Source organism: Rattus norvegicus, chromosome 9 (assembly GCF_036323735.1).
Source record: "Rattus norvegicus strain BN/NHsdMcwi chromosome 9, GRCr8, whole genome shotgun sequence".
In the NCBI taxonomy this organism is placed as follows: domain Eukaryota; kingdom Metazoa; phylum Chordata; class Mammalia; order Rodentia; family Muridae; genus Rattus; species Rattus norvegicus.
In genome coordinates, this window is record NC_086027.1 from 13,323,101 (window position 1) to 13,393,116 (window position 70,016).

A 70,016-nucleotide genomic window follows, 5' to 3' on the forward strand; every position below is an offset into this window, starting at 1 on the left:
TAAGATACTGAGATATATTACGGGATATCTAAGCAGCCCGACTGACATTCACAAATGGTATGGAAGTGAAACACAGTCCTGAATATTTTTACTCACAACCCAATTACATTAACTCCATCAAGCTGTGCGTGGGCGTTGAGATGTCCTTTTGTTTGATTCTCCTGAATAAATTTTCAGGCGGTCTACCTCTATCAAGTCTGATCAGTATGACTCTGTGAAGCTTCCAGAGCCTAATCACACCTTTTACAAGCACAAAGACAAAATTTTTCTCCTAAAATACTGTGTTCCTTTTATCTCCTCCTTTTTTCTCTCCCGGGGCATTTTTTCCCCAATCTCTCGCCTCCGCAGATCTGAAGTCTTCAGAGGGGACTGTCTGCTTATTATCTTTTTTCCTTGAGCTCTTTAATTTTTTACCCAACGCTGTTTCTGACATGCCGCCTTGTACCTCCTCCAGCACTCTCTGCTTTGCTATTACAGCTGGGCAGCTCCCATGCGACCTCTGACGCCATCTGGCAGTAGCTAGAAACTCAAAGGCCAATAAAGAAAGCCCGAGGGCTGCCAAAACGATAATAAAAACTTCCACCGCATCTAGCAGGGGAGTGAAGTAGAACAAATCAAGACGCATGTCTCTCAGGGCCTACCTTTTAAACACTACAGTTCTGGATTCCTTCCGCAGGCGGAAGACCCCCTCTTGGCGCCTGGCGATGGCGTGGCGTCCCGGGTTCTCGGCACCAAATGTCCCACGCTGTCTCTCGCCAGCAAGAATACGCGGGAACACACGAATCCTTCTGTAGCCAAAATGCTTATATTTATTAATAACAGAGGGCGGCGGGGCGCCAGCATGGCGCGGCTTATATACACCCTAGCGCGGCGCATCCACACCTGATTGGTTGCTTACCCATGATCTCATTAGGCACGCCCCGGAGTGGGCAAAGACCTGGCACGAAGGCACTCTTGCACATGCGCACACAGTTAACTTCCTGAAAGTAAGTCGGTTGGCGGGGAGGAGGCCAGTGCCATCTTGTAATGGCGAAACTATCTCGGCCTTCCACGTGGGGCACAGTGGAAGCCAGCGCCATCTTGTGGTGGCGAATGTTATTGCGCCCCGCTACACTGACTCTGTGAAACGATGCCAACTAACCTCACATATGTTAGGGTGAAAATCATGTATGACTTTTCTGGGAAGAAATCTGCCTTTTCCTACCATCTGGAGTTATACAACATCACTATGTCAAGCTCAGAATAGAGGGGTGGAGATTGTGGAGGCCATAGAAGTTGAGGATCTTTTCTGATTAAGGCACATATTTTTTCCTATGTAATTATTACTTTGCTCTTTCACTAATGATGGTTGACTTCATTCCTGGCTTGAAGTAAACTGGATTCCAAGGTTTTGGATTAGGGAAGCCCCTATTTTTGAGATGACAGGCCCAGCAAGGGATCCCACTGCATACAGGTTCCTATTCCCAAGGAAGTTGTTGCTGCAGAATCACAGCATGGGGGCAGCAGCACAGGACATCTCCCAGCTTTCTCTCCTGCAAATGCTGCAACTGTAATAAGGCTGTTTGTTTGTTTGTTTGTTTGCTTTTTATTGGAAATACCTACAAAGCTGAGCAGAGTCAATACATGCCTTTAATTTCAGGACCCACAAGGTATTTTTTTTTTGCTTTTGCTTTTGTTTTATTTCGTTTGATTATCTGTAATTGTTTTTAGGATTCTTATTGTTTTCTTTGGTAATTCCCTCTAGCTCTTCACTCTGTACCTAGAATGTGAAGCCCATGCTCTGCATGGGCCTATTATTCATGTTAAGCATTTTATTCTTACCACCAACACCACAGATGATCACATTATTTACTTTCAAATCAGGAAAACAGGTAGAAAGAAGAGAGCTATGTTGTTTGGTCTCAGGTAACCAGCCAATCAGGAGTGTAGGATGGCTTCCCAATGTTATGGATTAGGTAAGCTTCTGTTATTGAGATGAAAGGCCTCTGCTGAAGCCTCCAGTTGAGAAACAGAGAGCCTGGAAAGACTGAAAGAGTGGTTGTGCCCTGAAGGTGAAGGCTGGCCCTTCAGTGCGTCTGCAGCCTGAGGCAGAGTTCTATTGGGAACAGAAGAGCACTTGGCCAGAGATCATAGGGGACTGCATTTTGGTTGAGCCCTGACACCTGGATGAGCAGAGGCCTCCACAGTCCTGATAAAGGGAAACAGATCCACACAGATGTGAGGGAACAGTGGATCTTTGAACTGCATGTTATCTACTTCATATATCTTTGCTGTGAACATAGTATATGTAAATGACAAGGGCATCCTACTTTATCACATCTAGTCTCTCTAGATTTTCAAATGTGTGCAAGTTTAAACACAGTAGAGTTAGTTCAGCAATACATTGTGTCCCATTTTGTTAAAGACTTTATTTTATTTCTATTTATATATTTTTTTCTTTTTCACTTTACATCTTGCTCACTGACTACTGATACCTAATTACTCTCTCCCACAATCCTTCCCCAATTCTCCTGGCACAGTCTTCTCTGACTGTATGTGGGCCAACTGTCTCAGTACCTCCCTTCTTCTAACAAAGCCTTTCCTGGGGGCATTGGTGAGGATGCTGGTTTTGAATGCCTTGGACTTGGCTTCTTCATGCTCCAATTTGCTGGCTTTGGGAAATTTGTGAAGAACTGTCTGTGAACTTGGTACTTCCTCCAGATGGTACACAAGAAGCAATGGTTGTTAATATTTCTGAGAGTATATTTCAATCAAACCTATCCTACTAATATCCTAACAATGACAAAGGTAATGGGAGGCTACACATCTATTCCATTAGTTTTCAGTTCTTCTCAGAGCAGCAGTGTAGAAGCCCACAAAGCTGGCAAAGTGAAGTGAGGTCAGGCAGGGGTCCTAAGAGCACAGTCCTACTATCTTAGAGTAACTCCTAGGGACTTACCAGATCCACACACCCATAGCTCCATATGCACTGGACCCCAGGGAAGTGCTCAACATTCATATCTTTTGTCACTCAGTTTGCCACGAATGTTAGAAATCTGAAAAGTTCAGGAAACTTGAAGGTGTGAATAAGTCCCAGTGACTGGAGTAAGCTCAAACAGTCTGTGACAACAAAGAACTGATTGAGCATCCAAGAAACAAGACGCTCACCAGGATCATAGTTTTATCCCAGTAAGAAAATTTTAATATTAAGGCTTCAGGTGAAAAGATAAATTAGGAGGTCTAGGCCAAAAAGTTTATCCTCTGGCCCCAAGGTTGCAGCCGTTCTTTCAGACTTTCCTGGCCCTTTGTCACAGGATCAGAGTTCTCAACAGGAAGCAGGGTTATCTGGAAGGCGCATAATACATATCCACAGATTACTCTTTAGGTACAATCTGATAGGCAATTTCAAGGCTTAACGTGATTCTCTCTGTCACTCTCTCTCTCTCTGTCTCTCTCTCTCTCTCACTCTGAATCTCTCTCTGTCTCTCTCACTCTGTCTCTCTGTCTCTGTCTCTGTCTCTCTCTCTCTAACACACACACACATACACACATACACACAGTTTGTGGCTACAGTCACTTTGCATTCTTTTGTGCACTCTGCCTTTTTTATTGCAGTTTTCTTTTCTCAAACTCCCACTCTCATGCACACGTCTGTTCATTACCCTTTCATTCTCACACACACTCTTCAAACACACCTCACATTCTCTCTCCACTCACTCTTCACATGCTCTTCTCATGCTCTCTCATTCGCTCTCACATTTGTTCTTACATTAGCTCTGTCATGTACTCTCTCATTCACTCCCTGATGCTCTCTCTCATTTACTCTTCACATGTTCTGTAGCCTTTCTCTTGCCCCACTCCTTTATTCATGATGCAAAAGCGTGTAGAAAAATGACATTTTATAATCATTGCCAAATCAAATGCAAAGAATGACTACATCCCACCAAGAACTAAGAATTACAACTGTTCCCCAAAGTTTCAGGCTTGCCCTATACCCAGGCCTGTGGCCAATATAATAATAATAATTGTAAACGTATGATTATTTGAACTTTAACTCTTTACTTTTATACTTCAGAGTCCAAAGCTCCCAGATCAGCTAATTGCATTTTCCTGTGACACTCTAATGATAAATGACATAGGCAAAACTGCCAGGCAGTGGCCAGAAAGAATCAAGTTAACCCTTAGCACACTAATTCCACTAGCGCTCTGTTCCTTGCACACAATGACTCTCATAAGGGTTCCAGTAGTTAGACTTAGTTTACTAGTATATTATTTTATATATTCTATACTTCCTTAACCAGTCTATAATATTATGTAAAACTTACTTCCTAACTTCAATAACTTTTTCCTTTCTTAGGGTCCCAATGTTGGCTCTAATTCATTTTCTCTTATTTTCTTCAAGCTGTCTTTGCAAGTAAAACCCTAATCTAGAACTACAATTCTGCAGTTATTACATTTTTTTCCAAGATGAGAATACACAGTATCCACCTGGGCCACTAGGGCTGTGCTGTGCTGTGCCCCTATGCATCAATTTCCAATTGTCTAAGAATCATAACATCAAGGAGCATCTAGTTTCACAGAATTCACCAGAGCAGAAGGAGAAAGAAGTAGGAAAGTCAGATATAATACAATAATTGTGCACACCAAGGCCAACTGATAGGCAGTCACACACCAATGAAATCGATACAGCCGTTGTCCAGGGCTAAGGTTTGGAGAAATGGAAACAACCAGTTTTTACAAAGAGCTACTGCGGGCTACTGAGATGTCTCCATTGTATGTTGTCCCCAGCATTAGCCAGAACTCAGACAAAAAAGGGAGGTGAAAAGGATACAGATTGGAGAGGAAGAAGTCAAAATATCACTGTTGCAGAGGATAGGGTAGTATACATGGGACACCACAAAAGTTACAACAGAGAACTCCTAAGCATGATAAACAACTTCAGCAAAGTGGCTGGGTATAAAATTAACTCAAACAAATCAGTAGCCTTCCTCTACACAAAAGATAAACAAGCTGAGAAAGAAATTAGGGAAATGACACCTTTCATAATAGTCCCAAATCATATAAAAATACCTCAGTGTGACGTTTATCAAACAAGTGAAAGATCTGTGTGACAAGAACTTTATGATATGAAGAAAGAAATTGAAGAAGATCTCAGAAAATGGAAAGATCTCCCATGTTCATGGCTTGGCAGTATGAAGATAGTAAAAATGGCCATTTTCCCAAAGTGACCTACAGTTGCAATGCAATCTCCATCAAAATTCGATTCCAATTCTTCATAGGGTTAGACAGAACAATTTGCAAATTCATTTGGAATAACAAGTAACGCAGGATAGCTAAAAGTATCCTCAACAATAAAAGGACTTCCCTGGGAATCACCATCCCTGAACTCAAGCAGTTTACAGAGCATTAGTGATAAAACTGTATGGCTTTGGTATAGAGACAGGAAGATAGACCAGTGGAATAGAACTGCAGACCCAGAAATGAACCAGCACACCTATGGTCCCTTGATTTTTGACAAAGGAGACAAAAGCATCCAGTGGAAAAAGGATAGCATTTTTAGCAAAGGGTGCTGGTTCAAATGGAGGTCAGCATATGGAGGAGTACAAATCATCCCCTTCTTATTGCCCTGTGTAAAGCTTAAGTCCGGGTGGATCAAGGACCTCTACATCAAACCAGATCACTCAAACTAATAGAAGCAAAAGCAGGGAAGAATCTTGAACACATGGACACTGGAAAAAATTTCCTGAACAAAACACGAATGGCTTATGCTCTAAGATCAAGAATAGACAAATGGGACCTCATAAAGGTACAAAGCTTCTGTAAGACAAAGGACACTGTGGTTAGGACAAAACAGCAACCAACAGATTGGGAAAAGACCTTTACTAATCCTAGAACTGATAGAGGGCTAATATCCAAAATATACAAGAACTCATGAAGTTGGACTGCAGGGAGACTAATAACCCTATTAAAAATTGCAGTTCAGAGCTAAACAAAGAATTCATAGCTGAGGAATATGGAGTGGCTGAGAAGCACCAAAAGAAATGTTCAACATCTTTAGTTATGTGGGAAATGCAAATCAAAACAACCCTGAGATTCCACCTCACTCCAGTCTGAATGGGTAAGATCAAACACTCAGGCTATAGAAGATGCTTGCACGGATGTGAGAAAGAGGAACACTCCTCCATTGTTGGTGAGATTGCAGACTGGTACAACCATTCTGTATATCATTCTGGAGGTTCCTCAGAAAATTAGACATTTCACTAGCTGAGGACCCAGCTGTACCTCTCTTGCACATATACCCAAAAGATGCTCCAACATACAACAGGGCACATGCTCCACCATGTTCATAGCAGCCTTATTTATAATAGTCAGAATGAAAAGATCCCAGATGCCCTTCAACAGAGGAATGGAAACAGAAAGTGTGGTACATCTGCACAATGGAGTACTACAGAGATATCAAAAACAATGACTTCATGAAATTCATAGGCAAAGAGAATGAACTAAAACATATCATCCTGAGTGAGTTAACCCAATGACAGAAACACACACATGGTATGCACTCATTGATAAGTGGATATTAGCCCAAATGCTCAAATTCTCCATGATTCACAGACCAAATGAAATTCAGGAAGGATGACCAAAATGCTGATTCTTCACTCCTTCCTTTAAAGGAGAAGAAGAATCCGTATTGAAGGGATAGGGATGCAAAGTTTAGAACAGAGCCTGAAGGAATTGCCATTCAGAGTCTACCCCACATGTGGCCTATACATATATAGCCTTCAAACTAGATAAGGTGGATGAAGCTAAGAAGTGCAGGCTGATAGGAACTGGATATAGATGTCTCCTGAGAGGCACAGCCAGATCATGTCAAATACAGTGGCAAATGCTAGCAGCAAACCATTGAACTGAGAACTGGACCTCAGTTGGAGGAATTACAGAAAGATTGAAAGAGCTGAGGGACGTGCAACCCCATAAGAACAACCATGGCTGCCAAGCAGAGTTCCCAGAGACTATGCCAGTACCAATCACTATACAGGGACTGTGCCATGGCCTCATCTGCATGTGTATCAGAGGATGGTCTTCTTGGGCACAAAAGGAATGAACAGCCCTTGGTCCTGCCTAGGCTGGGAAAGTGGCTGGATGGTGAAGGGAACACATTTATAAAAGAGGGGGAGGGCGATGGTATTCAGACTTATTTCTGGAAAACAAGGAAGGAATAACATTTGAATTCGAAATAAAAAATATCCAACTAAAAATCAACAACAACAAAATGGTATTTTGAGCTTCGAATCAAAAAAAGCCACAGTCAGGAAACAGAGAATTGTATGCCTATGGCTTTCTTCAAATATGCTCAGGGCCCAGGTAGGTTCTGGGCCCAGGCTGAACCAAGCAGGTTCCTGCCACTGACTGCTCCTCTATTCCTGTTTCCAGAGGCATCATGCAGATTAATATTGGGCCAGAGATGTGGGCAGAGCTGGTGAGAAGTGGCTTTCTCTCCTGTGGTCTCAGGATTATCTGCATTCCTGGGTGTTCAGCATTTTCTGCCCCGGGATTTGGGTGCAGGATTCCCGATGGCTTTAAACTCCCTTAAACCATGTTTATATGTCCTGGGAGGTATTACAGAAAAATTAATGTTTATCCTATTAATTTGGTCAAAACTCTCATCGACAGAGTATAATTTAGAGGTAACTATATATTTGACAGCAAGCATACACAGTGGGTAATGTATGCATGATGAAGTTGAAATTCAGAGTTGGAAACACAGTGCATAGTGACTGTTTAAATGCCTGTGAATCTCAGTCTGACTGGGAAGTGATTTGATGCCCACTCCCCAAGAGAATGCAGAGATCCATCCCTCCCTGATAGCTGTGGGACTTCAGATGTTGACACTAATGATCAATAAAGAAGGTTCTTAAGAGTGAAGAGTTTGAGATTACTCCTTTATTGACCAGAATACATCCAATTTACTTGATAGTAACCAGATGCAGGTAGTCAATATATACAGTCTATATCCTTATCAAAATAGAAAAGCAAATGAACAAAACAACAACAGATAAATAACAAATCTTCAAATGAATAGAAGGAAAACCAAATAACCAAAACAATTAAAAATTAACCAAACTTTAAAGAGAGGAATTGCACTAAGCATTTTTTGCTGCTCCTTTTGCAGAATAGACTTATATCCTGTGGCTTGCCTTGGAGACATAGTAGACAAGCAGTTAGTGATGGTAATAATCTTTTCAAGAGGAGTGGAAGTAGGTCTGTTTTGTTGGAGTGGGGTATTAAGGAAAAAGCCTACCAATACTGAGTATAAATTATATTACAGACTTTGTCACAAAGTCTTTCCAATATTGTGAACTGATCTCCATGAAACTCTTCTGGATGACCCATCAGGACAAGTACAAATTTACACATGCACAGTCTTTCTGGATGACCAGCAGCTCTTGATTGATGTGCATCAGCACTTGTCTGAGTCCCTCAAAAAGTGTACACTTGCTGGAGAGAGGCAAGGTGAAAATACAGCGTATTCAATCCAAAGAAATCAAACTAAAGGAGGAAAATGCAGTCCACAATTGCTATGGACACTACAGATGAGACGCAATTGTGGTGTATTTGCTGTGCACACTTAGTTCTCCTCCTGTAGCTCTTCTCTCCAAGGGAGTTCTTGTCCTGGACTGTGTCATGTTCGAGTTTCTTCTGGAGAATTTCAGACCTAGTAGAGCAAGGGAAAAAGGTTTAGTGAGTGGTTGTCAATTCAGCTCTCCCTCTTACATCAGCTCTATTCAGTTGGACAATCCAGCATGACCTGTCAGCTGAGGTCAGTCCCTGCATCCCCAAGTGTCATAGAGTACCTGAGCTTGGATTTATATCTCACCTTTCAAACTGCTAGAATTAGAACTGTGGACTATGCACTGTACTGGGATTAAGAGAAAAATGAGCAGTTTTTCCCACTTGTCCAGGTATATGACATTGAATAATAACATTTTAGCTATGTCTGAATCTGAGTTCAAGAGAGGTATGAGCAACCTAGAATACCATGTGGATTCCTTCTGGAGAACATGCCCAGAATTGAGGTGAAATTTCTGATTATGTTAGCACTGAAGGAACCCGTCTAGTTTCCATTTGTAACCACTGTATCTGCAAATACACAGAGAAGCCATCTCACTTCAAATTCATGCTCACCACACAGATCCTGTAATCACTGAGAATGTGCTCCATGCAAATCTTCCCAGCGTACACGTGGACATTAAAGGTGATTGTGATGTAGAAACAGAACAGCACCCCTGTAAGTCTATGGCTAGTGTAAGGCAATTTGTGAGAGGACAGAAGAGAAAATGTCCTCAGATCTTTCCGGAGAGATCACAGGAAGAAAGGAGTAGAACATAGCAAGAAATACAGAGGATCATATATATTGTTTCATGGGCAAAATTCACATGAACTGTACCAGAACTATACTCTGAGTAGCTCTTTAACTGCCTGAGGCTGAAATCCAGGTGGGGTGGTCATCCACCCAAAAAGGGTATTTATATAGGGAAGGATATTCAAATGGCTTCTTCCAGCCTGTGTTCCTACCTGAACATTAATGCTTAATGTAAAGATTCCCCAGGATTCGCTGGAGGCATAAAAACAAATGTTGAGTGGGATATGTACATAGTGGCCAGAGCCTATAGACAGCTCAGTCAGTGATGTGCTGTCCTCCCATAAACCGTCATAGACTCAGGGTTCTTTCCCCATTAACAATCTGGCTTAGCAAGTCCCAAAGGCTGTGTAGAGCTGTCTTGTTGCTCAGCAAAGGATCATATGTTGGTGGTGGACTAGACTCTTGTTCTTGTTCACTCTTTCAGACTTTCCCCAAAGTGTGCAACTTCTTCTAATCGGAGCTGTCTTTACCATAGCCTGAGTGACTTCATGCCCAAAGCTAGAATCATAGGAAATCTCCATAACCAGGATACAAATCAACAAATATTTCCCATAATGTGATTGTTCCACAGATAATTTGAATAAGTAAGTAAAAGCTTGCATGGATTATCTCACACTGAATCAGAATCTATGGAAGGGCTCCATCGTATGGTACACTTTTACTCCTTGGCTGATGGACGTCTGGATAGATTCTCCTTCAAGGTTAATCTGGGACCACTACAACATTGATGCTCCCTAGTTGCAATGGCAATACCTACTCCTTGTTGTGGAATCACTGGGTTAACTAAAACTTCTGTTCCACTTTCTGAACATGGCTTCTCATAGGGCTACCTGTTCTTACACTGTCAGACCCATTTGAAGCTCATCATTTCTCCTAACCCATTGAGGCTGAAATTAACTGAGAGAAAATGATGTTGATTGACAGCACTTGCAGAATGCTACACAGATAACATAGAGGAGCGCTTTGGATTATCTGTGCACCTAAAGGGGTTCCTGAAACTGCCCTGTTCTTGCACCACAGCATAGCTATGGGACTTTTTCTGGATGACGATACAATTCCAAGCAACTCACATTCTCAATGAATAAAATCCAAGCCAAACTCCCAGGGGAAGTTGTAGTGTGCCAAGGTAGCTCGAAAGAAATGGTAGCAGGCAATGTGGAAAGCAACCTTGGAGAAGACACAGTGAGTGACATAACCTTCCAGTGGGCTTTCACAATTCACAATGAACAGAGAAGCAGAATAAACTCATGGATTTTTCTAGAGAAGCCTTGCCCTTACCTCCCAGTACTCCATTCCTTTGATGTGCTCCAAAGGATTTCAATACAGATCAGTAGTTTTGCCCCTAATCACTTGAAAATCTAACTTTACAGGTGTTTTTGTGTCCTCTTTTTGGGGGTTGCATTTCTAAAGGATTTTATTGTCCTGCTTCTACACCATAACAAAAAGGGACCTGCAAGCTCTAGGTCTGTACCATTTGTTACCCCTGTGAAATATGACTCACTTGAACATATTTCCACTCCTCCCCCAGACTTCACAAGATGATTCATTCTGAAATTTTTGGAAAGAATAAATTAGTAATTTAAGTGTCCTTTTGCTGTACAGAGCTAGATGGAGATGCCAAATGACTGGGCAGCTCTATTTCATGTTTCATGGATGTAAAGTGAACGCTTAGAGTACTTTTCTCATGAAACTTGGAAATAGAGGGAAACACACGTTCAGTACTGCAAACACACACACACACACACACACATATACCCACACACACCACACACACGCACACACACACACACACACACACACACACAAACACACACAAACACAGACAAACAGATACACACTCGCATGCACAAATGAAAACTTTGCTCTTATGTAGCACATTTCCTGTTGAGTGAGGAATTAGTGGGAACAATGCTGTGTACAATCTCTTAGACTCAAGCAAGATGTGCTGCCCTGGCCTGTACTCATTTCCACTTCAGGAAACCTTTCTATGCAGATACTTGCTGGTCCGACAAGTAAGTTACATGTTCTGCACAGATAGCCTAAACAACACAACATCAAATCCCCAAGAGAGAGATTTCTAGGAAAAGACTCCATCAAGCTCTATGCTGACTCATCATAGGCCCCTCACTAAAACTACCCTGTTTCCTTCATAGAAGACTTTGGAAGCATCAGAGAAGACAGTAACTCACGGTCAGTTACCAGGAACATTTATTTCATCATATTAGAGTTCCTGTGCTTTAAAACAACCTCAGTGTCAGTCAGAAAAAGGCTAAATAAATAACATACAGTGAATTTTCTGAAATGCAGCACTGTGTACAATATTGAGAGGGTATCTATCCTGAAAGAATGCAGTGCCCATGATATAGTCAGCAAAGCAATGTCAGCAGAGGGTTGCACTCTAGGATTCCATGCAATATCATGGTGAAGCCAATAAGACAATCCAGAATATTCCCCGGGGAATAACTCTGTTCAGGTAAAGTGAAGAAATCTAATCCTTATTTTTAAAATAGCAGAATGGTTTAAGAATGTGTTGAGACAAATAAGAGAGGGGGCTCATCTTGGAACTGGACGAATGATGCAAAGACTGCTGGCCAGCACAAAACAGGAAGCTTCATGTTTGTTGAGAGACCTAGGCTTAAAGGACTAAGTTAGATAATGACTGGACAAAACTGCATGTCATGAACTGGCCTCCCCGCATGCTCCCTAAGATGCAGGTCAGCACAGCAATGAACCTTTCTTGGTGAGAATTGGGGGTACATATGGATAACTTTGTTCTTGAAGTCTCAAGTCTCTCATGCCAACCCTCAGCCTTTGAGAAACCTTTTCCACATCCTTGCTCTTCTAAACAGCTTCAGGTTCTAAGGCCCAGTTATGAACTCTCCAGGAGCACTCAAATAAGACAGGACTGACATGCTGATACACAGGCTCTGTAGTTACCCAAGATCTATGAAGCATGAAGTCACCATCTTCATATACAGGGACTTGAGGGGAGGAAGAACAAAAGCCACCACAAATGACAATGAGAACCATTTCTTTGGCATTTCCAGCAGGCTCTCCTCCTTGAAAACTACTTACTTCCTGAGTCTCACACGATCCCTGTAAAGAAAATGGGCTCTGGGCTTTTGCTTCATCCCTCAAAGCCCTGCTCTAGTCTAAAGAGGGGCTCCCACATAGCACCCTCCATACATGATGGCATGTAGTGCTGTGCTGTGTGATCAACCTATCTCCCTTAATGAAGTGCAGATTCTCGAAGAGCAGGAGCATTTGCTTTCCAAACATGCAGTTTCTTGAAAAGGGGCTATCTCGACAGAAAGCCTTGTAAACCATCACATGAATGAACACTTGGATGAGACCTAGGTCAGGACATGGATCAGTCAATAGACAGTTACATTGGTTTGTCTATGTTTATGGTAAGACCTGAGGACAACCTGACCCTGAGGCCTTACTCTACCTGCTGTTGCGTGGCACTGGGGTCACAGATGTTCATTCCGGCCTCTTCACAGAGCCTCTTTGTCTCCACAGAGGATGCTGGCAGTTCAGTCTGCTCCACCAGCAGTTCTCTCTTCTCATTCAGCAAAATCTGTATATTGTTCTTCAATTGAGCTTGTTCACGCAGGAGCTGGGAGTGCCTGATGCTGAACCACAAACAAAAAATGGTAAATCCCAGCCAGCTTCTATCTGCCTGTCACTCCTGCAAGTACAATCATCCCTTCAACGGTCCTCATCCTCAGAAATCCCCAGAATAGAGCCACACTATGCAGGTTAGCACCAATTAGAGGAGGTCAAATCCAGAATCCACATTCCACATGAATCAAAGTACTTCTGAAAATCCTGACACTAAGACGGTTTATATAAATCAAGGAAGAAGAGATGGTCCATAAGGGAACTCGTATGTCCATGGTATGGTGAAACCATCTTCACATTGTGGGGAAAGCCCCTCTGAGGGGTAGTTGAAGACCCAATAGCTATAGACTCTTTCCATGTGTTTCTCATGGATCACAGATCTTTAAATCTCCTGTCTGAGTCCTAGAGATTCAGAATTGATTGCTATTCCCATCATGGTGCAAACCTTTTCTATCTAGAGGAACTTTAACTGGGAAATATAACAATTGGAGTATCTTCTACACCCTTCACAAGTACGACAACTGAGTCCAAGAGCTACAAATCTAAGACCCTTGCCAGGAGGCAGCCTTCTTGTTAAGAGTCAGACACTACAGAACCAGAGCCCTGACTTTGGTTCAAAGTCATACAGGACAGAAGCATTCCCTGCCTAGTGCTGGGTTCTCATCTCGGTCAGCGACTCACCGGTAGGAACTGTTCACTTGTATGAGCTCCTTGTACCTCTCCATGGCATCACTTATTGAGTTGGTCATCATTTGCATAGCCATCATTCTCATCTCATGTTCAGATTGAAGGACTGGCAATTCGACATGCAGCCTGGGTTAGGTCATGGCCAAAGGAACAAATAATGTTTTGAACTCACGATTTCAGGATTAGGTGAAATGTAAATAAAAATATATAATAAAAAATTTCAAATTCAAGGAATGGTGGAAGGGAAGAAAATGGCAAACTCAAAAACCAGACCAAAACCCAACAGTGAGACTCAATCCACAGAAAATATTTCTATGTAAATAAGCAAACATTTGTTTTGAAATAAGGACTCCTTGGAATCCTGAGAGATATGGTTCTGCAAAGACTCACTATATAGGAGGGGGCAGTGCCTGAGAGCTGCCTGTTTGGGAATAACAACTGTCAAGACCACAGTGACCATTTCTAGGTCACAATGAACAATCCCTGGATAGTTAAAAAAATAAAAAAAAGCTAAAGATCAAAGCAGGGGAAACAAATTAGGTAAAATCAGACTGTTCTCTCTATTACTTAAACTCAGTATGTTCCACATACTTGCTCCTTCAAAGTATTTGTACTGGTTAAGTTTATTATCCTGGGCACAGGAAAACAGAGTCACGGTACCAGTTGGAGGGACCTGACCTTCAAGAGCTGGCCAGGTGAGCATGATGGAGTTGACTAGTTCAGGAAGAAGATTCCTCCAGTCTGTGCCACAGCTTTGGGCCCAAGAGAAAGCTGTGATGACATTTCTCTTGTTTTGAAAGCAGGTATACTCAATCCTTGGTTTCTATTGTTACATGAATTCCCGGAGGGCATAACTATGTTTGACAGGGAAGAGGATTTATAGCACCTCCTCCCCTCAGCAGAGTCCTGTGTGCCACCAAGGTATACAGAAGGAGCAAAGTGCTGTGTTGATCAATGTGGGCCTCCATGTACTCATCACTATCATGACCTGCAAAGTGTTGATCAAACAAATCCTCAGACCCCATCAAAGGTCCCAGACGTCCTGATCCACAGTAAACCACCAACAAATACTGCCACATACATACACACCAACCCATATACAAACACATTTAGAATGTCAACTACATCCATGGAGGTGTCATAGAATCAGTGTATAATGAACAAATTCAGAGGAAAGAGTGATGACGTGCAGGCATTTCATTCACACACACAGTTGCAGCAAGTGTGACAAGGTCATTCTAGCTGTTGACAGAACCAATGCTAATCCAAGAGGCTCAGGGTCAAGTACAAAAGAGGTTGACCCTAAACACACAGCACCTAGCTTATCTCACAAGCAAATGCCTGCCAACTCTCCTTAAAATCCAGGATGAGAGGTGAAACTTTCTCGTGCTATGAGTAAATCTTGAGGTAGCAGAGAGAGCGCGCAAGACAGTGAACAGGTTACTGGGCATAATGACTACCTGTGGTCCCACTCATCATAGATATAAAGATCCAGGATTTGATAAAGTTCATCCCTCTCGAATTGACACTTCTGGATTTCAAATTTGAGTTCCTCCAGTTCCTTTAGACACTCCTCTTCCTTAGTGATGACATTTTGGGATGATGCATTCCTACCAAAACCTGTAGACAGATAAACCCAAGTGAATTTGCATATTTGATGGCCTATGGGCAGAAAAGAACATTCTGAATCCGAAAAGGAGGTTGAGGAAGGGGAAATGGTAGAGACTGGGTGAATCCCTGAAAGAGCAGAAAAGCTTTCTTAAAGGTTGATTCTTAAGCTATGTCCCTCTTCCCAACCTCTAATGCCATACACGTGCCACACTCACTATTAAACAACCCGCGGCACTGAAAGTCATAATATGACTGAGACATAAACATCTGCGACATTGTTATATCAGATGTGGTGCAGATAATCCTGGAGTTCATAATGACTTCATAATGTTTAGCACCATCAAGCTCTAACCAAGTGTGGTCCAGCCCAAAGTGTCTGAGAACTCAATTCATGACTAGGGGTGCATCCTTCCTTGTTCTCGCCATCACACACTTATGTAACCTACAGTAATCTAGAGGATGAAGCGCTTCAACTCCCAACCATGGATGGTCACATTGTTAATCTCACAGTGCCTCCTCCTGCCAATCATTGACACTCACATTTAAAAAGCTTCAAGAAAAGACACTGAAGTCTTACCACTTTATGTCTTTCTCTCAAATTAAAGATCAGGAACTCCTGACTCTTGGTTTGCCTTTGAAAAATCCCAAGGCTCCTGCTTGTAAGGCCTAGTCTTAGAAGGCACATCTCAAACCTACCTCCTTGAGGATGTTCCCCAACTCTGCCCACGACTCACCAAGCCTTCCCCAGAATGATTTCCTCCTTCCTGTTTCACTAGAGAGGGGGTCAGCTTCTCTCTGACCTGGTGCGGTCTCTCCTTGATCAACACTTTCCTTCCGAAATAGCCTGAGCAGCTGGCGAAACATGCCTGCTTGTGAACCCAAAGGGAACTGAAGTAATATCCCCAAGGCAGTTGGTGTCACCACAACACTGGTGACATCACAGAAGATTCTAGGGATCTCTTAGATACAATAGAGTGTCCAGTGAACGGCTTACTGGTGATGTCACTGGAAAATTCTTTGGCCTACCTACTAACCAGCTCTCCCCACACTGATGAATTTCTGTGGGGACCCTTTCCTCCAGTCTCCCATGTGTCACTGGGAATACCATTTGGCAACCTCTATTTCAAAGCTACATATGTCTCTCTGCTTCATTAGTAGTCAACAATGCATTTGCTGGGGAGGGTTTCTTACAACCCTGAATTGGAGAACAGATTTTTCTTAGCACCCAAATCTCTAGGGACCAAGGAGGAGGGAGATTTTTCTTAAAAGTAAATCTAATACCAGAGACAATGCATGTGACATGTATTTCGATTTCTAAGCTTTTCCCTTTTTCTGGAGTCCAATATATTTCTTCTATACCTCTGAGTGTATAAAACCTGGAATTATTTGCTTACTGTGCAGTCCTTGAAAGCTGACATTGTTTCCATTTACATATCCATGTATTTTACAAAATCAATGGTCTATAATCCTATTTTTTTGCAATAAAAACTCCTTTTACTTGGGAACATAGGGATCAACTACAGGGCATATATAAAATAATAAATTTCTGTCTGTTTTATATATTATGTAGGACATCCTCCCTTTCTCAAATATAACAAGACAATTAAATTGGACATCAGTGAGCAAATGTCAACCAGGACCTTGTGTTACTACATTGTAACTATATAGCCATCACTTCTCCAATATCCTTCTCCGTGAATAGACAAGTCTAGGCATGAGAATATTGGGGACTACAACATGATCTTTTACTTGTAGCAAACATAAGAATCCGGAGGACGGGAAGGGAGTGGAATGGCCTGAATTCAGGTTGAACCTCAATTTTAATGGGTCCATACGTTCAGGAGGGAGTCTATTTGGCATTGTGATATATGGATTCTGTCTTCTTATCATAGGTGTTATAATAATTCAACATGAATGTGTGCTATAATGCCAGCCCACCTCAGAGATGTAAGAGTGAAAATCATGTCTGACCTTTCTGGGAAGAACTCTGCCTTTTACTACCATCTGGAGTTATACAACATCAGTATACAAAGCTCAGGAGAGAAGGGTGCAGATGTGCGGGCCTTAGAAGTTGAGGGTCTTTGCTACTGATTAAGCCACTTGTTTTTCCTATGTAATTTTTCCCTTGCTCTTTTACTAATGGTGGCTGACTTCTTTCCTGGCCTGAGGTAAACTGGAGTCCAATCTTTTGGATTACAGAACCTTCTATTTTCGAGATGACAGTCCCACCAAGGGTCCTACTGCATACAGAAGGTATGAATAAGACTCAGGCTGGAGTAAGTTAAAAAGGTCTGTTACAACAAAGAACTGATTAAGAAAACAAGAGCCCAGCTGCTCATCAAGATCACAGTTGTATGAGATTAAGAAAATGTGAATAGGGCATCGGGTGAAAGATGAATTAATTAGGAGGTCATAGGCCTAGAAGGGTTATCCTTTGATCTCAGTGGAGCTGCCATTCTTTCTGCCATTCCTCCTTCTCTGCCACAGGACCAGAGACTTCCCCATACAAATGGCTGGCCTTGCCAAAAAGCCCTGGCAGGGCTTCTCCCTGTAGAATAGGACATGTAGAGTCCTTGAGGACTCACCAAGAGGTCTCCTCCACACAGGTTCCTTGTTGTCAAAGGGAAATGTTCCTGCAGAATCCTGCCATGGCAGCAGGAATTTCAACCTGGCTGCTCTTGGTCCAGCTCACTGGGTGCAGGCCTGAGGCCCAGGGGTATCTGGGGAAAGAAGTAGCAGGCACTACCTCACAGCTCTCTCTTTGTTGGATGCAACTGCTAGGACTGTGATAGAATTTTTGTTTCTTGTGTGTTTATTAGAAATACCTACAAAGCTGATTAAAGATGTAACATGCCTTCATACCCAGAGTGCAGAATGGTTTTACATCGTTGTTGTTCCTGTTTTATGTTTGGATTTTGTTTTTTAATCCCCTCAGGAAATTTCCCTGTGCTTAGAATGTTAAGCACATGCTCAGGAGGGATCGATTATTCAAGTTAGCCAAAGCTTTTGTTCTCACCATCACTCCACAGATGATGCCATTACTTACTTTGAAATAAGAAAACAGTTATAGAGAAGTAAATTAACCTGTAAGCTATCACAGAAGAAACACATCACGATTGTGGAGTGGCACCCCAGTATTTTGTATTTCCTAAGTTATTTTTATTTTAAACTTTTTTATTGGATTTTTTTGGGTACATTTCATCTTTTTTAAATCCTTAAAGGTATCTTTTATTCCTCTCCTCCCATTTACAAGGTGGAATTTCACATGTAATTGTTAGTCCAGATAGTTTGGTCAATGGCTTAGATATCACCTTGGCCTAGTTTCCTTGGCATAAGCTGAGTTCGAAGCAGACTCAAAGGTTCAGGACCAACAAATAATGAATTCCACTGCATCTGGATCCCTAGACTCACAGCCAGGAAGGGAGTGTATTTCCATTCACTATTTAAAAAAAAGATGCAGTTCATTAACATGTAAAAAATTTCTCAAGTATATTAAAGTGTTTACCATGGTCATACAGTTTTTCAAATACCTGGCATTCATCTTTTTCCAAAACCTAAAATTTCTTTCCTATTCACATTTTTTGATTATTTTTTGGTATTACTATCATTTTTTAAATTTCAGTTTTTTTAATAGATATATATGTTTTATTCAAACGTTATTCCCTTTCCCAGCTTTTGGTCCATAAGCCCCCCTGCCGTGCCCTCTCCCATATCTATGGTCCCCCAATCCACGTCACTTAGAAACCCCTTCCTGGACATTCCCCTGCACTCAGGGTCCAACCTTGTTAAGAACAAGGGCTTCCCCTTCCACAGGTGCCCCAACAAGGATATTCTCTCCTACATATGCAGTTGGATCCCTGGATCAGTCCATGTATAGTCTTTTGCTAGTGGTTTATTTGGTTGGCATTGCTGTTCATATGGGGTTGCAAGCCAATCAGCTCTTTGAATCCTTCTTCTAATTCCCATAAATGGCGTCCTGTTCTCAGTTCAGTAGTTTACTGCTAGCACTGACCTCTTTATTTGACATGCCCTGGATGTGTATCTCAGGGGAGCTGTATATCCGGTCCCTTTCAGTAAGCACTTTTTAGCTTCATCAATCTTACCTAGTTTTGGTGGCTGTATACATATGGGCCACATGTGGGGCAGACTCTGAATGGCTGTTCCTTCAGTCTCTGCTTTAGATTTGGCCTCCATATCCCCTCCTATGGATATTTTTGTTCCCCATTTTAAGAAGGAGTGGGAGCATCTGCAATTTGGTCATCCTTCTTCTTGAGCTTCCTGAGATCTGTAGATTGCATCTTGGGTAATTTGAGGTTTTGGTCAATATCCACTTATCAATGAGTGCATACTGTCAACGAGGGGTGCTGAGAATCTGGAAGAGAATGAGGGACAAGAGATGTGAAGAAGGACTCCAAGACAAGAGTCTGATCAAGGCGACAATTTTATTTTTCCCCAAGGCTGAATTTGTACCATAAAAAGGGTAACAGAGAGAAGAGAGAAGTAAGAAACATTTACCCACACAAAGGACACAATATTCGTGTGGTCAGGGAATCGGCTGATGTTGACAGGATGTCAGAATGGTCACAGGTTTGTCATATCTATTAGTCAGCAGGATGATGGTTTTTCAGAATGGTTACAGGTCATGACATTGGGTATCTTAACGTCACACGTTATCATATGATTATTCATCTTGACCACCACATTTGTATTAGTCTTCTGCAGCTGGCTGGGGATTTTCCATGAACCCAGTCATACTTAATGCTAACCATAATAATAACATCAATAATGGAAGGCTTCAAGGCCATCGCTCCCAACAGCATACCAAGTGTGTTTTTCTGTGATTGGATTGCCTCACTGTGGATGATATTTTCTAGTTCTTTCCATTTGCCTATGAATTGAACGTAGTCATTGTTTTTGATAGCTGAGTGGTACTCCATTGTGTAGATGTACCACATTTTTCAAATCCAGTCTTCCGTTGAATGGCATCTGGGTTCATTCCAGCTTCTGGCTATTATGAATAAGGCTGCTATGAACATAGTGGATCATATGTGTTGTTGTATGTTGGAGCATCTTTTGGGTATATGCCCAGGACTGGTATAGCTGTGTGCTCAGGTAGTACAATTTCCAATTTTCCAGGAACGTTCAGACTGATTTCCAGAGTTCTTGTACCAGTTTGCAATCCCAGCAACAATGGACGAGTGTTCCTCTTTCTCCATATCCTCACCAGCATCTGTTGTCACCTGATTTTTTGATCTTAGACATCCTGACTGGTGTGAGGCGGATTCTTAGGGTTGCTTTGATTTGCATTTCCCTGATGACTAAGGATATTGAGCATTTCTTTAGGTGCTTTTCAGCTATTCTATATTCCTCAGCTGAGAATGTTTTCTTTAGCTCCAAACCCCATTTATTAACAGGGGTGTTTGGCTCTCTGTACTCTAACTTCTTCTGTTTTGTGTAAACTTTGGATATAAGCCCTCCATCAGATGCAGGATTGGTAAAGATTTTTTCCCAATCTGTGGATTGCCGTTTTGTCCTGATGACACTGTCCTTTGCCTTACAGAAGCTTTTCAGTTTTATGAGGTCCCATTTGTCGATTCTCAATCTTAAAGCATAAGCCACTGGTATTTTGTTCAGGAAATTTTCCTTAGTGCTCATGTCTTCGAGACTCTTCCCTACTTTTTATCCATTACTTTTAGTGTATCTGGTTTGATGTGGAGGTCCTTGATCCACTTGGACTGAAGCTTTGTACAGGGTAATAAGAATGGGTCAACTTGCATTCTTCTACATGTTGACCTCCAGTTGACTCAGCACCATTTGTTAAAAATGCTCTCTTTCTTCCATTGGATGTTTTACCTCCTTTGTCAAAGATCAAATGACCATAGGTGTGTGGGTTCTTTTCTGTGTCTTCAATTATGTTCCACTGAGCTGCCTGTCTGTATGCCAATACCATAGAAACTATTGCTCTGTAATACTGCTTGAGGTCAGAGACGGTGATTCCCCCAGAAGTTCTTTTATTGTTGAGTATAGTTTTGCTATCCTGGGTTTTATTTTATACCAAATGACGGCAAATTGCACTTTCTACCTTTATAAAGAATTGAGTAGGAATATTGTTGGTGATGGCATTGAATCTGTAGATTGCCTTTGGCAAAATGGTCATTTTTTACCATATTCATCCTGCCAATCTATGAGCATGGGAGATCTTTCAATCTTCTGAGACCTTCTTCAATTTCTTCAGAGATTTGAAGTTCTTGTCATACAGATTTTTTACTTGCTTGGTTCAAGTAACAGCAAGTTATTTTATATTATTTGGGACTATTGTGAAGGGTGTCATTTCCCTAATTTCTTTCTCAGCGTGTTTACCCTTTGAGTAGAGGAAGACTACTGAATTGTTTGGGTTAATTTTATACTCGGACAGTTTGCTGAAGTTGTTGATCAGGTTAAGTAGTTCTCTGGTAGAATTTTGGTGTTGCTTAAGTAGACTATCATATCATCTTCAAATATTAGTGTTTTGACTTCATCCCTTCTAATTTTTTCCCTTTGACCTACTTTCATTGTTTGATTGCTATGGCTAGGACGTTAAGTACCATATTGTACTTAAGTAGGGAAAGAGTGGGCAGCCTTGTCTAGTCCCTGATTTTAGTGGGATTCCTTCAATTTTCTCAGTTTAGTTTGATGTTAGGTACAGGTTTGATGTATTTTGCATTTTCCTATATTTAGATTCAGGCCTTCAATTCCTGATCTTTCCAGGACTTTATTAATGAAAGGGTAACGAATTTTGTCAAATGATTTCTCAGCATCTAATGAAATGATCATGTGGTTTTGACTTTGTTTATATGATGAATTTCGTTGATGGACTTCCGTATATTAAACCATCCCTGCATCCTTGCCATGAGGCCTACTTGACCATGATGGATGATTGTTTGGATGTGTTCTTGGATTCAGTTTGCAAGAATTTTATTGAGCATTTTTGATCAATATTCATAAATCAAATAGGTCTGAATTTCTCTATCTTTGTTGTATCTTTGTGTGGTTTAGGTATAAGAGTAATTGTGGCTTCATAGAGGGAGTTTGGTAGTGCTCTGTCTGTTTCTATTTTGCGGAATAGTTTGGACAGTATTGGTATGAAGTCCTCTATGAAGGTCTGATAGAATTCTGCACTAAATCCATCTGGTCCTGGGCTCTTTTTGGATGGGAGATGTTTAATAGCAGTATCTATGTCTTTATGAGTTATGGGGTTGTTTCGATGGTTTATTTGTTCCTGATTTAACTGTGGTACCTGGTATCTGTATAGAAAATTGTCCATTTCCTCCACATTTTCCAGTTTTGTTGAATATATATTTTTGTAGTAGGATCTGACGATCTTTTTAATTTCTTCAGATTTTGTTGTTATGTCTCCCTTTTATTTCTGATTTTATTAATTTGGATGCACGCTCTGTGACCTCTGGTTAATATGGCTAAGTGTTTATGTATCTTTTTGATTTTCTCAAAGAACCAGCTCCTGGGTTTGCTGATTCTTTTGATACTCGGTTTTGTTTCTTCTTGTTTGATTTCAGCCCTGTGTTTGATTATTTCCTGCCTTCTACTCCTCTAGGGTTTATTTAATTTTTTCTAGAGCTTTTAGTTGTGCTGTCAAGCTGCTGACATATGCTCTCTCCTGTTTCTTTTTGCAGGCATACAGAGCTATGAGTTTTCCTCTTAGCGCTGCTTTTATTGTGTCCCATAAGTTTGGGTATGTTGTATCTTCATTTTCATTAAATTCTAAGAAGTCTTTAATTTCTTTCTTATGTCTCCAATGACAAAGTTGTCATTGACTTCAACTTCCATGTATATGTGGGCTTTCTATCTTATTTGTTGTTATTGATCAGCAGCCTTAGTCCGTGGTTTTTTGATAGGATACATGGGATTATTTCTATCTTCCGGTATCTGTTGAGGCCGGTTTTGTGACCGATTATATGGTCAATTTGGAGAAGGTACCATGGGATGCTGAGAAGAAGGTATATCCTTTGGTTTTAGGGTGGAGTGTTCTATAAATATATGTTAAATCCATTTCTTTCATAACCTGTTAGTCTTTCTGTGTCTCTGTTTAATTTCTGTTTCCCTGATCTGTCCATTGATGAAAGTGGTGTGTTTAAGTCTCCTACTATTATTGTTTGTGGTGTAATGCATGATTTTTTTGAGCTTTCGAAAGGTTTCTCATTGTTTAAGGACACAACTGCTATATACTTGACAAATATAGCAATCAACCAGAATAGAAAGCATGTGACTGTTGGCCACATGAGGATGAGTTTCTTTCAAAGATCATCATGATTTTTGGTAAGATCTTCCCTGTGATTGGTGAAATGGCTTCTCACAAACATGGTCCAGTTGTCTAGAATCTCCTCCTTGGTCAGCATCTCATCCTTGTTTTTATCTGACTCATACACCAGATGCTGGGCCTCAGCCTGTGCATGGTCATAGTCCTGAGGGAGGATCCAATGGTGAATCTCATCCTAATCCAGTTTCCCATCCTTGTTCAGATCTGGGAAATCATTGAACTGCTCCCCAGACAAAACCCAGTCGGTCTCAGGGCAATTGTCCTCGTGAGAAAAAGATGTCCACAATGTACTCATCCTAGTCCACAAAACCATCCCCGTTCTTGTCAATATTCTCCAGCGTTTCCAGAACTACAATCTCCTTCATATGTTCTAAATCCTCTTAGTGCAGAAAAGCAATGAACCCGTCCTGAGTAGCTGTCAGGTCACCGTCAAGGCCTTAAACCTCCTCTCATCTCGTGGAGGCAACTTTTTAAAGTTGTGATGATCAGAGCTATCTTGGAATTCAGCAAGGTTTCCCAGGTAGTAGCCATAGGTAGCCTGCTTGTATTCTTCCCAGGAGATTTTTCATCTATGTCCCTATCATAATCCTTCCAGAGTTTAGCCACATTTTGGTTAATGTATCTTTTCTGTACCTGTTTGATCCAAACTTTCAGGTCTTCAGTAGTAACAAGGCTGTCTTCATCACTGTCAATTGGATCAACAATTTTCCCCAGCCTCTTCTGCTCTCGTCCAGGATTAGCTATCAAAGGTCTTGGAGTCCTCCTTGCCCAGGAAGACCTCATGATCGTACAGGAAGCTGTGCTTATTCTCTGGTGGCCACTCGCCCTGCTCTGAATCGGGACAAACCATGTGCTCCTTGCTCATCATGCTCTTGGCATGAACGCCAGGACCAGTGCCAGCAGCAGCCCATGGAGTGTTCCAGGCTGACACCATGCACCACAGTCGCAATCAAAGGGAGGCAGCAGGGAAGTAGGGGCTCAGAGCAGCTTATCCGCTGTCCCTTCCCCAGACAGGGCTTTTGTTACATTTCAAACGTTATCCGTTTTCCTGGTTTCCACAAAACCCCTTATAAAACCCCCTCCCCCTTCTACTGTGAGGGTGTTACCACACCCACCCAAACACCCAGGCCTATCTGCCTCCCTGTTCTGGTTTTCTCTACACTGGGGCATCAAGCCTTGACAAGACCAAGGGCTTCTCCTCCCATTTGTCCCCAAGAAGGCCATCCTCTTCTACATATGCAGCTGTAGCCATGGGTCTGTCCATGTGTACTCTTTCGATTGTGGTTTCTTTCCTGGGAGCTCTGGGTGTTTCTTAGTGTTGTTCTTATGGGACTGTAAACCCCTTCAGCTCCCTCAATCCTTTCTCTTACTCCTCCATTGGGGACCCTGCTCTCAGCTGAATGGTTGGCTGCAAGTATCTGCCTCTGTATTTGTCATGCTCTTTACCCCACTCTTTTGAGCAGATCACCACAGAGCAACGAAGATGTATTGTCTTGGCCTAATGATGTACAGACAAATAGATGATTTCTTAATTCTTATGATGGTTCTATAAGAATTCCTAAAATTAGATTAGTAATTTTAAGCTCCTTTATAATGGGACAGCTATTATGTTTTCTCTGGTAATCAAAATTGCATTGAGAACTCTTCCTTCTTAAACTTTCATGAGTGAATTGCTTCTGCAATACCAAGCAGGCACCTACAAATTAGAACCCATTCTAAGAGGGTATAAACCAATTAACAAAAGTTCATTAAAAGAGAACTAATGATTTACTATAGGTGCAAGGACTGAACGTAAATAATTGACTGGATTTGCCTATAGGCAATTTCACTTATTCTTTTCTCATAAAAATTACAGCTTTTAACTCTCCATGAACATGCAGAGCCAGTGACAGATGGTGACAGTTTATCCTGATGATTACTCTTCATGGATATGCATGTAAACATTCTCTGTCGTAAACTGATTATCCAACTTATGATTTGAATTCCTGTGCAAACTTGTGGTGACTTTTCACCATGTGATGCTGTGTTCAGAAAGATATACAAATGCTGAGGACAAAGAGAGAGAAAGCTTTTTAGACAGAACTGAACTGAAGAGAACAGAACTCAAGAAGAACTTAGAAATAAAGGCATAGCGTTGAGAGTAAGGCATTGAGAGTAAGGAAATTATTGTGTCATAAGAGCAAGAGGAAAGGAGATAAGAAGAAGAGAGCAAGGAGAACCTTATAAGTCAAACTTTATGGAGGCAAACCTTTGTAGAAATTCTAGGAAAACGGAAGAACTTATAAATAAAGGTTAAAATCACTACTCTTCAGTCTTCAGCCTGGCTCACTGGCTAGCCTGTGCTCTTCAGTCAGGCTCACTGGCTAGCCTCTGCTCTTCAGTCAGGCTCACTGTCTAGCCTGTGCTCTTCAGCCTGGCTCACTGTCTAGCCTCTGCTCTTCAGTCAGACTCATTGGCTAGCCTCTGCTCTTCAGTCAGGGTCACTGGCTAGCCTCTGTTCTTCAGCCTGGCTCACTGGCTAACCTGTGCTCTTCAGTCAGGCTCACTGGCTACCCTCTGTTCTTCAGTCAGCCTCACTGGCTAGCCTCTGCTCTTCAGTCAGGCTCACTGGCTAGCCTGTGCTCTTTAGTCAGGCTCACTGTCTACCCTGTGCTCTTCAGTCAGGTTCCCTGGCTAGCCTCTGCTCTTCAGTCAGGCTCACTGGCTAGCCTCTGCTCTTCAGCCTGGCACACTGGCTAGCCTCTGCTCTTCAGTAAGACTCACAGGCTAGCCTGTGCTCTTCAGCCTGGCTCACTGCCTAGACTCTGCTTTTCAGCTGGGCTCACTGGCTAGCCTCTGCTCTTCAGTCAGACTCACAGGCTAGCCTGTGCTCTTCAGCCTGGCTCACTGCCTAGACTCTGCTTTTCAGCTGGGCTCACTGGCTAGCCTCTGCTCTTCAGTCAGGCTCACTGGCTAGCCTCTGCTCTTCAGCTAGGCTCACTGGCTAGCCTCTGCTCTTCAGCTTGGCTCACTGGCTAGCCTCTGCTCTTCAGTCAGGTTCACTGTCTAGCCTCTGCTATTCAGTTAGGCTCACTGGCTAGACTCTGCTTCTCAGCTGGGCTCACTGGCCTATGGGGCCCTAGCATATCGCTTAACCATCTGCTCATGACTGCCTGACCACACTGACCACCTGACCGGTCGCCCTGACTTCTTAAAGTCATTCTCTAGAAAGAGCACAAGAAACCAAAGAGAAACACCACAGCAAACTTTTCCCATGGGCTCTGCTTTAACCTTAAGTGCTTTCATTATTTCTTTAAAAGAGTGAAATATAATTTCGGCTATTCATATGGCCAAGAGAGCTGTGCAGTAGTCATTGCTTTAGGGAATTTGGTGCTAAATCAAAAGATTCCTTTATTCTCTCACGATGTTATCTGTATGCTGTAAGATGTATGTTTGAAAACACAACACCAAATTCCTAAAATCTAGATGTTTTAAGACATCAGCTCATGGAGAAACATAACTGCCTCCTATCTAGACTGGGCTTTTTTGCTATACTGCAGGTACAATCAATTTTCCACACTACTTCCATAATTTTCAAGAATGATTAAGAGAAAAATAAGTTGAACATAATGGCCAGAAAGGGGGTTCTGTCAAGTTGTCTTATGTGGGACAAGATACCAAAGTATGATGGTAAACCTAAAACCACCTGTTCCCAAAACTAACAGAACTTACAGATAATACATACTTTCTTATCATTCCTCCTCCCCAATGATCAGTGATTTAATGAGCACCTACTACGATCCTAGCATAGTGCATCTAAGTGTGTAATGGTGATTAAAAAACTTAATAAAAAGCCTCATTAAGGAATAAAGAAAAATGAAACATAACTTTGAAACTCAGAATTCAATATAAGCAAAACCACCACCATTTCTTCAACTGGTGATTTCTGAAAACTTCATCATTTTTTCCATGGGCTTCTATAGTAATGATACTGAGTCTTGATTTGGTAAATCACAAAAAGCAAGTCACACTTCTTTCTTGGCTCCCTCAACTGTCAAAGGGAACAACACTGTTGCTGTCCATTGTGCTTCCCTATCAATCCTTTTATGGATGGTAATGAATTCCAGTCTTTTCAATGTGAAAACAGGCCACCACTTGAGGGCAAAGGTTATTAAAATTACCCAAACCGGTATATTCTCTAAAATTTTCACATAGCATTTTACTGATATCACAATGTAAATTCACCACAAATGTTTAACCAATGAAAATATTGAATAGCTCTGCAAATAGGAGCGATAATCATATATACTTGAAAACAACTATTATGGAAACAAAGGACGTACTAGGAGAAAAGATACATCACTAAAAGCTACACAAGCAGCAAAAAAGACACTACATTTCTTGGTTTAAAAGTTAGATGATACACTTGATCTTTAAAGACAGGCAATGTACTTGATCTTTAATCCCTTCAACTGTGCCCTGTCCACATAGAAACTGCAGTAGATGACAATCTTTTGTAAGATTTATTTATTTATATGTGAGACAATGCAGCTGTCTTCAGACACACCAGAAGAGGGCATCAGTACTCATTACAGATGGTTGTGAGCCACCATGTGGTTGCTGGCATTTGAACTTAGGACCTCTGGAAGAACACTTGGTGTTCTTATCCACTGAGCCATCTCTCCAGCCCTCACAATGGCCTCTTACACAGCATCACAGTGGTCTATTTCACTAGATGCCTCCAGGGTGATAACAGAGAAACTTTCACAGTTCCTGAGCACTTCTGAGTTCAAACACCACCAGTACCCACTCTGTGCTGTTGGCACATTCTGACCTTCTCCTAAGGGTTGTCAGCCACAAAAGGGACGGGTTAGCACCAGACAGCATTCACTGCCCTATCCTAAAAACCCCCTCGATTCTGAAAAAGCCACATTCCATGCTTGCTCCATATTTGAGGAAGCCAAATGTTGATCTGGCTCAAGGCTCTTCTTTTCTTAGCTCATCAACTTTCTTTTTCCACTTCTTGTCACAAGAAGTATTTTTTTTTTTTTTTTATGCTGCAACTACACTGCAATGTGTGAAGGAAACCAACATCAACTCTGGGTGTCACCTCTTGAAATTTAAAATTCACAAAACAATTCATGGCTTTCTAATCAGCACCATGGAAAATAAACAAAAACAAGCAAAACCATTCCAAAGGAACTTGCTGATCTGGAGGCCTGCTTATAGCAGGTAGGAAAGAATTAAATTATGCAGAACTGTAATCTCTCAGAGCTTTGGAGGCTAAAAAAGAGGAAATCTCTTTATGTTCCCTTTCTCCGAGTAATTGAAGGAGTGTATTTTACATCCTCCAAATACAATCTCTTGCAAGGGGCAACCAATTTCAAAGTAGATCAGAAGAAATCTATTAAATAATACATTCATTGCCTGAGGTTTTAAGAAAATATTTTCCCACGATCCCAGTCCTTTAACAGCACACTCCAGATTACCTCTCCACTCTTTCCCAATGCCATGGGCTTTCCAATCCCTACTTCAGCTCTCCATACATCCCTGAACCCTCCCTTCCCCTACCCAATGGGCTCACTTTGCTTTGCCTCCTTCTGCCACTGCTTTCCCAGGACAGGGGGAAGGGGGGTGGGGGGGCAGGGCCAGAACCAGGCAAGTAGGGACGCCGGTCTCCTACCTACCTTGATTCTGCTGCTCTGGCGGTGCAGCCCGCCCTGCTTGCTGCTTGCTGTCCCTGGGGACCAGACCGAGGTCCGGCTAGGGGTCCGGGCAAGCGCCAGGCCTCGAGGTCCCCTGGCAGGGCTGGCCTGGGCTTCTTCCCTGGACACTGCGAGGCTGCAGTCTCTGTTGGAAACCCCGCCACTGTCATAGCGCGCCTGCCCCAGGCGGAGCTGACCCCCAAAGCCGCTAAGGTCCCCGTCCCTGGTCTCTTCTTCTGCTTTTTCTTTTCTTTTTTTCTTTCTCTTTTTGTTCGCGACGTGGCGCCTGCGAAGAGCTCGTCTCCAGGAAGGAGGACATCTTGCAGGCAGAATCACCTCTGGGCCCTGCCGGGGTCGGAGAGGGAGAGAGAGGAGTCAGCTTGGGCGGCGGCGCCCCGGCTGCGGGCACCTGCGGAAGGAAAACTCGCCCAGGCACACGCGCTGCTGCCGGCGCCAAATATAACGCGCGCGCCCCGTCCCCTCAGGCCCTGCGCTCACCCACGAGCTCCGCGTGCCCTGAGGCCGGGCTCGGGCGCGGTCGAACGGCGGGGTGGGAAGGACGCGTGTGCCCACTCCGTGGGGCAGACAACGGGGCGAGGCGCGACACCGGGAGGCCTGTGGTGCGGAGCTCCGGGCTCCGTCCAGGCGGGTCAGTCCCCTCTCAGGGCTCTGAGGAGGCGCAGGGCGGCTTCTGCGGCCCCCAGGCCCAGCGTGACCTAACTGTGGCCATAGCCTCAGGAGCTTCCAGCTGCCCCAGGCTCAAGGCTTGGGCAGGGCGATTGTGGTTGCCACTCTCCTAGGCAGGCTCAGCAGGGCGCAAGCCACCACCTGCTGTCCTCACCTGAAGGCATCCTGATAGCCCACATCCAGCAGGAGAGCCTCAGGGCACAGGGCCATGGTCTTGGGTCTGCACCTTGTTGCCAGCCCCTCACACATATGGCAGCATCACACATATGGCTCCTTCTACCAACCGCCAATAATTACCATTTGGACATTCCATCACAGTGTTCTCAAGAAGAAAGATGCAAACAAACACGAAAAGAATGAAATTTAGAATCTTTTTTATCAGGTTGGAGAGATGGCTTGGTGGTTAAGAGCTCTGCTTCTCCAGTGCTCCCAAGTTCAATTCCCAGCAACTACATGGTGACCGACAACTATCTGTAGTGGGATCCAATGCCCTCTTCTGTCTGAAACTCTCTTCTGACATGCAGGCACACTCGCAAACAGAGTGCTCATGTACATAAATAAATAAATCTTTAAAAATAAAACCTTCTAATCAGTTAATGTATCTACATCTAGAAGCTAGAAAAGGGTCACAGCAATATTAAAAATAATTCAGAAATGGTAAAGGGATGTACGAGAGTCACAAAATTCACTGGGCAAGATGGTGTATGCCTGGAATCCCAACACTCACAAGGCTGAGGTAGGTGGATTGCCTTGAGTTCAAGGCTAAAGTGTGAGACCTTGTATTAGAAAACAAAACAATTGGGGAGGGGATGGAGAGAGAGACAGAGAGACAGAGAAAGACGGAGAGGGAGACAGAGACAGAGAGCCAGCGCCAGAGAGAGACAGAGACAGAGAGAGAGAGAGAGAGAGAGAGAGAGAGAGACAGAGACAGAGACAGAGACAGAGACAGAGACAGAGAGAGACCTCGATGTCATTTCCTGCACTGATGACAAGCTACTGAAGAATGTGAATGTCTCCTACCAAACACTGAGATAATGCCAATGATAGAATGGGTTTCTTATTAAGATATCATAAAATGTAGATGGAAAAGTAAAGGAATGTATAAAAATAAAAGAGAAATCCTAAATTTGGAAAGCCTAAATTTAGAAGACTGTATAAGTTTAAGTCATAGGGGAGGGGATGAGACGATGTGGGGGAGAGAATAATCAGAATAAATTATATATGTGTATGAAAATGTTAACTAAGAGCAACCAATGAAAAGAGAAAAGCAGGTTTATTTTACGATGAAATTGAGTTCCCATATGACACTATATAACATTTTGGATTATATGAATTATCTGCAATAAAAAAAATCAATTGTTATTAAAGATGTGGTTGTGTTCATATTAATTTCAAGTGTTTCAAATTCTTTTTTATTTGCTTATTCATTGATTGATTTTTTTAAGATAGGGTTTTCCTATGTAGACCAGGTTGACTCAAAAAAGAGATGCACCTGCCTATGCCTTCAAAGAGTTAGGATCAAAAGTGTATACACACACATGAAATTTACATTCTTAAAGTCATAAAAAATTACAGCTATCAACTTGGTACAATTATTGAACAGTGATCAAGTGAATAGAAATATCAGAAACACATGTAAGGCATTAGGTTACTGTTGTTTAAAGGATCTTGAGCAGCATATATAATTCAAATCATCCAGGAGATACATTGTGAAAAAAAAATGAAACTGGGTAAAGATGATTTAAATTTTTTTAATCTATTAAAAATTTTAAAGTGCATTCGATATGAAAGCTCTAAGTGATATACTTCACACTTTTGCTTATATACCATCTTCAATTTTATGTGCATTCTGCAAATACTGTCCATGTTTATTCAGGCTCTTAATATTTCCCCATGACTGATAACATTCACAGAAATCATATTGAGCAAACTGTATATGTTGACGTATAATAGAATTGTATTCTACACAGTATAGCATAGAAATATGTATACATAACTTCCCATATGTGTGTATATACATATGTAAATGGCTCAAGAAAATGAATATCACATTATCATTGTGGTATTATTGTCATCAAAATCCTGAGAACATTGAAATGGCATCAAATAGTGACCAGATCGGCAAAAAAATCCACAAAATAAAACTCATATAAAGAATCTAACAATACTAGCAAAAGATGCAAAAATATTAAAGTCTCAATGAAATAAAAAGCCCAGATAAAATATTGTATAATATTTTCTCAACTCTAGGATAATGTATTTTTGTAAAACTATCAATAAAAGGCCTGAATTTTGAAGAAATCAAAAGTAGTACAGTATAATTATGCAGTGGTCAATATTGATGCATACGATTTTTACATAACTGCATAAACTGTCTTTCTTTTGTTCTGTGGTCTACCGTCGAACTCGGATAGATTTATGGGGAACCATTACATTGTAGACTTAAACTGGATTAATTTCGGGGTGAGTAAGTCAAATTTTGGTAAAGTTGCTTTAAAAATAAACCGTTGGATATTAGTACAGCAAGTAATTCTCCCTGAAGGAAAAACCAGACACCAAGAACCTAGACCACTGCTGTCCATGAGAAATTTGTAGATGATAGAAATATTCTATATCTGCAGTGTTTCTGGCTATGGATTCTGGCTGGCTGTTTGCCTCCTGGTTTGCCTGCTGTGACTAAAGAGGCAGATTTTAGTTCTAAGTTTAGTTCATCTCAAATAGCCATGTGTGACCAGTGGATGCCATTTGAACAGTGTAGCCACAGAAAACTGAAGCAGTGTAACCAAAGACTCACCTAGGAGTCAGTTGACCTCCTAGAAGGTGACTTGGGAAAACGTTGGCAATGATAGCCACTACTTAACTTCTAAATATATTGACTCATCAGTCCCAAAGACAACTCTGTGAATTAAACACTCGTTATCATCCTCACTGTGCAGATAAGGGAATTGAGTCACACAAAGGTAAAATAACTTCTCCAGGGTTGAACATCTAACGGGTGTGAGAGCCAAGCTTTGAGTCCAACTACAAAGTAGATCGGCATATAATGGGTTGGTCTGTGCTGCTGTATATTCAAATGCTAAATTCTGTACCCTAACGCCTGGTTGCTCCAAGACAAGGAGATCCTCATGTATACCAGATTTTTTTTTTTTGCCTCCTATGTTATCCCTGATTGGTTAATAAAATCCTTACAACAAGGGCTGTGCAGAAGAGAGGGGACAGAGCAAAGTTTCCCTGGGCCTGGGGACTCAGGCAGGGTCCACGAGGAGAGGGAAAAGACATGGAGGAGAAGGAAGGAGACACCACCCCATAGGGCAGGTGGATCGTGAGTGTATTACCATGAGGGCCAGCCTGTCAGAACAGGAGTGACCCAGGCAGAGCATGGCAAGCAATACCTCGGGGTTATGGACAGGGAAGCAGAAAAAATAGCACAGAGGGTTGATTTCTGCCCAGCTCTAATACTTTAAGGCTTATTATAAATCTAAAAGTTTTGTGTCTTTTATTTGGGAACTAAATTATCTACGGTGGGGTAGAAACCCCCTAATAATATTTACTGTAGCAATGGCCAGTCAATTATTGTGGTATTTTAAATATAACACACATTGAATCTCACAATTCAGGTGCAAGGCTTTTTATGTTTCCAATGTTACTGTACACCTGAGGTCATGTCTAGGTATAGAGACAGAACATGGCAGAAATACCTAGAACATTTTAAGGTCACCACACCAACCAAATGAAAGCCAGAGGCTATACAGACTATGATGGATGAGGAGAAGGCTTAGTGCTCTCTGGAGTCCCCTTCCCTAGACTTGGGATAAGACTACCAGTAAGCCAAGACCATATTCCTCTGTCATTTCTCACAGAGCCAGGGGTAGACCCACATATATGATTTCTTTGCCTGCAGTGTATTTTTCCAAGCGCTGCCCTTTTTGAGGTCTTGGCAAAGGTAAGCACCATCAGTGGAAGGACAGCATATAAATTCTGTATAACTCTGCTCTGACAGCATGTAGCACAATCCTATCAAGTACTGGAAGCCTTGCTGGAAAGATTAATCAACCTCTAGGATCAAAAGGCAGCAACCTGAGGGCCACATAGCTGTAAATCAAGTCTGAAACCATAGCCCAGTATGGAAGTTCATCCTTGGATCTTATGTCAAACAGCAGTAGCATCCAAAAGAAAAACGAAACTGAAATGGAAAGGGGATGGGTAATGAACTCATGGCAAGGATATCTAAGTCATGTGGAAAGATCCCAGTGCAAAGACATCTAGCAAAGACACATGTCAACGAAGCTTTCACCAAGAATCCCCATTCTGTGTTCTAAAATACTATATATACACACACACAGTGAATACTCATTTATGGTCAGCTATGGGGATTGATTCTCTGGGAACCTGACTTTGAGATAGAGATAGATGTATAAAGGTGTTTGACAGGTGCTCTTGGGGACCATGGCTGTGACAAAGAGGAGAGAAGAGAATAGGGTGGAGAGCACTCTGGCTCTAATGCAATCACAAGGGTATGCAGGCAGCCCTGTGTAGGGCTCAGGAGCTGGCCTGACCCTGAAGTCTTAGCCTGCACTGGACAAGCAGGAGGCCCCACCTTAAAGTCCCCATTGGCTAAGGACGAGGTTCCTGGTCAGAACCTAGTTACCACATTGTAACCACATAGCCATCCATTCTCCAATATCATTCTTCCTGAATTTCCAAGTCCAATCATGAGGATATTTGGGGCTACACTCTGATCTTTTACTCAGAGCAAACATAAAAATCAGCTGGATGGGCAGGGAGTGGAATGGCCTAAGGTTAGGCTAAACCTCAATTTTAATGGTTTCATAAGTTCAGGAGGGAGTCCATGTGGCATTGTCATCTGTGGCTTCTGTGTCCTCATCCCGGGTGTGCTGACTCTGTGAAATGATGCCACCTCACCTCACAGATGTCAGGGTGAAAATCATGTATGATTGTTTCTGGAAAGAACTCTGCCTTTTCCTACCATCTGGAGTTGTACAACATCACTATGCACAGCTCATAAGAGAGGGGTGGAGATTGTGGAGGCCTTAGAAGTTGAGGATCATTTCTGACTAAGGCGCATATTTTTTCCTATGTAATTTTCCCCTTGCTCTTTCCCTAATGATGGTTGACTTCATTCCTGGCCTGAAGTAAACTGGATTCCAAGGTTTTGGATTAGCGAAGCCCCTATTTTTGAGATGATAGGCCCAGCAAGGGATCCCACTGCATACAGGTTCCTATTCCCAAGGAAGTTGTTGCTGCAGAATCACAGCATGAGGGCAGCAGCACAGGATATCTCCCAGCTTTCTCTCCTGCACCTGCTGCAACTGTAATAAGGCTGTTTGTTTGTTTGTTTGCTTTTTATTGGAAATACCTACAAAGCTGAGCAGTCCACAAGTATTGTTTGTTGCCAGTAGCCCCCTGTACCCAAGGTCTTTCTCCGGACACTAGTCCATTTGGACGTAGGAGCACAGAGTGTTAGGCCCCCCGCATTCACACAACAACTGGACAGGCTTTCCTTCTATCTTTTTGCATAGCCAGCACTCTAGGACCAAGAGGCTTGCCTAAGAGCCACTGGAGAGGTCCCTCTTGTTCTTCCTGGGGCAGACCTTGACCCAGGGTCCTTTTTCTTTGCATCAGGCACACTGACTTTTAGCCAGGAATTCTCTTCTGTATCCAGGTACTGTCTTCCTAGGTTCCCTAACGACTGTGGCCAGTACATGTTCCTCTCTTGTCTTTTATCTCTCTTTAGCTCTCTAATTTCCTATTCTTTTTTGTCTGTTTGTTCAACCTTACTTTCTCTGTAACTTATACTAACTCTCAGCAACTTAGCTTAACCCTTCAAATTTCTCTAACTTTCTCTTCATATCTTTTTTTTTATCTTAGCCAGATTGGTGGGGCGTTTTCCAGCCCCTCAGAGACCCACCCTTGGAGCCTGGCAGCAGACCTGGAGCACTCCCTACCTTCAGGCATATTGAAGTCAGTCAGGAGTGAGGGCCTTCCACCCATGTCTAGAACATTCTTTCTGGCCTCTAGCAGGATTCTGTCTTTCCTCGGTGGTAAAGAAGATCTGTAACAGTTACTAACAAGCATCTCAAATGGGATGGTGGGGAAACAAGAGAATCTTGAGAATAGAGATCCACTGAAGAGGGCAAATAGCATTCAGTCACACAGCTAAACCAGGAGGCCTTTCTTGGACAAAAAGGCCATTGTACAAATAAGCACAAGCTTTGTCTATGAAACAGAAAGGTGAGCAGAGAGGCAGCCGATCTGTTATCGACTATCTCTCTAAACTTAGATTTTCCCTCAAGGAGTATCTCTCTTCAGCGTCGGCTTGGTGGCTTTGCCTCTCAAGAGAACCAGCCTCCAAATGACACTAGGCTTCTAGTAACAACTAATAACAAAAGGATGGAGAGATGGTTAGAACCTGGGTGCTAGATACCATGTGGCTGACAAAAGAATTGTAATCGGTTGACCTGAGACTTTCAGGACCTCAGTAGCAGCCCTTTACCAAACTGTCTCACTGGGTTAAAGGCCCATGGAAAAGAAGACATTAATCCTGACCTTGGCCACAGCCAAAGTCTGAATTCTAAATTCTGATGGGCAAAACAAAGTTTTTCAGTTTGTTGTAGATTTTTTTTGAAACAATTTTAGGGGCTTTTCTTCCCCCCCCCCAACCTGGGGCATCTCTCCTTGGGGAGGAGGCTCAAGAGAGAGAGACAAAACTCCCTGGCAGAAAACAATTTCTCTCAAGCAAATTATTTTCAATTTTTAACTTAAGCACCAAGATGACCAAGTAAAATTCTTTGACGAACAAAGCAAACAGTTTCATGATTTCAAACACAGTCGTCAGTCCAAGATTTTAAACACAGTCGTCAGTCCAAATTCAAACACGAAACAAAAGCCAAAAAGACACTTGACAATTTCACAGAAAACAAACCAGAGAAACAAGACCAAGACAAAGCATCCTATAAGCAATTTCCACAGGTGCCTGGTACCTTCAGTACTTGGCCCAAACTGCAGCTTCACCTTAGATGCTTCTGGGATACCAAACACAAAAACAGAACACAAACAACAGACACCAACACGTCCAGAAAACCATAGTCAGGTCACAAAGAAGATAAAAAATTCCAACAGTCAAACAAGTAACAGACAGACGCGCCGCGCGGCTTCGGTACCAAACTGAAACCAAAAATTCAGACGGAGTCACCGAGGGTCTTGGATCCTCTACTCCAATAAAATTCAGACGGAGTCATCGAGGGTCCGGATCCCTCCGAAAATGGACGGAGGCGCCACGGATCCGGACCTCCCTCTCCTCCAACCATCCTTGGAACGTCTTCCAGGGCTGCGGGGGAGAAGTCTGAGCTCGTCAGCTCCTTCTCTGGCCCACCCAGATAGTCCCCAGATCTGAGCCTATTGATCAATTGTTCACAGGACAAGAGGGGACAGACAAGACAAACGCCAGCCAGCTTACCTCCCGGTGGGTGGTCGATGATCTCTGGGCGGAGGATCTCCGAATCCCGGACGAGCCTCCAAATGAAAGATCTCCCGAGAGGACCTTTCCCTCAGGAGGAGCCCCAAGCGCCCAATGACCGAGCCGAGGCCACTCGGATGCAATCAGCAAGAGGGTTTATTGGAAAACACAGGTACCTGCGGGCACACAGTCTCTTCAGAGGACTAGCGCGCCCAGCAGCTCCAGCATGGGGCTTTTATAGGGTTTGGGGAAGCAGAAGCAGGCGTACAGAAGCAGATGCATAGTTACGGGGATTGGTGGATTCAAACGAGACACATAGACATGTTCACATATGATTGGCTATTTCACATGATGAGGTAATAAGGTAAAGCTACACACATTGGCAGGTTCATGCTCTCTCATCGCTCTCACATTTGTTCTTACATTAGGTCTGTCATTTACTCTCTCATTCACTTCCTCATGCTCTCTCTCATTTACTCTTCACATGTTCTGTAGCCTTTCTCTTGCCCCACTCCTTTATTAATAATCCAAAAGCGGGTAGGAAAAAGACATTTATAATCATTGCCAAATCAAATGCAAAGAATGACTACATCTCACCAAGAACTAAGAATTACACTGTTCTCCAAAGTTTCAGGCTTCCCCTGTACCCAGGCCTGTGGCCAATATAATGATAATAATTGTAAACTTATCGTTATTTAAACTTTAACTCTTTACTTTTATACTTCAGAGATCAAAGCTCCGAGGTCAGCTACCTGCACTTTCCTGTGAAGCTCTAATGATAAACGACATAGGCAAAACTGCCAGGCGGTGGCCAGAAAGAATCAAGGTAACTCTTAGCTCAGTAATTCAGCTAGCTTTCTGTTCCTTGCACACAATGACTCTCATAAGAGTTCCAGTAGCTTGACTTAGTTTACTAGTATATTATTTTATATATTCTATACTTCCATATCCAGGAACCAGTCTGAAATATTATGGAAAATTTATATCCTAACTTCAATAACTTTTCCCTTTCTTAGGGTCCCAATGTTGGCTCTAATTCATTTTCTCTTATTTTCTTCAAGCTATCTTTGCAAGTCAAACCTTATTCTGGAACTACAATTGTGCAGTTATTACATTTTTTCCAAGATGAGAATACACAGTATGCAACTGGGCCTCTAGGGCTATGCTGTGCTGTGCCCCTATGCATCAATTTCCAATTTTCTAATATCATAACATCAAGGAACATCTAGTTTCACAGAATTCACCAGAGCAGAAGGAGAAAGAAGTAGGAAAGTCAGATATAATACAATAATTGTGCACATCAAGACCTACTGATAGGCAGTCACACACAAATGAAATCTATACAGCCCTTGTCCAGTGATAAGGTTAGGGAAATGGAAACAACCAGTTTTTACAAAGAGCTACTGTGGGCTACTGAGATGTCTCCATCCCGGACTACTGTAGGCAGCCTCTTATTTCACATGGTGGGCCCCTGGTGGGATGTGTCTCCTGATACTCAGGGTTCCAGAAGCCACCCTACTTTACAAGGAGCTGCTGCAGGCTTCTGAGATGTCTCCATCCCGGCCTACTGCTGGCAGTCCCTGTCATTGTATGTTGTCCCCAGCATTAGCCAAAGCAATCAGACAAAAAGAGGAGGTCAAGGGGATACAGATTGGAAAGGAAGAAGAAAATTATCACTATTGAGGACGATAGGACAGTATAATTGAGACACCCAAAAAGTTACACCAGAGAAATCCTAAGACTGATAAACAACTTCGGCAATGTGCCTGGGTATAAAATTAACTCAAACAAATCAGTAGCCTTCCTCTACTCAAAAGATAAACAAGTTCAGAAAGAAATTCGGGAAATGACACCATTCATAGTAGTCCCAAATAACATTAAAATACCTCAGTGTGAATTTATCAAACAAGTGAAAGATGTGTGTGAAAAGAACTTCATGTATATGAAGAAAGAAATTGAAGAAGATATCAGAAAATGGAAAGATCTCCCATGCTCGTGGGTTGACAGGATGAAGAGGGTAAAAAATGTCCATTTTTCCCAAAGTGACCTACAGATTCAGTGCAATCCCCATCAAAATTCCAATACAATTCTTCATAGGTTTAGAAGGAATAATTTGCAAATTCATCTGGAATAACAAAAAACCCAGGATAGCTAAAAGTATCCTCAACAATAAAAGGACTTCAGGGGGAATCACTATCCCAGAACTCAAGCAGTATTAGAGAGCACTTGTGGAAAACTGTATGGTATTGGTACAGAGAAAGGAAGATAGACCAGTGGAATAGAACTGCAGACCCAGAAATGAACCCACAAACCTACTGTCACTTGATTTTTGACAAAGGAGACAAAATCATCCCGTGGAAAAAAAGATAGCATTTTCAGCAAATGGTGCTGGTTCCACTGGAGGTCAGCATATGGAGGAGTACAAATCATCCTCTTCTTATTGCCCTGTAGAAAGCTTAAGTCCAGGTGGATCAAGAACCTCTACATCAAACCAGATACACTCAAACGAATAGAAGCAAAAGTGGGGAAGCATCTTGAACACAAGGACACTGGAAAAATTTCCTGAACAAAACACGAATGGCTTATGCTCTAAGATCAAGAGTAGACAAATGGGACCTCATAAAGGTACAAAGCTTCTGTAAGACAAAGGACACTGTGGTTAGGACAAAACACCAATCAACAGATTGGGAAAAGACCTGTACTAATCCTACAACTGATAGAGGGCTAATATCCAAAATATACAAAGAACTCATGACGTTGCATTGTAGGGATACTACTAATCCTATTAAAAACTGCGGTTCAGAGCTGAACAAGAATTAACAGCTGAGGAATATGGAGTGGCTGAGAAGCACCAAAAGAAATGTTCAACATCTTTAGTAATAAAGGAAATACAAATCAAAACATCCCTGAGATTCCACCTCACACCAGTCTGAATGGCTAAGACAAAACACTCAGGCGACAGAAGACGCTTGCACGGATGTGAGAAAGAGGAACACTCCTCCATTGTTGGTGAGATTGCTGACTGGTACAACCATTCTGGATATCAGTCTGGAGGTTCCTCAGAAAATTTGACATTGCACTAACTGACGACCCAGCTATACCTCTCTTGCACATATACCCAAAAGATGCTCCAACATACAACAAGGCACATGCTCCACCATGTTCTTAGCAGCTGTATTTATAATAGTCAGAAAATGAAAAGATCCCAGATGCCCTTCAACAGAGGAATGGAAACAGAAAGTGTGGTTCATCTACACAATGGAGTACTACAGAGATCTCAAAAACAATGACTTCATGAAATTCATAGGCAAAGAGAATGAACTAATACATATCCTCCTGAGTGAGTTAACCCAGTCACAGAAACACACACATGGTATGCACTCATTGATAAGTGGATATTAGCCCAAATGCTCAAATTCCTCAAGATTCATAGACCAAATGAAATCCAGTGAGGATGACCAAAATGCTGATGCTTCACTCCTTCCTTTAAAGGAGAAGAAGAATCCCTACTGAAGGGATAGGGAGGCAAAGTTTAGAACAGAGCCTGGAGGAATGGCCATTCAGAGTCTACCCCATGAGTGGCCTATACACATACAGCCTCCAAACTAGATAAGGTGGATGAAGCTAAGAGGTGCATTGCTGACAGGAACTGGATATAGATGTCTCCTGAGAGGCACAGCCAGATCATGTCAAATACAGTGGCAAATGCTAGCAGCAAACCATTGAACTGAGAACTGGACCTCAGTTGGAGGAATTACAGAAAGATTGAAAGAGTTGAAGGGACTTGCAACCCCATAAGAACAACCATACCTGCCAAGCAGAGTTCCCAGAGACTAAACCACTACCCAACCACTATACAGGGACTGTGCCATGGCCTCATCTGCATGTGTATCAGAGGATGGCCTTCTTGGACACAAATGGAGTGAGCAGCCCTTGGTCCTGCCTAGGCTGGGAAAGTGGATGGATGGTGAAGGGAATACCTTTATAGAAGAGGGGGAGGGCAATGGTATTCGGACTTATTTCTGGAAAACAAGGAAGGAATAACATTTGAATTCGAAATGAAAAATATCCAATTAAAATTCAACAACAACAAAATGGTGTTTAGAGCTTCAAATAACAAAAGCCACAATAAGGAAACAGAGAATTGTATGCCTATGGTTTTCTTCAAATATGCTCAGGGCCCTATGCTCAGGGCCCAGGTAGGTTCTGGGCCCAGGCTGGACCAAGCAGGTTCCTGCCGCTGACTGCTCCTCTATTCCTCTTTCCACAGGCATCATGCAGATTAATATTGTGCCAGAGATGTGGGCAGAGCTGGGCAGAAGTGGCTTTCTGTCCTGTGGTCTCAGGATTATCTGCATTCGTGGGAGTTCCGCACTCTCCGCCATGGAATTTGGGTGCAGGATTCCCGATTGCTTTAAACTCCCTTATACCAGGTTTATATGTCCTGGGAGGTGTTACAGAAAAATTAATGTTTATCCCATTAATTTGTTCAACACTCTCATCCACAGAGTATAATTTAGAGGTAACTATATATTTGAGAGCAAGCATACACAGTGGGTAATATATGTATGATGAAGTTGAAATTCACAGAGTTGGAAACACAGTGAACTGTGTAATTGCCCTTGAATCTCCGTCTAACTGGGAAGTGATGTGATGCCCAGTTCCGATGAGAATTCAGAGATCCATCCCTCCCTGATCACTGTGGGACTTCAGATGTTGACACTAATGATCAATAAAGAAGGTTCTTAAGAGTGAAGAGTTTGAGATTACTCCTTTATTCACCAGAATACATCCAATTTACTTGATAGTAACCAGATGCAGGTAGTAAATATATACAGTCTATATCCTTATCAAAATAGAAAAGCCAATGAACAAAACAACAACAACAGATAAATAACAAATCTTCAAATGAATAGAAGGAAAACCAAAAAACCAAAATAATCAAAACTCAAGCATACTTTAAATAGAGGAATTGCGCTAAGCATTTTTTGCTGCTCCTTTTGCAGAATAGACTTATAGCCTGTGGCTTGCCTTGGAGACATAGTAGACAAGCAGTTACTGATGGTAATAATATTTTCAAGAGGAGTGGAAGTAGGTCTGTTTTGTTGGAGTGGGGGTATTAAGGAAAAAGCCTGCCAATACTGAGAATAAATGATATTACAGACTTTGTTTCATAGTCTTTCCAATGTTGTGACCTGATCTCCATGAAACTCTTCTGGATGACCCATCAGGACAAGTACAAATTTACACGTGCACAGTCTTTCTGGATGACCAGCAGCTCTTGATTGATGTGCATCAGCACTTTTCTGGGTCCCTCCAAAAGTGTACACTTGCTGGAGAGAGCTGAGGTGAAAGTAAGGCCTATTCAATCCAAAGAAGTTAAAATAAAAGAGGAAAATGCAGTCCACAATTGCTATGGACAGTACAGATGAGATGCAATAGTGGTGTATTTGCTGTGCACACTTAGTTCTCCTCCTGTAGTTCTTCTCTCCAAGGGAGATCTTGTCCTGGACTGTGTCATGTTCGAGTTTCTGCTGGAGAATTTCAGACCTAGCAGAGCAAGGGAAAAAAGGTTTAGTGAGTGGTTGTCAATTCAGCTCTCCCTCTTACATCAGCTCTATTCAGTTGGACAATCCAGCATGACCTGTCAGCTGAGGTCAGTCCCTGCATCCCCAAGTGTCCTAGAGTACCTGGGCTTGGATTTATATCTCAGCTTTTCAAACTGCTAGAATTTGAACTGTGGACTATGCACTATACTGGAATTGAGAGAAAAATGAGCATATTTTGTCACTGGTCCAGGTTTATTATATTGAATAATACCTTGTAGCTGGGTCTGAATCTGAGTTCAAGAATGGTATGAGCAACCTAGAATACCATGTGGATGCCTTCTGGAGAACATGCCCAGAATTGAGGTGAAAGTTCTGATTATGTCAGCACTGAAGGAACCTGCTTAGGTTCAATTTGTAACAACTGATCTGCAAATACACAGAGAAGCCATCTCACTTCAAATCCATGCTCACTGCACATATCCTGTAATCACTGAGAATGTGCACCATGCAAATCCTCATAGCACACACAAGGAACATTAAAGTTTATATTGATGGAGATACATAACAGCACCCCTGTAAGACTATGGTTATTGTAATGCAATTTGTGAGAGGACAGAAGAGAAAATGTCCTCAGATCTTATCAGAGAGTTAACAGGAAGAAAGAAGTACAAAATATAAAGAAATCCTGAGGATTATACATATTGTGTCATGGACAATATTCACATAAACTGTACCAGAACAATACTCTGAATATTTCTTTAGGTGACTGATGGTGAAAACCTTGTCACTGGTCAGCCATCCAAAAAGGATAGTTATATAGGGACAGGAAATCCAATTGGCTTCTGCCAGTCTGTGTTCCTACCTGACTGCTCTCAAAAATATCAGAATGCTTCAACAATGTTCCTCCCAAGCCACTTTCCTGGTTAATCGGTTATTTCTGCTTCAGAGTGTCCTGCATCCTTTCCTCTAATCCTTCCTTATCCTGGTCATCAGATGACTGTACTGTCAATGGAAGCATGCATGCATGTGTGCACACAAACACACACACAGACACACTAATACAAACTGGCAAACATGCAAGCCATTTGTGTTTACACAATATAAACATAGCACATTGCAGTGTTTACTTTCCCTTTTAATACTTAATAGAATGATTCCCCAGGATACTCTGGAGGCATAAAAACAAATGTTGAGTGGGATATGTACATAGTTGTCATAGCCTATAGACAGCTCAGTCAGTGTTGTGCTGCCCTCCCATAAACCAACATAGAATCAGGGTTCTTTCCCTTTTACCAGTCTGGCTTAGCAAGTTCCCAAGGCTGAGTAGAGCAGTCTTGTTTCCCAGCAAAGGATCATATGTTGGTGGTGGACTAGACTCCTGTTCTTGTTCACTGTTTCAGACTTTCCCCATAGAGTGCAGCTTCTTCTAATAGGAGCTGTCTTTACCATAGCCTGAGTGACTTCATGCCCAAAGCTATGCCCCCAGAATCATAGGAAATCTCCATAACCAGGATTCATATGAACAATGTTTCTACCTATAATGTGATTGTGTCACAGATATTTGGAGTAAATAAATAAATGCTTACATGGATTGTCTCACACTGAGTCATAATCCACTGAAGGGCTCCAACCTCTCATACAGTTTCCCTCCTTGGACCACTACAACCCAGATGTGCTCTAGTTGCTCTAGTTGGACACCTAATCTTTTCTCTGGGATCTCTGGGTCAACTAACACTTCTTTTCCACTTAAAGAACATGGCTTCTCACAGGCCTTTCTGATTGTCCACTAACAGACCCGTCTGAATTTCATCATTTCTCCTAACTCCATTGAGGCTGAAATTAACTGAGAGAAAATGATGGTGATCGACAGCACTTGCAGAATGCTACACAGATAACATAGGGGAGCGCTTTAGATTATCTGTGCACCTAAAGGGGCTCCTGAAACTGCCCTGTTCTTGCACCACAGCATAGCTATGGGACTTTTGCTGGATGATGATACAACTCCAAGCAACTCAAATTCTCAATGAATGAAATCCAAGCCAAACTCCCAGGGGAAGCTGTAGTGTGCCAAGGTAGCTGGAAAGAAATGGTAGCAGGCAATGTGGAAAGCAACCTTGGAGAAGACACAGTGAGTGACACAATCTTCCAGTGGGCTTTCACAATTCACAAAGAACAGAGAAGGATCATAAATCAATGCATTTTATAAAGCAGCCCCCCTTACCTCCATGTACTCCATTCCTTTGATGTGCTCCAAAGGATTTCGATGCAGACCAATCATTTTTCCCCAATCACTTTAAAATCTAACTTTACAAGTGTTTTGGGTTCTTTTGCTGTACAGAGTTAGGTGGAGATTCCAAGTGATTGGAGTGCTATATTTGATATTCATGGATGCAAAGGGAACTTTTATATTCTTTTTCTCATGAAACATGGCAATAGAGACTCACCTGTGCAATTATGCACAAAGAAACACACACACACACACACACACACACACACACACACACACACACACACACACCAAAAATCACAAGTCGGCAGAAAACAATGAAGATCCCATCATGCTGGAGGAACAACATAATATAGACTATTCAAAGCAGGTATTTTAAGAGAGAATCACTACTCAGCCATTCTTTCCGAGAGGAATAAAAAGGCCTAGATAGCACTCTTCTTGGTGAGAATGGGGGTAGATAACTCTGTTCTTGAAGTCTCAAATCTCTCATGCCAATTGTCAGGTTTTGAGAACACCTTTCCACATCCCTGCTTTTCCAAGCATCTACAGAGTATAAGGTCAAGATATGAACTCTCCAGCAACACTCGAACAAAACAGGACTGACATGCTGCTCCTCAGGCTCTGTCAGGTACCCATGATTCAGGAAGCATGAAGAGATGGTCTCGATATACAGGGAAAATGGGGGAGAAAGAACAAATCCACCAAAAGATGACAATGAGAACCATTTCTTTGGCATTTCCACCAGGCTCTCCTCCTTCTAAACTATTTGTTCCTGGAATCTCACATGACCCTGTAAAGAAAATGGGCTCTGGGCTTTTGCTTCATCTCTCAAAGCCCTGCTCTAGTCTAAAGAGGGGCTCCCACATAGCACCCTCCACACATAATGGCATGTAGTGCTGTGCTGTGTGATCAACCCATCTCCCTTAATAAACTGCACAATCTAGAAGAGCAGGAGCATTTGCTTTCCAAACATGCAGTTTCTTGAAAAGGGGCTATCTCCACAGAAAGCCTTGTAAACCATCACATGAATGAATACTTGGATGAGACCTAGGTCAGGACATGGATCAGTCAATAGACAGTTACATTGGTTTGTCTATGTTTATGGTAAGACATGAGGACAGCCTGACCCTGAGTCCTAACCCTACCTGCTGCTGCTTGGCTCTGGGGACACAGATGTTCATTCCAGCCTCTTCACAGAACCTCTTTGTCTCCACAGAGGATGCTGGCAGTTCAGTCTGCTCCACCAGCAGTTCTCTCTTCTCATTCAGCAAAATCTGTATATTGTTCTTCAATTGAGCTTGTTCACGCAGGAGCTGGGATTGCCTGATGCTGAACCACAAACAATGGCAAACCCAGCCAGCTTCTATTTGCCTGTCACTCCTGCAAGTCCAATCATCCCTTCAAGGGCCCTCATCCCCAGAAATCCCCAGAATAGAGCCACACTATACAAGTTAACACCAATTAGAGGAGGTCAAATCCAGAGGACACATTCCCTGTGAATCAAAGTACTTCTGAAAATCCTGACACTAAGACGGTTTATATAAATCAAGGAAGAAGAAATGGTCCATATGCGTGCTTATATGTCCATAGTATGCTGAAAACAACTTCACGGAGTGGGGAAATCCCCTCTGAGGGGTGGTTGAAGATCCAATAGCTGTATAATCTTTCCATGTGTTTCTCATGGATCATAGACATCCTGTCAGAGTTCTAGAGATTCAGAGTTGATTGATATTCCCATTATGGTGCAAAACTTTTCTATCTAGAGGATCCTTAATGGGGAAAATAACAATTGGAAGGTCTTCTACACCCTTCACATGTAGGACAACTGAGTTCAAGAGCTACAAATCTAAGACCCTTGCCACAAGGCAGGCTTCTTGTTAAGAGTCAGACACTACAGAACCAGAGCCCTGACTTTGGTTCAAAGTCACACAGGACAGAAGCATTCCCTGCCTAGTGCTGGGTTCTCATCTCTGTCAGCGACTCACCGGTAGGAACTGTTCACTTGTATGAGCTCCTTGTACCTCTCCATGGCATCACTTATTGAGTTGGTCATCATTTGCATAGCCATCATTCTCATCTCATGTTCAGATTGAAGGACTGGCAATTCGACATGCAGCCTGGGTTAGGTCATGGCCAAAGGAACAAATAACATTTTGAACTCATGATTTCAGAATTAGGTGAAATGTAAATAAAAAATATATAATAAAACAGTTCAAATTCAAGGAATGGTGGAAGGGAAGAAAGTGGCAAACTGAAAAACCAGACCAAAACCCAACAGTGAGACTCAATCCACAGAAAATATTTCCATGTACATAAGCAAACATTTGTTTTGAAATAAGGACTCCTTGGAATCTTGGGGAGATATGGTTCTGTAAAGACTCACTATATAGGAGAGGGCAGAGCCTGAGAGCTGCCTGTTTGGGGATAACAACGGTCAAGACCACAGTGACCATTTCTAGGTCACAATGAACAATCCCTGGATAGTTAAAAAAATAAAAAAGTAAAGATCAAAAGCAGGTGAAACAAATTAGGTAAAATCAGACTGTTCTCTCGATTACTTGAACTCAGTATGTACCACATACTTGCTCCTTCAAAGTATTTGTACTGGTTAAGTTTATTATCCTGGGCACAGGACAACAGAGCCAAGGGACCAATTGGAGGGACCTGACCTTCAAGAGCTGGCCAGGTGAGCATGATGGAATTGACTAGTTCAGGAAGAAAATTCCTCCAGTCTGTGCCACAGCTTTGGGCCCAAGAGAAAGCTGTGATGACATTTCTCTTGTTTTGAAAGCACGTATACTCAATCCTTGGTTTCTATTGTTACATGAATTCTCAGAGGGCATAAATATGTTTGATAGGGAAGAGGATTTATAGCACCTCCTCCCCTCAGGAGAGTCCTGTGTGCCACCAAGGTATACAGAAGGAGCAAAGTGCTCTGTAGATCAATGTGGGCCCACGTACTCATCACTATCATGACCTGCAAACTGTCCATCACACAAATACTCAGACCCCATCAAAGGTCCCAGACGTCCTGATCCTGAGGAAAACACCAACAAATACATCCACATATATACATACCAACCCATATCCAAACACATTTAGAATGCCAACTACATCCATGGAGGTGCCATAGAATCAGTGTATAATGAACAAATTCAGAGGAAAAGAGTGATGACCTGCAGGCATTTCATTCACACACACAGTTGCAGTAAGTGTGACCAGGTCCTTCCAGCTGTTGACAGAACCAATGCATCTCCAACCACCTCAGGCTCAACTACAAAACAGGTTAACCCCAAACACACAGCACCTAGCTTATCTCACAAGCTAATGCATGCCAAGTCTCCTTAAAATCCAGGATGAGAGGTGAAACTCTCTCGTGCTATGAGGAAATCTTGGGTTAGCAGAGAGAGAGCACAAGACAGTGAACAGGTTACTGGGCATAATGATTACCTGTGGTCCCAATCATCATAGATATAAAGGTCCAGGATTTGGTAAAATTCATCCCTCTCGAATTGACACTTCTGGATTTCAAATTTGAGTTCCTCCAGTTCCTTTACACACTCCACTTGCTGACTGATGACATTTTGGGATGATGCCTTCCTACCAAAACCTGTAGATAGATAAACCCAAGTGAATTTGCATATTTGATGGCACATGGGAGGAAAAGACCATTCTGAATACCAAAAGGCAGTTGAGGAAGATGAAATGGTAGACTGGGTGAATCCCAAAAAGAGCAGAAAAGCTATTTTGAAGCTGGACTTTAAGCTATGACCCTCTTCCCAACCTCTAATGCCATACACGTGCCACAGTCACTATTATAGGACCCCTGACACTGAAAGTTATAACCTGACTGAGACATAAACATCTGGGATAATATTATCTCATATCAGATGTGGTGCAGTTAATCCTGGAGTTCATAATGCTTAGCTCCATCAAGCTCTAATCATCTGTGTTCCAGCCCAAAGTGTCTGAGAACTCAATTCATGACTAGGGGTGCATCCTTCCTTGTTCTCGCCATCATAGACTTATGTAACCTACAGTAATCTAGAGGATGAAGTGCTTCAACTCCCAACCATGGATGGTCACATTGTTAATCTCACAGTGCCTCCTCCTGCCATTCATTGACACTCACAGTTAAAAAACTTCAAGAAAAGACACTGAAGGCTTACCACTTTATGTCTTTCTCTCAAATTTAAGATTAGGAACTCCTGACTCTTGGTTTGCCTTTGAGAAATCCCAAGGCTCCTGCTTGTAAGGCCTAGCCTTAGAAGGCACATCTCAAACCTACCTCCTTGAGGATGTTCCCCAACTCTGCCCAGGACTCACCAAGCCTTCCCCAGAATGATTTCCTCCTTCCTGTTTCACTAGAGAGGAGGTCAGCTTCCCTCTGACCTGGTATGGTCTCTCCTTGATCTCCCCTTTCCTTCCGAAATAGCCTGAGCAGCTGGCGAAACATGACTGCTTGTGAACCCAAAGGGAACTGAAGAAAGATCCCAAAGGCAGTTGGTGTCACCACAACACTGGTGACATCACAGAAGATGCTAGGGATCTCTTAGATACAATAGATTGCCCAGTGAAGTGCTTACTGGTGATGTCACTGGAAAGTTCTATGGCCTACCTAATAACCAGCTCTCCCCAAACTAATGATTTTCTCTGGGGACCCTTTCCTCCAGTCTCTCATGTGTCGCTGGGAATACCATTTGGCAACCTCTATTTCAAAGCTAGATATTTCTCTCTGCTTCATTAGAAGTCAACAATGCTTTTGCTGGGGAGGGTTGCTTACAACCCTGAATTTGAGAGCAGATTTTTCTTAGCACCCAAATCTCTAGGGACCAAGGAGGAGGGAGACTTTACTTAAAAGTAAATCTACTACTTGAGACAATGCATGTGACACACATTTCCATTCCTAAGGTTTTCCCTTTTTCTGGAGGCCAATATATTTCTTCTATACCTCTGAGTGTATAAAACCTGGAAATATTTGCTTACTGTGCAGTCCTTGACAGCCGACATTGTTTCCATTTACATATCCATGTATTTCACAAAATCAATGGTCTATAATCCTATTTTTTTTTGCAATAAAAACTCCTTTTCCATGGGAACATAGGGATCAACTAGAGGGCATATATAAAAGAATAAGTTTCTGTCCATTTTATATATTATGTAGGATATCTTCCCTTTCTCAAATATAACAAGACAATTAAATTGGACATCAGTGAGCAAATGTCAACCTGGACCTTGTGTTACTACATTGTAACTACATAGCCATCACTTTTACAATATCATTCTTCCTGAATAGCCAAGTCCACGCATGAGAATATTGGGGGCTGCACCATGATCTTTTACTTCTAGCAAACATAACAATCAGGAGGACGGGAAGGGAGTGGAATGGCGTGAGGTCAGGTTGAAGCTCAATTTTAATGGGTCCATAAGTTCTGGAGGGTGTCCATTTGGCATTGTGATATGTGGATTCTGTCTTCTTATCCTAGGTTTTATAATCCCACCTGAATGTGTGCTATAATGCCACCAAACCTCACAGATGTAAGAGTGAAAATCATGTATGACGTTTCTGGGAAGAACTCTGCCTTTTACTACCATCTGGAGTTATACAACATCACTATACAAAGCTCAGAAGAGAGGGGTGCAGATGTGCGGGCCTTAGAAGTTGAGGATCTTTTCTTCTGATTAAGCCACTTGTTTTTCCTATGTAATTTTTCCCTTGCTCTTTTACTAATGGTAGCTGACTTCTTTCCTGGCCTGAGGCAAACTGGAGTCCAATCTTGTGGATTACTGAACCTTCTATTTTTGAGATGACAGGCCCACCAAGGGTCCTACTGCATACAGAAGGTATGAGTAAGTCTCATGGGCTGGAGTAAGTTAAAAAGGTCTGTGACAACAAAGAACTGATTAAGAAAACAAGAGACCAGCTGCTCATCAAGATCACAGTTGTATGATAGTAAGAAAATGTGAATAGGGCATCAGCTGACAAGATAAATTAATTCGGAGTTCATAGGCCTAGAAGGGTTATCGTTTGCTCTCAGTGGAGCTTCCATTCTTTCTGCCATTCCTCGCCCTCTGCCACAGGACCAGAGACTTCCCCAGACAACTGGCTGGCCTTGCCAAAGACCTGGCAGGGCTTCTCCCTGCAGAATAGGACATGTAGAGTCCTTGAGGACTCACCAAGAGGTCTCCTCCACACAGGTTCCTTGTTGTCAAAGGGAAATGTTCCTGTAGAATCCTGCCATGGCAGCAGGAATTTCAACCTGGCTGCTCTTGGTCCAGCTCACTGGGTGCAGGCCTGAGGCCCAGGGGTATCTGGGGAAAGAAGCAGCACACACTACCTCACAGCTCTCTCTTTGTTGGATGCAACTGCTAGGACTGTGATAGGATTTTTGTTTCTTTGTGTGTTTATTAGAAATACCTACAAAGCTGATTAAAGTTGTAACAGGCCTTCATACCCAGAGTGCAGAATGTTTTTAAATCATTGTTGTTCCTGTTTTATGTTTGGATTTTGTTCTTTAATTCCCTCAGGAAATTTCCCTGTGCTTAGAATGTTAAGCACATGCTCAGGAGGGATCGATTATTCAAGTTAGGCAAAGGTTTTGTTCTCACCATCATTCCACAGATGATGCCATTACTTACTTTCAAATAAGAAAACAGTCATAGAAAAGTAAATTAACCTGTAAGCTATCACAGAAGAAACACATCATTATTGTGGAATGGTAACACAGTATTTTGTATTTCCTAATTTATTTTTATTTTAAACTTTTTTATTGGATTTTTTGGGTACATTTCATTTTTTTAAATCTTTAAAGGTATCTTTTATTCCTCTCCTCCCATTTACAAGGTGGAATTTCACCTGTGATTGTTAGTCCAGATGGTTTGGTCAATGGCTTAGATATCACCTTGGCCTAGTTTCCCTGGCATAAGCTGAGTTAGAAGCAGACACAAAGGTTCAGGACTCAACAAATAATGAATTCCACTACATCTGGATACCTAGCCTCACAGCCAGGAAGGGACTGTAATTCCATTCACTATTTAAAAAAAAGATGCAGTTCATTAACATGTAAAAAATTTCTCACGTATATTAAAGTGTTTACCATGGTCATACAGTTTTTCAAATACCTGGCATTCATCTTTTTCCAAATATTAAACTGTCTTTCTTATTCACATTTTTTGATTATTTTTTGGCATTAGTATCATTTTTTTAAATTTTAGTTTTTTTAATAGATATATATGTTTTATTCAAACGTTATTCCCTTTCCTAGCTTTTGGTCCATAAACCCCCTGCCGTGCCCTCTCCCATATATATGGTCCCCCAATCCATGCCACTTAGAAACCCCTTCCCGGACATTCCCCTGCACTCAGGGTCCAACTTTGTTAAGAACAAGGGCTTCCACTTCCACAGGTGCCCCAACAAGCCTATTCTCTCCTACAATTGCAGTTGGACCCCTGGGTCAGTCCATGTATAGTCTTTTGCTAGTGGTTTATTTGGTTGGCATTGCTGTTCTTATGGGGTTGCAAGCCCTTCAGCTCTTTGAATCCTTCCTCTAATTCCCATAAAGGGCGTCCTGTTCTCAGTTCACTAGTTTACTGCCAGCACTGACCTCTTTATTTGAAATGCTCTGGATGTGTCTCTCAGGGGAGATGTATATCCGGTCCCTTTCAGTAAGCACTTTTTAGCTTCATCAATCTTACCTAGTTTGGTGGCTCTATATATATGGGCCACATGTGGGGCAGGCTCTGAATGGCTGTTCCTTCAGTCTCTGCTTTAGATTTGGCCTCCATATCCCCTCCTATGGATACTTTTGTTCCCCATTTTAAGAAGGAGTGGAACATCTGCACTTTGGTCATCCTTCTTCTTGAGTTTCCTGAGATCTGTAGATTGCATCTTGGGTAATTTGAGGTTTTGGTCAATATCCACTTATCAATGAGTACATACTGTCAATGAGGGGTGCTGAGAATCTGGAAGAGAATGGGGGACAAGAGACGTGACGAAGGACTCCAAGACAAGAGTCTGATCAAGGCGACAATTTTATTTTTCCCCAAGGCTGAATTTGTACCATAAAAAGGGTAACAGAGAGAGGAGAGAAGTAAGAAACAATTACCCACGCCAAGGACACAATATTCATGTGGTCAGGGAATCGGCTGATGTTGACAGGTTGTCAGAAAGGTCACAGGTTTGTCATATCTATTAGTCAGCAGGATGATGTTGGTTTTTCAGAAAGGTTACAGGTCATGACATTGGGTATCTTAACGTCACACGTTATCATATGATTATTCATCTTGACCACCATATTTGTATTAGTCTTCTGCAGCTGGCTGGGGATTTTCCATGAACCCAGTCATACTTAATGCTAACCATAATAATAACATCAATAATGGAGGGCTTCAAGGCCATCGCTCCCAAGAGCATACCAAGTGTGTTTTTCTGTGATTGGATTACCTCACTGTGGATGATATTTTCTAGTTTTTTCCATTTGCCTATGAATTGAATGTAGTCATTGTTTTTGATAGCTGAGTGGTACTCCATTGTGTAGATGTACCACATTTTTCGAATCCATTCCTCTGTTGAAGGGCATCTGGGTTCACTTCAGGTTCTGGCTATTATGAATAAGGCTGCTATAAACTCAGTGGATCATATGTGTTTGTTTTATGTTGGAGTATCTTTTGGGTATATGCCCAGGACAGGTATAGCTGTGTGCTCAGGTAGTGCAATGTCCAATTTTCTCAGGAACCTTCCGACTGATTTCCAGAGTGCTTGTACCAGTTTGCCATCCCAGCAACAATGGAGGAGTGTTCCTCTTTCTCCACATCCTCACCAGCATCTGTTGTCACCTGAGTTTTTGATCTTAGCCATCCTGACTGGTGTGAGGTGGATTCTCAGCCTGTTTTGATTTGCATTTCCCAGATGACTAAGGATGTTGAGCATTTCTTTAGGTGCTTTTCTGGTATTCGATATTCCTCAGCTGAGAATGTTTTCTTTAGCTCTGTACCCCATTTCTTAACAGGGTTGTTTGGCTCTCTGTAGTCTAACTTCTTGTGTTTTGTGTATAGTTTGGATATTAGCCCTCTATCAGATGCAGGATTGGTAAAGATTCTTTCCCAATCTGTTGGTTGCCTTTTTGTCTGAATGACACTCTCCTTTGCCTTACAGAAGCTTTTCAGTTTTATGAGGTTCCCCCATTTGTCGATTCTTAATCTTAAAGCATAAGCCATTGGTATTTTGTTCAGGAAATTTTCCTTAGTTCTTATGTCTTCGGGACCCTTCCCTAATTTTATCTATTACTTGTAGTGTATCTGGTTTGATGTGGAGGTCCTTGATCCACTTGGACTTAAGGTTTGTACAGGGTAATAATGATGGGTCAACTTGCACTCTTCTGCCTGCTGACCTCTAGTTGATCCAGCACCATTTGTTAAAAATGCTATGTTTCTACCATTGGATGTTTTAACTCCTTTGTCAAAGATCAAATGACCATAGGTGTGTGGGTTCATTTCTGTGTCTTCAATTATGTTCCGCTGATCTGCCTGTCTGTATGCCAATACCATTCAAACTATTGCTCTGTAATACTGCTTGAGGTCAGAGATGGTGATTCCCCCAGAAGTTCTTTTATAGTTGAGTATAGTTTTTGCTATCCTGGGTTTTATGGTATACCAAATGACGGCAAATTGTACTTTCTACCTTTATAAAGAATTGAGTAGGAATATTGTTGGTGTTGGCATTGAATCTGTATATTGCTTTTGGCAAAATAGCCATTTTTTACCATATTCATCCTGCCAATCTATGAGCATGGGAGATATTTCCATCTTCTGAGATCGTCTTCAATTTCTTTCTTCAGAGATTTGAAGTTCTTGTCATACAGATTTTTTACTTGCTTGTTTCAAGTAACAGCAAGTTATTTTATATTATTTGGGACTATTGGGAAGGGTGTCATTTCCCTAATTTCTTTCTCAGCCTGTTTACCCTTTGAGTAGAGGAAAGCTACTGAATTGTTTGAGTTAATTTTATACTTGGACAGTTTGCTGAAGTTGTTGATCACATTAAGTAGTTCTCTGGTGGAATTTTCGTGTTGCTTAAGTAGACTATCATATCATCTTCAAATATTAGTGTTTTGACTTCATCCCTTCTAATTTTTTCTCATTGACCTAATTTCATTGTGTGATTGCTATGGCTAGGACTTTAAGTACCATATTAAAAAGTAGGGAAAGAGTGGGCAGCCCTGTCTACTCCCTGATTTTAGTGGGATTCCTTCAATTTTCTCAGTTTAGTTTGATGTTAGCTACTGGTTTGATGGATTTTGCATATTCCTATATTTAGATTCAGGCCTTGAATTCCTGAACTTTCCAGGACTTATTAATGAATTTTGTCAAAAGATTTCTCAGCATCTAATGAAATGATCATGTGGTTTTGACTTTGTTTATATGATGAATTTCGTTGATGGACTTCCGTATATTAAACCATCCCTGCATCCTTGCCATGAGGCCTACTTGATCATGATGGATGATCGTTGGAATGTGTTCTTGGATTCAGTTTGCAAGAATTTTATTGAGCTTTTTTGATCAATATTCATAAATCAAATAGGTCTGAATTTCTCTATCTTTGTTTTATCTTTGTATGGTTTAGGTATAAGAGTAATTGTGGCTTCATAGAAGGAATTTGGTAGTGCTCTGTCTGTTTCTATTTTGCGGAATAGTTTGGATAGTATTGGTATGAAGTCATCTATGAAGGTCTGATAGAATTCTGCACTAAATCCATCTGGTCCTGGGCTGTTTTTGGATGGGAGATGTTTAATAGTAGTTTCTATGTCTTTATGAGTTACGGGTTTGTTTCGAAGGTATATTTATTCCTGATTTAACTGTGGTACCTGGTATCTGTATAGAAAAGTGTCCATTTCCTCTACATTTTCCAGTTTTGTTGAATATACGTTTTTGTAGTAGGATTTGATGATCTTTTTAATTTCTTCAGATTTTGCTGTTATGTCTCCCTTTTATTTCTGGTTTTATTAATTTGTATACACTCTCTGTGACCTCTGGTTAGTATGGCTAAGCGTTTATTTATCTTGTTGATTTTCTCAAAGAACCAGCTCCTGGGTTTGCTGATTCTTTTGATACTCGGTTATGTTTCTTCTTGTTTGATTTCAGCCCTGAGTTTCATTATTTCCTGCTTTCTACTTCTCTAGGGTTTATTTAATTTTTTTCTAGAGCTTTGAGGTGTGCTGTCAAGCTGCTGACATATGCTCTCTCTTGTTTCTTTTTGCAGGCACTCAGAGCTATGAGTTTTCCTCTTAGCGCTGCTTTTATTGTGTTCCATAAGTTTCAGTATGTTGTATCTTCATTTTCATTTGCTTCTAAGAAGTCTTTAATTTCTTTCTTATGTCTCCAATGACCAAGTTGTCACTGACTTCAAATTCCATGTATATGTGGGCTTTCTGTCCTATTTGTTGTTATTGATCAGTAGCCTTAGTCCGTGGTTTTTTGATAGGATACATGGGATTATTTCTATCTTCCTGTATCTGTTGAGGCCTGTTTTGTGACCGATTATATGGTCAATTTTGGAGAAGGTACCGTGGGATGCTGAGAAGAAGGTATATCCTTTGGTTTTAGGGTGGAGTGTTCTATAAATATATGTTAAATACATTTGGTTCATAACTTCTGTTAGTCTTTCTATGTCTCTGTTTAATTTCTGTTTCCCTGATATGTCCATTGATGAAAGTGGGGTGTTTAAATCTCCTACTATTATTGTTTGTGGTGCAAAGTATGATTTTTTTGAGCTTTAGAAAGGTTTCTCATTGTTTAGGGACACAACTGCTATATACTTGACAAATATAGCAATCACGCAGAACATCTGTAGAAAGCCTGTGACCATTGGCCATATGAGGATGAGTGTCTTTCAAAGATGATCATGATTTTTGGTAAGATCTTCCCTGTAATTGGTGGCATGGCTTCCCACAAACATGGTCCAGTTGTCTAAAATCTACTCCTTGGTAAGAATCTTTTTTTATCTGACTCATACACCAGATGCCAGAACTCAGCCTGTGCATGGTCATAGTCCTGAGGGAGGATCCAGTGGCGAATCTCATCCTAGTCCAGCTTCCCATCCTTGTTCAGATCTGGGAAATCATAGAACTGCTCCCCAGACAAAACCAAGTCTGTCTCAGGGCAATTGTCCTGGTGAGAAAAAGATGTTCACAATGTACTCATCCTGGTCCACAAAACCATCCCCGTTCTTGTCGATATCCTCCAGGGTTTCCAGAACTACAATCTCCTTCATATGTTCTAAATCCTCTTAGTGTAGAAAAGCAATGAACCCGTCCTGAGTAGCTGTCAGGTCACCGTCAAGGCCTTAAACCTCCTCTCATCTCATGGAGGCAACTTTTTAAAGTTGTGATGATCAGAGCTATCTTGGAATTCAGCAAGGTTAACCAGGTAGTAGCCATAGTTGGCCTGATTGTATTCTTCCCAGGAGATCTTTTCCTCTATGTCCCTATCATAATTCTTCCAGAGTTTAGCCACATTTTGGTTGATGTATCTTTTCTGTACCTGTTTTATCCAAACTTTCAGGTCTTCAGTAGTAACAAGGCCACCTCCATCACTGTCAATTGGATCAACAATTTTCCCCAGCCTCTCCTGCTCTCGTCCAGGCTTACTATCAAAGGTCTTGGAGTCCTCCTTGCCCAGGAAGTCCTCATGATGGTACAGGAAACTGTCCTAGTCCTCTGGTTGCCACTCGCCCAGCTCTGAATCGGGACAAACCATGTGCTCCTTGCTCATCATGCTCTTGGCCCTGAACACCAGGACCAGTGCCAGCAGCATCCCATGGGGAGTCCCAGGCTGACACCATACACCACAGTCGTGATCAAAGGGAGGCAGCAGGGAAGTAGTTGCTCAGAGCACCTTAGCCGCTGTCCATCCCCAGAGAGGGCTTTTATTACATTTCAAATGTTATCCCTTTTCCTGGTTTCCCATCCACTAAACCCCTTATAACAGGCCTCCCCCTTCTACTGTGAGGGTGTTACCACCCACCCAAACTCCCAGGCCGACCTGCCTCCCTGTTCTGGTTTCCTCTATACTGGGGCATCAAGCCTTGACAAGACCAAGGGCTTCTCCTCCCATTTGTGCCCAAGAAGGCCATTCTCTTCTACATATTCAGCTGTAGCCATGGGTCTGTCCATGTGTACTCTTTGGATGGTGGTTTAGGCCCTGGGAGCTCTGGGTGTTTCTTACTGTTGTTCTTATGTGGCTGTAAACCCCTTCAGCTCCCTCAATCCTTTCTCTTAACTCTCCATTTGGGACCCTGTTTTCAGCTAAATGGTTGACTGCAAGCATCTGCCTCTGTATTTGTCATGCTCTTTACCCCACTCTTTTGAGCAGATCACCACAGAGCAACGAAGATGTATTGTCTTGGCGTGATGATGTATAGACAAATAGTTGATTTCTTAATTCCTAATGATGGTTCTATAAGAATTCCTAAATTAGATTAGTAATTTTAAGCTTTTATAATAGGATTGCTATTATGTTTTCTCTGGTAATCAAAATTGCATTGAGATCTCTTCTATTCTTAAAGTTTCATGAGTGAATTGCTTCTCCAATACCAAGGAGGCATCTACAAATTAGAGCCCATCCTAAGAGGGTATAAACCAATTAACCAAAGTTCATAAAAAGAGAACGAATCATTTACTATAGGTGCAAGGACTGAACATAAATAACTGACTGGATTTGCCTATAGGTAATTTCACTTATTTTTTTCTCATAAAAATTACAGCTTTTAACTCTCCATGAATGTGCGGAGCTGGTGACAGATGGTGACTGTTTATCCTGAGGATTACTCTTCATGGATATGCATGTAAACATTCTCTGTCGTAAACTGATTATCCAACTTATGATTTGAATTCCTGTGCAAACTTGTGGTGAACATTTCACCATGTGATGCTGTGTTCAGAAAGATATACAAATACTGAGTACAAAGAGAGAGAAGCTTTTTAGACAGAACTGAACTGAAGAGAACAGAATTCAAGAAGAACTTAGAAGTAAAGGCATAGCGTTGAGAGGAAGGCCTTGAGAGTAAGGAAATTATTGTGTCATAAGAGCAAGAGGAAAGGAGATAAGAAGAAGAGAGCAAGGAGAACCTTTTAAGTCAAACTTTATGTATGCAAACTTTTCTCTTTTAGGAAAACTGAAGAACTTAGAAATAAAGGTTAAAATCACTGCTCTTCAGCCTTCAGTCAGGCTCACTGGCTAGCCTCTGCTCTTCAGTCAGGCTCACTGGCTAGCCTCTGCTCTTCATTCAGGCTCACTGGCTAGCCTCTGCTCTTCAGTCAGGCTCACTGGCTAGCCTCTGCTCTTCAGCCTGGCTCACTGGCTAGCCTCTGCTCTTCAGTCAGGCTCACTGGCTAGCCTCTGCTCTTCAGTCAGGCTCACTGGCTAGACTCTCCTCTTCAGCTGGGCTCACTGGCCGATGGAGCCCTAGCACATTGCTTAACCATCTGCTCATGACTACGTGACCACACTGACCACCTGACCGCCCTGACTTCTTAAAGTCATTCTCTAGAAAGAGCACAAGAAACCAAAGAGAAACACCACAGCAAACTTTTCCCATGGGCTCTGCTTTAACCTTAAGTGCTTTCATTATTTCTTTAAAAGAGTGAAATATAATTTAGGCTATTTATATGTCCAAGAGAACTGTGCAGTAGTCATTGCTTTAGGGAATTTGGTGCTAAATCAAAAGATTCCTTTATTCTATTACGATGTTATCTGTATGCTGTACGATGTATGTTTAGAAAACACAAAACTAAATTCCTAAATCTAGATGTTTTAAGACATCAGCTCATGGAGAAACATATCTGCTTACCTATCTAGACTGGCCTTTTTTGCTATACTGCAGGTAAAATCAATTTTCCACACTAATTCCATGATTTTCAAGAATGATTAAGAGTAAAATATGTTGAACATAATGGCCAGAAAGGGGGTTCTGTCAAGTTGTGTTATGTGGGTCAAGATACCAAGCTATAACTGGTCAACTTAAAACCACCTGTTCCCAAAACTAACAGAACTTACAGAAAATACATACTTTCTTATCATTCCTCCTCCCCAATGGTCAGTGATTTATTGAGCACCTACTACGATCCTAGCACTGTGCATCTAAGGGTGTAATGGTGAATAAAAAGCTTAATAAAAAGCCTCATTAACTAATAAAGAAAAATGAAACATAACTTTGAAACTCAGAATTCAATATAAGAAAACCACCATTTCTTTAACTGGTGATTTCTGAAAACTTCATCATTTTTTCCATGGGCTTCTACAGTAATGATACTCAGTCTTGATATTGTAAGTCACAAAAAGCAAGTCACACTTCTTTCTTGGCTCCCACAACTGTCAAAGAGAACAACACTGTCACTGTCCATTTCGCTTCCCTATCAATCCTGCTATGGATGGTAATGAATTCCAGTCTTTTCAATGTGAAAACAGGCCACCACTTGAGGGGAAAGGTTATTAAAATTACCCAAACCCGTATATTCTCTAAAATTTTCACATAGCATTTTACTGATATCACAATGTAAATTCACCACAAATATTTATCCAATGAAAATATTGAATAGCTCTGCAAATAGGAGCGATAATCATATATACTTGAAAACAACTATCATGGAAACAAATGACGTAATAGGAGAAAAGTTACATCACTAAAAAGTACAGAAGCAGCAAAAAAGACACTACATTTCTTAGTTTGAAAGTTAGGTGATACACTTGATCTCTAAAGACAGGCAATGTACTTGATTTTTAAGCCCCTTCAACTGTGCCCTGTCCACACAGAAACTACAGTAGATGACAATCTTTTGTAAGATTTATTTATTTATATGTGAGACCATGCAGCTGTCTTCAGACACAACAGAAGAGGGCATCAGTACTCCTTACAGATGGTTGAGAGCCACCATGTGGTCGCGGGCATTTGAACTCAGGACCTCTGGAAGAACACTTGGTGCTCTTACCCATTGAGCCATCTCTCCAGCCCTCACAATGGCCTCTTACACAGCATCACAGTGGTCTATTTCACTAGATGGATCCAGGGTGATAACAGAGAAACTTTCACAGTTCCTGAGCACTTCTGAGTTCAAACACCACCAGTGCCCACTCTGTGCTGTTGGCACATTCTGACCTTCTCCTAAGGGTTGTCAGCCACAAAAGGGACGGGTTAGCACCAGACAGCATTCACTGCCCAATCCTAAAAACCCCCTCGATTCTGAAAAAGCCACATTCCATGCTTGCTCCATATTTGAGGAAGCCAAATGGTTGATCTGGCTCAAGGCTCCTCTTTCCTTAGCTCATCAACTTTCTTTTTCCTGTTCTTGTCACAAGAAGTATGTTTTTATGCTGCAACTACACTGCAGTGTTTGAAGGAAACCACCATAAACTCTGGGTGTCACCTCTTGAAATTTAAAATTCACAAAACAATTCATGGCTTTCTAATCAGCACCATGGAAAATAAACAAAAACAAGAAAACTTGATCTGGAGGCCTGCTCATAGCAGGCAGGAAAGAATTAAATTATGCAGAACTGTAATCTGCATAAATTGCCTGAGGTATTAAGAAAATATATTCCCAAGATCCCCATCCTTTAACATACAATGGAAAAATTACAGGGAGTGTGCCACCAGGCTAAGCTGCCTCTGAAAAGCCTGTCCTGCCCTGGCAGGTACAGGTCATTTAATTCTAAGTCAATCTAGAGAGAGGTGACAACCCCAAGTTGCTCTGGGGATGTCAGAGCACAGCTCTCATGCACACTCCAGAGCACCTCTCCATTCTTTCCCAATGCCATAGGCTTTCCAATCCCTGCTTCAGCTCTCCATACATCCCTGAACCCTCCCTTCCCCTACCCAATGGGCTCACTTTGCATTGCCTCCTTCTGCCACTGCTTTCCCAGGGCTGGGGTGGGGGCGGCCCAGAAGGAGCTGTAGGAGGGACGCGGGTCTCCTATGTACCTTGATGATGCTGCTCTTAAGGTGCAGCCCGCCCTGCTTGCTGCTTGCTGTCCCTGGGGAGCAGACAGGAGGTCGGGCTAGGGGTCCGCCCAGGCGCCAGGCCTCCAGGTCCCCTGGCAGGACTAGCCTCGGCTTCTTCCCTGGAAACTTCAGGGTGGAGTCGCCCTTGGAAACCCCGCCACTGTCTTAGCGCGCCCTCCCGTGGCCGAGGTGACCCCCAACGCCGTTACCGCCCCCTTCTCTGTCAGCTTCTGATTTTTCTTTTCATTTTTTTCTTTTCTCTTTTTGTTCGCGACGTGGCGCCTGCGAAGAGCTCGTCTCCAGGAAGGAGGACGTCGTGCAGGCAGAATCACCCCTGGGCCCTGCCGGGGTCGGAGAGGGAGAGAGAGGAGTCAGCTTGGGCGGCGGAGCCCGGGCTGCTGGCACCTGCGAAAGGAAAACTCGCCCAGGCACAGGCGCTGCTGCGGGCGCGAAATATAACGCGAGCGCCCCGCCCCCTCAGGCCCCGCGCTCACCCACGAGCTCCGCGTGCCCTGAGGCCGGGCTCGGGCGCGGTCGAGCTGCGGGGTGGGAAGGACACGTGTGCCCACTCCGTGGCGCAGACAACACGGGGAGGCGCGACACGCGGAGGCGCGTGGTGTGGATCTCCGGGCTCCGCTCAGGCCCGTCAGTCCCCTCTCAGGGCCCACGGAGGCCGGGGCGGCTTCTTCTGGCCTCCAGGCCCACCGTGACCAACCCGCGGCCATCACAGCCGGAGCTTCCTGGTGCCCCAGGCTGGAGGCTTGGGCATGGCGATTGTGGTTGCCACTCTCCTAGGCTGGCTCAGCAGGGCACAAGCCACCACCTGCTGTCCTCACCTGAAGGCATCCTGAGAGCCCACATCCAGCAGGCGAGCCTCAGGGCGTGGGGCCATGGTCTTGGCTCTGCACCTTGTTGCCAGCCCCTCACACATATGGCAGCATCACACATATGGCTCCTTCTACCAACCGCCACTAATTACCATTTGGACATTCCATTACAGTGTTGTCAAGAAGAAAGATGCAAACAAACACGAAAAGAATGACATTTAAAATCTTTTTTATCAGGTTGGAGAGATGGCTTGGTGGTTAAGAGCGCTGCTTCTCCATTGCTCCCAAGTTCAATTCCCAGCAACCACATGGTGACCCACAACTATCTGTAGTGGGATCCAATGCCCTCTTCTGTCTGAAGCTCTCTTCTGACATGCAGGCACACTCGCAGAGTGTTCATGTACATAAATAAATAAATCTTTAAAAATAAAACCTTCTAATCAGTTAATGTATCTACATCTAGAAGCTAGAAAAGGGTCACAGCAATATTAAAAATAATTCAGAAATGGTAAAGTGAAGTACAAGAGTCACAAAATTCACTGGGCAACATGGTGTATGCCTGGAATCCCAACACTCACAAGACTGAGGTAGGTGGATTGCCTTGATTTCAAGGCTAGACTAAAGTGTGAGACCTTATATTAGAAAACAAAACAATTGGGGAGGGGATGGAGAGAGAGACAGAGAGACAGAGAGACAGAAGAGACAGAGAGGGAGACAGAGACAGAGAGGGAGACAGAGACAGAGAGAGACAGAAACAGAGAGAGAGAGACCTCGATGTCATTTCCTGCACTGAACAAGCTACTGAAGAATGTGAATGTCTCCTACCAAGCACAGAGAGTGCTAATGACAGAATGGGTTTCTTATAAAGATATCATAAACTATAGATGGAAAAGTAAAGGAATGTATAATAATTAAAAGAGAAATCAGACATTGGAAAGCCTAAATTTAGAAGACTGTAAATGTTGGAGTCATACGGGAGGGGATGAGACGATGTGTGGGAGAGAATAATCAGAATAAATTATATATGCGTATAAAAATGTTAACTAAGACCAACCAATTAAAAGAGAAAAGCAGGTTTATTTTACAATGAAATTGAGCTCCCATATGACACTATGTAACATTTTGTAAATTGATTATATGAATTATCTGCCATAAAAAATCAATTGTTATTAAAGATGTGGTTGTGTTCATATTAATTAAAAATGTTTTAAATTCTTTTTATTTATTTGCTTATTTATTGATTGATTTTTTTTAAGATAGGGTTTTCCTATATAGACCAGGTTGACCTCCAAAAATAGATCCACCTGTCTATGCCTCCAAAGAGTTAGGATCAAAAGTGTATACTGACACATGAAAGTTACATTCTTAAAGTGATAAAAAAGAAAGTAAGTTATCAACTAGGTACAATTATTGAACAGTGATCAAGTGAATGGAAATATCAGAAACACATTTAAGGCATTAGGTCACTGTTGTTAAAAGGATCTTGAGCAGCATATATAATTCAAATCATTCAGGAGACACATTTTGAAAAAAAACAAGAAACTGGGTAAAATGATTTTAATATTTTTAATCTATTAAAAATTGTAACATGCATTCGATATGAAAGCTGTAAGTGATATACTTCACATTTTTGCTTATATACCATCTTCAATTTTATGTGCATTCTGCAAATATTGTCCGTGTTTATTCAGGCTCTTAATATTTCCCCATGACATTCACAGAAATCATATTGAGCAAACTGTATATGTTGACGTATAATAGAATTGTATTCTACACAGTATAGCATAGAAATATGTATATATAACTTCCCATATATGTGTGTGTATACATATGTAAATGGCTCAAGAAAATGAGTATCACTTTATCATTGAAGTATTATTTTCATCAAAATCCTGAGAACATTGAAATGGCATCAAATACTGACCAGATTGGCAAACAAAAAAAAAAAAAAAAAAAAAAGAAAGAAAAAAAGACTCCAAAAAAATAAAACTCTTATAAAGAATCTAACGATACTAGCAAAAGATGCAAAAATATTAATGTCTCAATGAAAAAAAAAGCCCAGATGAAATACTGTATAATATTTTCTCATCTCTAGGATAATGTATTTTTTACAACTATCAATAAAAGGCCTGAATTTTAAAGAATTCAAAAATAGTGCAGTATAATTATGCAGTGGTCAATACTGTTGCATACCATTTTACATAACTGCATACACTCTCGTTCTTTTGTTCCGTGGTCTAGCAAGGAACTCGGGTAGAATTATGGGGAACTTGGGTAGATTCATGGGGAACCACTGCACTGTAGACTTAAACTGGATTAATTTGGGGATGAGTAAGTCATATTTTGTTAAAGTCACTTTAAAAATAAACCTTTGGATATTAGTACGGCAAGTAATTCTCCCTGAAGGAAAAACCAGACACCAAGAACCTAGACCACTGCTGTCCAGGAGAAATTTCTAGATGATAGAAATATTCTATATCTGCTGTGTTTCTGGCTATGGATTCTGGCTGGCTGTTTGCCTCCTGGTTTGCCTGCTGTGACTAAAGAGGGAGATTTTAGTTCTAAGTTAAGTTCATCTCAAATAGCCATGTGTGACCAGTGGGTGCCATTTGGACAGTGTAGCCACAGAAAACTGAAGCAGTGTAACCAAAGACTCACCTAGGAGTCAGTTGACCTCCTAGAAGGTGACTTGGGAAAACGTTGGCAATGATAGCCTCTTGGGGAGCTCAGCTTCACCAAAATCAAACTGTGAATCCTTTACTCTTCTGCAATAGTCAGAATGTAACTGGTCTCACACCCACCCCAACCCTCACCAAAGACACTTGAGAGGGAGGGAGCTGAACCCACTGTGTGCTTTAGATTTCAGTGTAGAAAGCACTTCCTTCAAAGTGGAGCAGACTGAGATTGCCAAGTCCTTTGTGTGGCTCCAGGGACTTGGGCCTGATGTGGGTGAGTAGGAAATGAAGATTGACATTGGACACACATACATGGGGAAGGCTGGGTCCAAGAGCTGGAGAAAATGCAGCATCCCAGAAGCTCAGCATGTTTATTATATAGAGCTGGCCAGGAAGCAGGGCTGTTGCACAGGGCAGCAAGGAGGTGGGCATTACATGCAGATAAACAAGGAGGGGAGGACTATGCATATGTAACTGACAAGGGGCAGATTTAGCTAATCTCAGTAGGAGCAGTCTCTGCAGGGAACAGTCTTCAGGCTGTAAATATCCAGATGGGGCCAGGGAGAAAGGTAGAGTTGACTTTTTTTGCACACACTATCAAGGCCATCCTGAGAAGGCTTTGTCATGTCTCTGAGCCTCAAGGGGCATGGGGGCCTTTGCCTTTTCCCCATGGATAAATGGCTCTGGGTCCATGGCATGGTCATATGATGTTTACAACACACATCCACTTAGCGCTGTACTTCCTCAGGGCTTCCTCTGTTCCCACAGTGAGATCTCAAAAGAAAAACAGAACCAAACAAACAAAAAATGTGCTCAGTGAACTGGTTAATTCCCTAAAGTATATGGATCCAGTGTCCTAAGTCTAGGACTTCCTCAAAGGCTACAGAAAATCCTGTGGACCTAAAATAAGCAAGAAAAATAAAAAGAAAAAAAGAAAAAAACAAAACATAGACCCTTGTCCCCAACATAAAAAATGAATGGGAGAAAAAATCATTAAAGGTTTTCATAGAAAATTGTTTAAGAAAAACACACGGGAATTGTACTTAATAGAGTTAGTGTGCTGAGATGTGAGGCCCACTCACAGCATGCAGCATTTGGAAGTCTCAGAAAACTTAACAGAAGAGGACTCCTAATTATTCTTTGTGACCACTCTCCACATAACTCACAGCTTAATACTAACCTTCATAATTGAGTTGGGGACAGTATTCACAATAGCAGATAATTGAAGCATAAGTACACACAGACACACACACACACACACACAAAACACACACACATTCAGGAGCACACACAAGAGAAATGCATATTCTATGAAGTTTCTTGGCATATTTTTATTTGTAAGCCTCAATGCTGGAGTATTCTTGGTTTTGCTTAAAGGGGGGAAAAATCAGGCTTCATTTTCCCCGTTTTGAAATGACAGATATCTGTGTGTTAAACATACTCTGATGGCTGTCCAGGCTGCCTCGGCCTATTTGACCGCATTCAGGTCACCTTGGTCAGGACAGTGGTTGCTCTTCTTATTGGCAACTGGTTTGCATCACAAGAGTTTTTCACATCCTTACCAATATTCGAAGTTTGGTGACACAAGCAGCTTGAGAAACAGTAAAATTATTGTGGTTTTGCCTTTCTGGAGGACATTAAAATTTACATGGTTTGCATATGGCTTTTTTTCTTAGCATTTAGTCCTGCTTTAGCACTGTTCAAATGTGGCCATGCAGCCAGCATCCCTTTGCTCCAGGCTCTCAGCACCCCATTCCCATCACTGATCTGATGGATACTTGGTCCCAGAGATGGACAGCAGAGGGACTTGACACACAGCATCCACTCTGCTCCACTGCTTTGCTTTTTGTAAATTCTTAACAATGGCTATTTCTTGATTTATTATTACTATGAACCTGACTTTTCTTGATATTTTGAGATAGGATCTTATTACGCAGCCCAGGGTGGCCTTGATTTCCCAATTCTCTGGACTTAGTCTTCCACCATTCCCTGATTCTCAATTTGTTATTAGAGGTAGTTATATGGCCCCATTTCCAAATTAAATGTTCTTCTGGCTTTTTTACTTTGCCCTTTCCACAGACTTTTATTAATTATGCAAAGTAGATGGTGTTTAATGTTTAAATACTAGATATATTAACTCGTCAGTCCCCAAGACAACTCTGTGACTTAAACACTCATTATCATCCTCAATGTGCAGATAAGGGAATTGAGTCACACAAGGTAAAATAACTTCTCCACGGTTGAACATCCAATGGGTATGAGAGCCAAGCTTTGAGTCCAACTACAAAGTAGATCAGACTATAATGTGTCTGGTGCTGCTGTATATTCGAATGCTGCTGCTGTATATTCAAATGGTAAATTCTGTACCCTAAGGTCTGGTTGCTCCAAGACAAGTTGATCCTCATGTATACCAGATTTTATTTTGCCTCCTAATTTATCCATGATTGGTTAGTAAAATCCCTACAACATGGGCTGGGCAGAAGAGAGTGGACAGAGCAAAGTTTCCCTGGGCCTGGGGGCTCAGGCAGGGTCCAGGGGAAGAGGGAAAAGACATGGAGACAAGGAAGGACACCACCCCATAGGGTAGGTGGATAGTGAGTGTATTGCCATGAGGGCCAGCATCTCAGAACAGGAGTGGCCCAGGCAGAGCATGCCAAGCAATACCTCGGGGTTATGGACAGGGAAGCAGAAAAAATAGCACAGAGGATTGATGTCTGCCCAGCTCTAGTACTTTAAGGCTTATTATAAATCTAAAAATTTTGTGTCTTTTATTTGGGAACTAAATGATCTACAGTGGGGTAGAAACCCCCTAATAATATTTACTGTAGCAATGGCCACTCAATTATTGTGGTATTTTAAATATAACACACATTGAATTTCACAATTCAGATGCAAGGGTTTTTATATTTCCAATGTGACTGTACACCTGAGGTCATGTCTAGGTATAGAGACAGAACATGGCAGAAATACCTAGAACATTTTAAGGTCATCACACTGACCACATGAAAGCCAGAGGCTATACAGACTATGATGGATGAGGAGAAGGCTTAGTGCTCTCTGGAGTCCCCTTCCCTAGTCTTGGGATAAGACTTCCAGTAAGCCAAGACCATATTCCTCTTTCATTTCTCAAGGAGTCAGAGGTAGACCCACATATATCATTTCTTTGCCTGCAGGGTTTTTTCCAAGCGCTGCCCTGTTTGAGGACTTGGCAAAGGTCAGCACCATCAGAGGAAGGCCAGCATATAAATTCTGTATAACTCTGCTCTGACAGCATGTAGCACAATCCTATCAAGTACTGGAAGCCTTGCTGGAAAGATTAATCAACCTCTAGGATCAAAAGGAAGCAACCCGAGGGCCACAGGGCTGTAAATCAAGTCTGAAACCATAGCCCAGTAAGGAAGTTCATCCTTGGATCTTATGTCAAACAGCATTAGCATCCACAAGAAAAAAGAAACTGAAATGGAAAGGGGATGGGTAATGAGCTTATGGCAAGGATATCTAAGTCATGTGGAAAGATCCCAGTGCAAAGACATCTAGCAAAGACACATGTCCACGTAGCTGTCACCAAGAAACCCCATTCTGTGTTCCAAAATATTATATATACACACATACAGTAAATCTTCACTTTTGGTCAGCTATGGGGATTGATTCTCTGGGAACCTGAATTTGAGATAGAGATAGATGTATAAAGGTGTTTGACAAGTGCTCTTGGGGACCATGGCTGTGACAAAGAGGAGAGATGAAGATGGGGCGGAGAGCACTCTGGCTCTAATGCAGTCACAAGAGTATGCAGGCAGCCCTGTGTGGGGCTCAGGAGCTGGCTTGACCCTCAAGTCTTAGCCTGCACTGGAACAAGCAGGAGGCTTGGCCTTAAAGTCCCCATTGGCTAAGGATGAGTTTCCTGGTCAGAAACTAGTTGCCACATTGTAACCACATAGCCATCCCTTCTCCAATATCATTCTTCCTGAATTTCCAAGTCCAATCATGAGGATATTTGGGGCTACACTCTGATCTTTTACTCAGAGCAAACATAAAAATCAGGCAGAGGGGCAGAGAGTGGAATGGCCTAAGGTTAGGCTAATCCTCAATTTTAATGGGTCCATAAATTCAGGAGGGAGTCCATTTGGCATTGTCATCTGTGGCTTCTGTGTTCTTATCCCGGGTGTGCTGTCTCTGTGATACGATGCCACCTCACCTCACAGATGTCAGGGTGAAAATCATGTATGACTTTTCTGGGAAGAACTCTGCCTTTTCCTAC

At 42.1% G+C, this 70,016-nt stretch overlaps 1 pseudogene; it reads right to left on the bottom strand.

The window, feature by feature from the left end:
* Positions 1–22,718: 22,718 nt before the first annotated feature.
* Positions 22,719–58,122, bottom strand: LOC134480499 (reticulocalbin-1-like; annotated as a pseudogene).
* Between the last annotated feature and the right edge of the window lie 11,894 nt (positions 58,123–70,016).